The 60,988-nt window shown below is 40.7% G+C and overlaps 1 long non-coding RNA gene across 4 annotated transcripts; it reads left to right on the top strand.

Annotated features, from left to right (window-relative positions):
- The first annotated feature begins 9,720 nt into the window (after positions 1-9,720).
- On the top strand, positions 9,721-54,343 carry LOC116738078. Of its 4 annotated transcripts, none has more exons than XR_004343654.1 (3): positions 9,721-10,002; positions 51,974-52,265; positions 53,911-54,343. It is a non-coding gene; the product is annotated as an uncharacterized LOC116738078 (long non-coding RNA). The 4 variants fall into 4 exon arrangements; XR_004343650.1 differs by lacking the exon at positions 9,721-10,002 and adding an exon at positions 10,390-10,656 and having other exon boundaries at positions 52,186-52,265; XR_004343653.1 differs by lacking the exon at positions 9,721-10,002 and adding an exon at positions 10,390-10,656.
- Positions 54,344-60,988: the final 6,645 nt, after the last annotated feature.

The raw sequence follows: 60,988 nt of genomic DNA, 5'->3' as shown, positions 1-60,988 counted from the left end.
ACTAAGGAATGTGCCTTTTCTGCAGAGTCACTTGACTAGTCTGACCACATCACCATGTGAAGAGAAAGACTCCCCACCCTGGGAGAGCACGAAGGCTATGTGGACCTGGGATAAAGAAATTGTTTGCAGCACCGCGTACAAACCTCCAACCTGTGACTTTAGCGTCTAGTGTTGGGACGTGTTATGGAGGAAAACACACTTGCCTTACTTTCTCAAGTCATTGTTAATCTCTCTGTAATAATAACAAAATATACAGTTTAAAACTTTTTTAACTGGAAGCTGAATATGTATGTTAAGTGCCTATGTGCATATATGCACATACCTAGAATTTTCAACCAATGTAAATAATCAGGTTAAATAGACCCTAAAGTTTCTTAAATTCATTTTAAAGTAGGAGTAATTTCTATGAAAAAATAATAATACTGGGTAGACAACTTAGAAAATAATATCTGCTTTAACATTCCAAAAATGGCATTACTGTGTATCTCACTTCAAGACCTCTGTTTCAAAATAAGCTGGCCAAATCAAGATTTGGTTGTTTTTTGTTCTTTGTTTTAAATAATCTTAAGAGTGGTATCTGAACTCTTTGGGTTCTGTCTAGTAGAACTCATTCTCTGATGTCTCAATGACTGAGGTGTAAAACACCTATTTATTTGCTTGCAAATGCTTTACAGAATGCAAAGGAATCAAGCTATCCTGCTTTTAAATTTAAAATTGCTTCATAAAATATGTTTTATCATGGTTGCTGACACATACCTTGTACCCTGTGGGTTATGTAATTAAGAAGTCTAAACCTTTAATCCATATACAAAGGTATTTTAAAAATAGGTACATCATCCTGCTCCATAAAAAAAAATGTATGAGACATGCCACATGTTGAATATAAAAACTTTTACTTTGTAGGTCATATCCAAAAGGCTTATGTTTTTTGGTACATCCCAGCATATGTATTTACCAAGACTTGCATCTTGGGCTTTGTGTGAAAGTAGCCTCCTAAAGAACAGTCATAAATAAATGCAACATAGCTACGTTTCCATAAACATCCTAGATCGAGAATTCTGACTCTGGCTCAGGCATAAGCAAAATATATAACCCTAATGAGAACAGTAACTGGCACATGGTAGACACTGACATTGGTTCAATAAGTTGACTTGTTAAACTGCTCTGAATCTGTTACCTCTTAGAACAACCTGGAAAAGTATTCTCTCAACTGCAGAACGTTTTCGTGACGGTCAAATAAAATCACAAAACATGACAGTGCTTTGACATTTATAAAGTACAATACAAGTTTAAAAAAACACGTAGTAAGACCATCCTATAAAAAATAAACCACTACTCTACTATGATCCTCAAGTCACTAATTAGAATTTTATGTCCAGTGATATAAAATTAAACACAGTTGGCATCGGCTCTCACCTTCATCACCTCACATTTGGCAGGAGAGCATTAGCTTTATAGATCTGTCTATACTCTTTTACCCACTCCAGTCCATCCTACCTTTACTGGCAGAGTAACTTGCTCAATAATCATTTCTGTCAAGTCATAACCTAACAGGAGTGGCTGCTGTTGACCTATTCTACCCGAGTTGATAAACTTTTTTTTAAAAAGTCCAGCGAAAGCAATCTCCTTATTATGCTTGGATTTCTTTTAAAATTTCTCTGCCTTGGGGTCATTAGTACACACACCTTAAGAGATTATTCTAAGAAAGAGGCTCTTAAACTAGTGAGTTTTGAGGTGGCAGCCAGCACTCACCTTAGCCAGTTACCTGCTCCTTTGTTGGAAGAGCAGAGGCACAACTTGGCTCCAGTTTTAGCTTAGATTATCCGTACTTGATTATATCTTACTTGAAATGTCCCGTTCAATATTTGCATCTATACTCCGTTATTTCCACAGTTTGCGGATGTAGGATCAAATGGAGAAAACAGGTAGTGTTGGCAGAAACTGTCTTGATTTTGGTGCTGTCCACTTTTGCCCAAAACTTTCTTGTAGACTTTTTGGTTGTCAGTGATTCTCATTCCCCTGAATTTACTCAGATTTAAATTATAATTAAACTGGTGTAACTTCACTGTAACTCATTTTAGTCCTTATGAATACATTAAAAAACACCTGGGAGATATAAATCCCAATTTTACCTGCTCTAAAATATCATCCACTCTTTTCTTCTCCACTGGATTTCTCTCCACTGCCTGCAAACATGTTCAGGCAATTTGGGGGGGGGGGCGGGAATCTTCTCTTGATCCTTCACTTCCTATTAAATTCCATTCTATTTTTCACTTTCCCTCCCCCGCCAAATTCTCAAATGAGTGCTCTAAATACCCACTGCCTTCATTCCCCATCACTCATTTATTTCCTAAGCCCTAAATCTGGATTCAATCCTCTACTGAATTGTATTTTTTTTTTAAGTCAACAATTACCTTCTAATTACCTCATTCAGTGGATGTTACTATCTTTATTTACCTTGAACTCTTTGAAGAATGGTCTACCTACTTTCTTCCCTACAACACCTGCGCATTCCTGCCTGTTTCTGTTCCTCTGGTAAATGACTTGCCCTTCTCTTTTCTTTCCATTTAAAGCCTTTCCATCTGGCATGGCACAGTGGAAGTCCCCTCTTCTTTATGGAGCTTTCTCTTCTCAATCTAATCTATAATGACTGTCCTATCTGGGTGATTCTCCCCTAGTCATGATCATCAGAAGGACCTGAGAAACACTTTAAACAAATACAGAGCACAAACTTTACTCTAGGGCCTTATGGTTTAAAATCTCCAGTGGGGACCTTAATGTGGCCCACTTTGTAAATCTCATCAGAAGATACTGAGGTGTAAGTGCAACTGGTTGAGATCTATTGATTATCCTGAATCCCCATAATTTAGTATTTTCTGTACATTGACCATTTAGGGACTATGTACTGAATTGATTTTATTATTTTCCTTGTTCACCTTCATTATAATTCTTGTGCTTATACTCTTTGCTAGTGTATTGCATCGGATTAATGGTAAGCTGTTGGTGGACAGCTAATGTACAAAACCTTTTGAGGTCCATATTCAACTCAGGTCTATATAGAAATATCACATGGGGCGCCTGGGTGGCTCAGTCGGTTGAGCGTCCGACTTTGGCTCAGGTCATGATCTCGCTGTCCGTGAGTTCAGGCCCCACGTCGGGCTCTGTGCTGAGTGCTCAGAGCCTGGAGCCTGTTTCGGATTCTGTGTCTCCCTCTCTTCTCTGACCCTCCCCCATTCATGCTCTGTCTCTCTCAGTCTCAAAAATAAATGAACATTAAAAAAATAAAATAAAAAAAAGAAATATCACATAATATGGTGTCATATTCAATTATTGTCTACATTGAGATATTCCTAATCTTTATACTTATTATTGTAATTTTTGCTTTAATTTCAATTTACATGACTAATCCCTCTCAAACAAAGGAAGTATCGTGGCTTTCCCTTATACCAGATTTTCAGTAATTTGGTAAGTATGAACTCAGAAATAACAGGGAGTCTTTTCACCATTTGTAGTAAAGTTAAAAGTTTTTTCTATTAATAAAAATTAATGCAGGAACTTGATAAAGTCTTATATATCACAGAGCATTGGTGATATAAACCAAAATGATTAATGGTGTGCTACGCATCCTCATTACATAGTTTAAAAAACTATGAGCAGTGTTAGTTTTCTCAGTGTATTCAGTCCAAATCAAGCACAACTGGAAAAAATGGATTTCACTGAAATATTCCTTGTTGTTAAAAAAGAACACTTGACTTTTTTTTCATAATGCTTTAAGCAAATTTATAGAAGGCAAAGTTTCCAATAAATATTAAGCCCCAAAACATGTCTTATTTTCCTAACCTTTGTTAATATACACACTTACTTTTGATGGCTGTTTGAATTTCTTGTTTAAATTGAAAATGTATGTTGTATACCATCAGTGGAGTATAGCTAGGACAGAGTGAATATATTTTCCAACTGTGGAAATACATTAAAGACATCTTTACATCATATTTCTTTAATGTTTATTTCTGAGAGAGAGAGAGAGAGAGAGAGAGAGAGAGAGAGAGAGAGAGAGAACAAGAAGGGGAGGACAGAGACAGAGAAAGACACAGAATCTGAAGCAGGCTCCAGGCTCTGTGCTGAGCCAGACTCCAGGCTTGAACCCACGAACTGTGAGATCATAACCTGATCCAAAGTTGGACACTTAACCGAATGAGCCACCCAGGCACCCCTACATTGTCGATTTAATTTTCTGTTAAAAGATTTTTTTTGGTTTGATTCATTTGTTAGGACTATTTCAGTGTGTTTTATAATGTATAAACACTTGTAATTTTTAATAGCTACATAATATTTCATATATTTCTAAATCATTTTCTGCTTATACATTCATTGTATTGTTGGGCTGTCTTCAGTATTTTACCGATACAAAATTCTCAATGTGAACATCTGTGTAAAACTTTTTCGTTGTGGGCAAATTCCTCTAAATGAAAATATCAGGTACAAAAGTGATTACTTAAAATGCAAAAGAGACAATATCATCAACTTCCTAGAATAAAATCTAAATTCTTTTTTTTTTCATTTTAGAGAGTGAATGAGGGAAAGGGGCAGAGGGAGGGAGAGAGAGAGAGAGAGAGAAAGAGAGAGAAAGAGAATCTCAAGCAGGCTCCACACTCGACACAGAGCCCAATGCAGGGCTCGAGCCCATGACCCCAGGATCATAACCTGACCCAAAACCAAGAGTTGGATCCTAGAATAAAATCTGAATTCTTTACAGAGCTGTACGTGATCTAGCTCTGGCTATGTCTCCAACCTTATCTAGTACTATTCTCTAGCTCACTCTGTTCCAGCCTCACTGGGTTTCTATTTATCACTTAAAAATACCAAGTTCTTACCCAGATCAAAATTGAGGCTTTTACTCAACTTTTCATTTGACTGGTTCTTCTAATCTTTCGGCTCTCAGTCACAAATCACCTCCTGAAAAAAGTCTTCTTAACCTTACCCTACCCCAACTTTACTGTCATATCACCCTATTTCTTACCACAACCTGCAATTACCTTGCTCCATTATTTATTTTTTGTCTGTCCCCTCCCCCACTCTAAAGTAAGCTCCTTGGAGGTAGGAACCTTATCTAATATTCTTCAGTATATTTTTGGCACATAGAACAGTACCTAAAACACAGATGTTCAGCAAATATTTGTTGAATAAATGAAGGGAAAATTTGATAACTGCGTTATATATCATCAAATGTATAGCCTTTGATTTGATAGTCTTTTCTCCTCGTGAATGATCTAAGTTGATATTTCCTCATGGATATAACCCAGAAAATCAATATTTAATATGTCATTCTTCTAAACCTAAGAAATCTCTAGTAGATATAGATTATCACATATATAATAAGTGCTCATAAAATTGTTTTTTTTTTTTTAATTTTTTTTTCAACGCTTATTTATTTTTGGGACAGAGAGAGACAGAGCATGAATGGGCGAGGGTCAGAGAGAGAGGGAGACACAGAATTGGAAACAGGCTCCAGGCTCTGAGCCATCAGCCCAGAGCCTGACGCGGGGCTCGAACTCACGGACCGCGAGATCGTGACCTGGCTGAAGTCGGACGCTTAACCGACTGCGCCACCCAGGCGCCCCTAAAATTGTTTTTAATACAAAAGAGTATAAAGTAAAATGAGAAGGAAAGCCCCCCTTCCCTCCAAGTTCCTTGGCCTGGGAGGAGCCCCTGTTAATTCCATAATAATCTATTAATCCTCAAATTGTATCAGGCACAAAATTCATGTGGTTGATTGTTAGGCAGAGTCTAGGGTCCTGTCACCAGAGACTGTGATTTTGTAGATCTAGTATAGTAGATGAGTAGTACATCTAATATGATCTAGTAGATAGTACATATAAAAGACATCAAGAATAGAAACTGGTTACGTATGAAACATGGATCATAAAGGACAGTGGTATGTGCACTTTTCTGATTCTTAAGAAGGGAGGACACTGTCGGGGCACCTGGGTGGCTCAGTCAGTTAAGTGCCCGACTCTTGATTTCGGTTCAGGTCGTGATTTCACTGTTCATGGGTTGAGCCCCCCAGCCCCCCGCCCCATTGGGCTCTCCACTCATGGCCTGGAGCCCACTTGGAATTCTCCCTCTCTCCTCCTGCCCCTCTCCTGCTCTCTCTCCCTCTCAAAATAAATAAATAAACATTAAAAAATTTTTATAAAAAGAATGGAGGACAATGTGATTACCAGATGTCGGAATGTTTCTGGTGTACAATTACAGAAAGTAAAAAGTAGTCTCTACAAAAATGTAGTTTGGGAAACAATAGCCAGGCAAAATGGAAGTCAAAGAATAAAAACATAACTGATAATTTAGAGAAATATATTAAAGAATACAGCCTCAGAAGACAAGATTTTGTTGGAATTATTATTCATGTTTACTCACTAATGACATTTAGATAACCTTTACTAACTCTTAAGGCAAATGGTGAAAAAGCAGGAACTTGCCCAGGAGAAGAAAGCCCCCGGAAAATACAGAAATAAATCCTCAGGCTGACTCCATGAGTGTTCAGTTGATCTAGTTCATGTTTTTACTGTAGTGCTGACTTCAAAGGAAACTCCCTGAAACTTTACAAATACTGACTTCTTTCAGAAGCTGGTAATATGAAGCAAAACAAAGTTTCCAACAATTCAGTTGTGATGAATTGTACTTGAGAACAGACAGTTCCTGTTAGAAGTAACTGTACCCTATCATGTAACCCAGCAAGCTGTCCTGGATCACCACACTTGAGAATTTCAGGTTTGTGTTTTCTAAGTTTTCTATTCTAAGGAAAGTCACTCTTTACAATGGCCATCTCTTTAGAACAGAAATCACAGGCCTTACCTGTGAAATAGGTATCATAATATTCAGAGGTGTGTGTGTGTGTGTGTGTGTGTGTGTTTGTGAATGTGTGTGTGTGTGTAAGAGAGAGAGAGAGAGTGAGAGAGAGACAGACAGAGACATTAATGAATATAAACTATAAAAGGAATGATTATACTCCATAAAAATGACAACCGGAAAGCTTGGGTGGCTTAGTAGGTTGAGCTTCTGACTTTGGCTCAGGTGATTTCACCGTTCATGGGTTTGTGCCTCATATCCAGCTCTGTGCTGACAGCTCAGAGCCTGGAATCTGCTTCAGATTCTGTGTCTCCCTCTCTCTCTGCCCCTCCACTTCTCGTGCTTTGTTTCTCTCTCTCTCTCTCAAAAATAAATAAACAGTAAAATTTTTAAAAATGCACAACCATTTTTTTTCTTATTGGATGATATAAATATGTAATAACTAGTGAAGCTGCTGCCCAAGAACTCTTTCCAATCTGTTTTTGGAATTGAGAGTCCTGAAGATTGAATATCTGCAAAATTCTCTTTGAGAATTATTCACTTATTCAACAAATATTTACTGAATGTCTGCTATGTGCCAGGCATCCTTGTAGGTGTGTGGGATATATCAGTGCACAAAACTGAGATCCCTGTCCTTGTGCTATTGTTATCTTACATCCTACTAAGGGAGAGAGAGAGAAAAACATAATAAATAGATACATAAATAACTGAGATAGCATATTAGAGAATGGTAAGCATAGGGAAAAAGGAAACAAGTAGAGCAGGATGACAAGGATCAGGAATGTTGGTGGGCAAGATAGTCTAGGAGGGTAGGCAGGGCCAGGCTCATTGAGGTCATGAGTTTTGAACAAAAATCAGAAGGACATGAAGGAGCTCAGTTCTCTGACTGGGAGGGGGGCTGGCGAGGAGTACTGCAGCCTTAGTGGGCAGCTACACAAAGGCCTGTCTGGTTGGTATGGGGAGGAACAGGAGTGGGCAGAGGGGGTCAAGCTGTGATCCAGCCCCAATAATAGCTGTGGCCAGACTTATCTTGAATTAGGTCAAAATGACCAGGTCTTTATATTCCCACAGTGATGTGTCACTGGATGTGGGCCACCTTGGAATGGTTGTGAACTTGAACAAGGTAGCTCTCGTCAGCTGAGGGGTTTGAGAGCAGTGGGCTGTCTACTGACATCATTCCCAGCAGCCTTTATTAAAGGAACCGCTGGGAAGTACACCTCAGCATCAATCCCAGGGTGGGGATGGGGGGTCCTCATTCCCAAGGTCACCTGTGGTCCACGAGGGCTGCTTCAGCATGATTTCAGCATTCCAACCTCCTGGAAGAAGGGAAAGAAGTAAAAGAGAATATCCTTGTGGTTGCACGCACTACTTCTGCTCACAGTTTATTGCTAGAATCTAATCATATTGCCATCCCTAGCTTCAAGAGAAACTGGGTTATAGGTTTTATATTTTATTTTATTCTTAGTGGTCTAGGATAGCAAACAAACAAAAGGATACCAAAGTATAATAGTCTCTACTACTATCATATTCCCCATCTTTGTTGGGAAGAGAGTGTGGCTTCAACACACATGACTACAAATGAAATGCAGTCCTATGAGCTCACTCAGGATTTTGTACTTTGGAGCATTGGGGAATTGAGAGATAGTACAGAAACAACATTCTCTTGAAGAGCTTATAGCAAAGAAGCCTTCAGGGGAGAAGGATAACCAGTAATTATACAGATGAGGTGTAGAACCTGTGAAGTTTGGAAACTGACGTGATCAGATTTGTGTCTACAAGCTGGTAGGGTTTGGAATCAGTCAAGTGGCATTAGGTCAGCATAAACTACTATGGAACTGATCCCTTCTTGAAGTTCTCCCTTGTCTTGCCTCTTCTGAGTGTTCTGTCTTCTTTACTGGTTTTTCTTTCCAATTCTTGACCCTTTAATGTTCTGCCTGGGTTCTGCCCTAAGTCCTCTTCTCTTCTCATACTCAATTACAATGTATTCTTTCCTTTGTTGGGAATATGATGATCTTCAAACCCAGAAATATGTCCATCTGAACACCACCATTTTATTGAATAGGATAAATGTGATGGAGTACAAACATTAAAGATTTTATTTTTCTCCCTTCTCTGTCTTCAGTTGTGCTATATCAGCTCTCCCTTAGTAGGTAGGTTCTTCCTAACGTGTCAAAAAGATCCCACAGCTTGCTGGACACTTTTGGTTGAGTCCACTTAAAACTCTAATCACATCCTTACTTTTCCGCCAGCCAAGGCTTGACCCAGGGACAAGGGAACTTCAGAGTCAGTTCTTTTACTCTTTCTCCCCTTTCTCTTCTAATTCACTGGATTGGAGATCACTAGGAAGAAAGATAGAATTTTCTGTGGAAGACCTTTGGCTCTGTCTAGTCCTGTTCTCTATAGCTGGATTCTGCCAAGGTTATGGCCTCTGCCTTGTAGATGGTGAGTGAGGTTTTTTCTTGTTACTTCTTAGAGTCACCTTGGCCCCCTCTGATGCTAAGGACCTCTTTCAGCCTCTTCTCCACTTAATGTTTATGTCTCTCCCAACTGTGGGAGCTAGTTTTGCAAGCCCTGTAAGGCTATTGTCTCTGTGTCTGCTAATACATTGGGAGGGGAAAATGGATGTCAAGTGAGAAAGATGATTAAGGGCAGCATGGAATCCATAAGCTTGAGAAGCACCTCCACAAGGACAGACAGAAACCTGTCTCTGACCTTGCCTCTGACCTTGGTGATAAGGGTATCTTGCAAAGGCTGGGGCTCATCAGCACAGAGCTAAACACACTCACGGGCACCGGAAGTAGGAGGAACTGAAGGAGGATCCACGGGAAGATTGAGCAGTTGTAGACCCTGCAGATCTCTCAAGAATCTTCCCTGTGGCCCACTGTACCTGGAAACGTACAAGAAAGTAAATTCTAGGAAATGTTCCACCTTGCCAGGATGATAAATTAAAAAGTCATCACGCACTGGATAATCTATATTAGGCAAGGTGGTCTCATTGGTGAGATGACATATGCACAGCAACTGAAGCGAGAGAACGGGTCAAGAGAATAAATGAAAGATAACCAAGATATGCAGAGGCTGTAAGGCCATAACATCAGGATGGAAGATTCTGGAGAAGAGACAAACACAAGACAAAGAAAGGGCAAGATCCAGGTAAGTGTCAGGAATAGTTGGAACTAAGGCCTTAACATGACCATGGCTCTATTCCTGATATTCTGTTTCTCTCTGTGTCAACTTCATGCTTTTTAAGACTGGTTTTCTCCACCTTGTGGAAACATGGTCACTGATAGCATTTACATTATACATCTTATTAGTTCAGCCACCAGAGAGAAATGGTCTACGTGTTTTCTGTGACAGTTCATCAAAACATTAGGAGGAAATTAGTCATTGGCCTAACTTGGGTTAGTTGCCCATCCCTGGACCGATTATGGAGTCCAAAAGGATGTAGTATGGTATTATCTGTTCCTGCATAACAAATTACTCCAAACTTTAGCAACTTTAAACAACAGCGAGCATTTTTTATCTCACAGTTTCTGTGCAACCAGAACTTAGGAGCAGCTTAGCTAGGTGGTTCTATCTTAGGCTGGAGCTGGGGAAGTCTCTGATGAAGCTGCAGTCAAGATATCAGCTACAGCTGCAGGCATCTGAAGACTTGACCAGGCTGAAGGATCACTTCCAAGGGGACTCATTTACATGCCTGCTAAGTTACTGCCAGCTGTTGGCAGGAGGCCTCAGTTCCACATCACGTGGACATCTTCACAGAGCTGCCTCATTGTTCTCACGGCAACGCATCTGGCTTACCCCAGAGTGAGTACTCCAAAGGAGCAAGACAGAAACTGTAATATTTTTTTTCTGTAAAAAAATTTTATGTTTAAAATTATTTTAATTTGCGGGAGAGTATAATTGCTATACACATTATAAAGCTCAAATACTTTCTCTGATCGAGATATGGAAGTCATACTCTGTTTTTCTTTACTATTCTAATTATTACCCAGGTAAGCCCTATTTAGTGTAGGAGGAGATGACACAAGTGTGGGAAAGCAGGAGGTGAGGCTCACTGGAGGTCAGCTGCGGGGCCACATACAAGGCACTCGAACTGGCACAACCTGTGTTAGGATTCTAGACTTTGCGGCCAGAGTGGAAATGGAATATAAATGCGTGTGAGAACATTCAACTCCCTTGAGTGAAGGAATTACTACTATACGCATGAAGAAGGTGAAAGAGAAGTTTCTAGAAAAATTGGGGGAAGATTGCTGGGGGAAAAACTATTGTCTGTTACTAGTGAGAGTGTTAGTAATTCCCTTGTTCATACCTTGCTCATATCTTGCCCTTCTTTGGTACCTCTTGGTACTACATCTCAATTGTTCATTTACAAATATTTCACTTTTACTAGATTATAAGATCTCTTCCTTCATATTTCAGTCTATATCACCAAGTACATTGTCTGGCACCAAGCAGACAACCAAAAATGTGTGAACTCAACTGAACTCAACAGACAGAGGATATGAACAAAGCTCTTAAATAATTAAGGGCATGTTTAAGGTGAACACAAACTTAACATCAAATCTCAAACTAGAAGGTGCTTCCCGACACTTGAAAGACATATCCTTTAGATGAAATGAATTAAAGACTGATGAAATTTGTACCTTCAAAAGGTAGAACAAGGTAAAGTATAAATAATTTATATGTTAAATATTAAATAAAGAAAAGTGTCTTAAATAAATATTAGTTAGGACTCATATTTGTTGGTGCAAGAAACAGATGCCCAATGACATGAGCTTAACAATAAAAACAAAAAGTAGATTTATTGGAAAATAATTGGAATAATTAATGGAATCCAAGAGGTGCCTGATCCTCAAGAACACAAGCACTAGCTGGAGCACAAAAGGAAACTCAGAAATTCTTCTCCTTGGGACCTGTATCTCTGCCCCTCTTCCCACATCTCCTTTACTTTCTCAGGGCAGACCAGCTTTCTTGTTTGCAGTCTACATGTCAGTAGGAACAGTTCCCAAGTTAGCGTATGTAGTGTAGCCACTTATGTTTGCTCCTCTCAGTTCCAGTTTTAGAATTTCTGAGGAAGGAATCAATAGGCCTGTTTAAGGCCAAGTGCCCTCAAGACCAACTGATCATGCCTGGGAACAACGTCATGTTACAGGAATATTGCAAAACCTTTTGCAACCTTACAAATTGGACAAAGGGGTGACAGTAATTCCTGGAAAATAGTTTCTGGGTAGACAAAATCATAGGTATGTGCGCAGTGATGATTTAGATAAGTTAAGGGATGACATATTCATTATAAAACATGAAGGTTGTTCAAGATCCAACAATAGTTCCTGGGGTTTGATAAGAAATCACAAGATAGTCTCAATGGCACTGTAAGAAATGACTAGTTGGAATCTTGGTCCAAGACAAGGTGGCATTTCTCATGCTCTAGTCATTTTATCGCAGTATCATCATGGCTATAGTGAAAGCACTGTCTTCATTGCTACATCTAATGAAAAGGGTTTAATTAAGATTTTAATTTCCTTTGCTGACATGTTGAGGAAGTTTTCAGAAAAGATCAACTACAGATTACAGCTTTAACTATAGTGTTTAGCCATAAAGGAGGATTCAGATGGCTTTTGTAACACCTACCTCCTTGTAGGACTTTAGTGACAACAGTAGACTTGCTAATAGCTAACTTCAGCATCCGGGAGTTTAATGCTTATATTTAAACTCAAATGTCTTCTGACACTACCTACTCTTTTTGTCTAGTGTACTTTGGCAAAAAAGACAGTGTTCTCTAAAAGGTGTAAAAACTTCCATTACAAATGTTGTTATTATGGTAAAATAGAAAACTTAAAACTACTGAATGTGAAGGCATAGAAGATTACGTTCCTGATCTAGTTTTTAGAAGGAATAGAAATCACGGTCAGAGTGAAGTTATCTCTGCAAAACGTTACCATCCTCGTCTGGGCTGCTATAACAAAATGGCAGAGACTGGGTAGCTTATAAACAACAGACATTTGTTGTCTCACAGTTCTGAAGGCTGGGGAGTCCAAGATTAAGGTGCTGGCAGATTCGGTCAATAGCTGGTAAGAGCTGACTTCTTAGATGGCTGTCTTTTTGCTGTAAACTCTCATGGCAGAAGGGGCATGGGAGCTTTCTCTGGTCTCTCTCATAAGGACAGTGATTCCATTTATGAGGGCTCTGCCTTTGTAACCTACCTAATAACCTCCCAAAGACCCCCTCTCCTAATACCATCTCCTAGTACCATCACCTTGTAGGTCAGGATTTCAACATATGAATTTGGGCAGAACACAGACATTCAATGCACAGTAGTTACTATTACACGAATGGCTTCTAAGCAGCAGGGATGTTGTATGTGTGTCTTGAGGGTGGTGGGGAGACTGGGAAGAATGAAGACTATTCTTAGATCCCTTTTTCAATTCTGCCAAATCCAAACATTCTATTTTACTATTTATCATAGTCTATATTCACCACTTCTTTTGGGCTACAGAGTAGGGGAGGGGCAAAGGGAGAAGGAGAAGGAGAGGGAGAGAGAGAATCCCAAGCAGGCTCACGCCGTCAGCACAGAGCTCGATGTGGGGTTCGATCTCACGAACTGTGAGATCATGACCTGAGCCCAAATGAAGAGTGGGATGCCTAACCGACTGAGCCCCCTACATTCACCACTTGTTAGATGGCACCACTGAAGTCAGCATTACAACCAGGGAAACATGATCTCAACAACATGAGTGTTCTCTGCTCCTTTCTGCCTTTGTGTGGTCTGAGGTAGGAGGAAGCATAAACCAATCTCCTCCACTGCCTGTTGGATTGGCTTGCTCATTTCCCCCGCTGGCTTCCCCTGGTTTCAGGCTTTTTCACATTGCTGACTATGACTTATGCTCTCAGTTCTTTCCATCAAGGTCTACCTTCATCTGCAGTCTTGTCATTCATTTGGTTTCCGCTTTGATTTCAAGTGTTGATGTAAACAAGTGTTGGAAACAAGAGAGGGAAAGAGAGAATCCCAAACAGGCTTCATAGTGTGAGCTCAGTGTGGAGCTCAACGTGGTCCTCAAACTCACAAACCCTGAGATCATGACAGGAGCAGAAATCAAAAGTAGGATACTTAACTGACTCAGCCACCCAGGTGCCCCGATTCTATTTCCTTTAAATAATCAATGGTAAACTCCTAAAACTGAGTTCCAGAAATTTTGGCAGAATTACATTTTTTTCTTTTTTTTCTTTTTTGAACCTTCATTATCAAAATGTCACACATTTTATAAAATCTGTGTGTTCTCTCCACTTGTGAATATAATATTTAAAAATGAATGATAGACAAAGTAAGTGTACTCTAAGCTTCTGGGTAATTACCCCACCCGGTGTCTAGAGTCTAGATGAGAAAAATTATAAAGCTTTTGTCAGTCACATAGAGGGACAGACAACCAAAAAGGAGGTAGGACCATTAAATTCTGTAAGACTCTACACAAAGATGGGGAGACAGAGTCCCAGACAAAACTAGAATTCACTTGTTTGGACCTGCCCAGCATTAGTCATTTGTCAGCCTGATTATACAGTAATCAAAAGCTTAGCAGTAACAAATTACATAGTGTTAAGAAATCCTTCAAATGGATTTGTCCCTAAATTCATGGCTTTCGTTTGTGTCATTATTTTTGTAGCATTTATGTTGTGGTTTAAATTAATACTTCACTATGTTCTATGTTTCCTTTTTAAGCATGTTCCTCCAAATCCCTCCAAAACACTTTCTGAGTTAAGAGTTTGCCCATGGAACAAAGTGAGTTCTACACAACATTTGCTAAATGAATGAAGATTAAATGGGACAAAATTTTAGCTCCTTTAATCCAAGGGCGCTTAACTTTTTTTGTGTCCAGACCCTTCTGGCGGCCTAACGAAGCCTATGGACCCTTCTCAGGATAGTGTTTTTAATGCTCAAAATAAATAAGATTACAAAGGAAATCAAATATATTGAGGAAACAAAGTATTGTATTTTTGAAAACTGAGATAAAATAGCACATAAGTTTCTTTATCAACCCATTAAATTAAATGATCATGCCCAATAACTACCATATTTTCAAAGTCGTGATGAATATAATGATACATTGAGATATCTGTAACAACTGTAATGAGATATGAAAGCATCTGAAATTTCTATTGGTGACAGTGTCTGTGCTAAGGTTTCTACCCCCAGATGTTGCCGGCATCTGTTCCATGACCCTGGGTTTGTGTCCTTTGTTTTCTGGGCCCCAAGACAACTCTACTTGTGCGCAGAGTCTCTCAAAGTCTCTCCTAAAGATAACCTTTCAGACTTCTGCTTTTTGCTTTTCATTTCCTATAAGCGATTCTCAAAAAGTCCCGTATTCCCAGTCTCTCAAGAGGAAAAAGTGACACTTGTCACTGGCCACTGACATCTTAATAGAAAATGTAGAGGGGTCAGTAGGTAGCAAATACATTTTAAGGTGAAGCTTGTAACAAACTCTTTTATCTAAGACCTGACCCCAGTTTAAATATTAAAGATATTCCCAGGGTTCAATTCTAAGCAGTCCTCATTTTTCTCTATAATCTTTAATAATGCCCAGGCTTGGTTTTCCTAGGTTCTTCATTTCACTCTCTGCTTCCTTCTTTGGAGAGCTGGCTCCTGCAATTTTTGTTGTCTTTCTCTTGGTCGGAAGACTATCGTGAATAGCCAGTGTGATGGTTAATTTTATGTGTGAGCTTGGCCAGGCTATGGTATCCAGCTGTTTGATCAAACACCAGGCTAGATGTTGCTGTGATGGTATGTTTAAGGTGTGATTAACATTTAAATCAGTACACTTTGAATAAAGCAGATTATTCTCTATGATGTGGGTGGGCCTCGTCCAACTGGTTGAAGGCCTTAAAAGAGAAGATTGAGGTCCTCCCAGGAGGAAGGAATTCAGCCTCCAGACTGCCTTATGGATTCTTCTCAGGGTCTCTAGCTGCTGGTCTGCTCTACAGATTTCACTCCTGCCAGCCTCCACAACTGTGTGAGCCAATTCCTTAAACTATCTCTCTCTCTTTCCATCCTAATGGTTCTGTTTCTCTGGAGAACCTTATTCAGATTCATTGCTCTTTATTTGGGCTTCTTCTACCCTCATGGGATTTGGACCTTTCCCCACCAATACCTATATCTGCCTGACCTAAACATGACTTTTGTCATTTCTTGGAATATTGCACACTTTATTTTCCAGCAGCCCTTGCTGGCATCAGTCTGCAGCAGCATCAATATTCTCCTAACCTTCTCCCATTATTTTTGATTCTCCTCTGTCTTCTTCTCAGCCTGAGCTGGTGAGGTCCCAGAAAGTCTTATGCCTGAGTCTGGTTATGAGAAGAATTTTGTTGCTTCTAAATTCACCTCTTAATGCTCTCAATATGTCATTAATCCTAACTACTAGAACAGGGATATTTTCTCTGGTAAATGAACAGATTCATAATCTGATTTTCAATCTGTTTCTTATGAATTGATTAGTAGGAGGCAGTCATCTAGGACTAGCGCATTTATGATTGAAGTAATGAAACAGACTTTCCAAAACCAACAAGGTTGAGGGTCATGGAGAATTCGGTAAAGGCACTTATGTTAGTTTCCTAGAGCAGCTGCACCAAATTACCTCAAATTTGGTGGCTTAAAACACCAGAAATGTATCCTCTCATAGTTCAAGAGGCCCAAAGTCCAAAATCCAGCACTTCCCTCCAGAGGCTTTAAGGAGGAGCACTTCTTTGCCTCTTCTGGCTTCTGGTGATTATTGGCATTCCTTAGTTCCCTCTGCTTAGGGTCTCATCACTGCAATCTTTGCTTCCGTCTTTACACCCTTTTCTTCTGTGTATCTATGTCGAATTTCCCTCTGTATTTATCATGCGTTGGCATTTAGAGCCCACCCATACAATCCATGGCGATGTCGTCCTAAGGCAGCATTCACAGGTTCTGAAGATTAGGGTGTGGACAGACCTTTGGGGAGCCTTTTTTCAACCTACCACACACAGCATCCTTTTGCAACAGCCACCTCCCTCTTTGACTTCTTTTTAACTGCAAGAGTACTTTCTCATAAAAGTTCGATCTGCAAAATGCAGGCTGAGTTTTTCAAAACGGGTCAATATAACAAGGAAAATACACATGCCACAGAATGGGGCTGGAGAAATATCCTATCAAGTCAAAAGTTTTACCTCCACATTCTAAGCAGATTTCTTTGCAGGTTTTATGACATAAGGCAGAGATTTGATAAGAAACTGACCCTGAGAAAGCTTGCCATACCAAATGCATCAAAACAAGGCCAAAGGGCGCACCTAGGTGGCTCAGTCTGTTAAGCATCTGACTCTTGATTTCAACTCAGATCATGTTCTCCCGGTTTGTGAGATTGAGCCCCATGTTGGGCTCTGCACTCACAGTGTAGAACCTGCTTGGGATTCTCTCTCCCCCCTCCTCTCTGCCCTTCCTCTGCTCTCTTTCTCTCTTTCAAAATAAATACATAGACATTAAAAACCAAAAAAAGGTCCAAAAACCAAGAGTGCCCATCATTTGACTTCTGGTGACCCTAATTATTCACAAGATCATGAAATCCAAATGTATAATTTCAGGTCCAAGATGAAATCAATGCTCTAGTAACATAATGTTTGTAACACTATCAATATGTTGGCTAGAAGTGCAAGAAAGAACTCAGAACTAGTTGTGATTGATTAACACTTGGCAAAAGAATTGACATTTACCGCGTGAAAAACACCGTTTGTATGAATACGTGTGATTATATTCAATGAAAATTATGGCTTTGCCTTGAATCATTACTTTGCATGTGAAAATCTGATTTCTGTATCCCACTTTTACTGACTGACGCCTATACTAGTGAATGCTCATATTCTTGGGTTGTGTGTATTAGTTCCCACTTCAGTTTTGGGGAGAAAGTTATTTTTCCATATACAGGGTTTCCCTAGAAGATTGCTTCGGCTATTAGAGGGTGCTGTTGGTTAAGACCCTGAGAAACATGGAAATTTTTTTCTGATAGTAAAAGCAATAGCACTCTAGCAAGTATTACTAGTGAGAAAATGCTCTGACTAAGCCTTCACAGATGTTCGCCCTTTTTTTTTTTGGCTGTTATTTTGGGTTCACATTATCAGCAGGAACCAGAAGTATGATTCTTTCTTGACCCTCAATTTGAGCAGGAAATGTACATTGAAGAAGCATATGGATGGGGGAAATAGGATTACAAAATACCAGCAGCAGTGTAATCAACGCGCTCAACAGAAGATATTTTCTTATTTTAAAGTATCCCTGAGTCTTTATTTCAATCCTACAGCAAAATTGCATTCTCAAACTTCTTGGTTTAGAGAAGGCTCAAAGGGTGGCCTGTGTTGCCCAGGCTTTCTCAGCACACAATATAAGACACTGTGTAGGAGAAAATACATTCCACATTAGGCCAAGTGACTTCCCTACTAGTTAAAGAATGAGATGAACTATATTTCTCCTTTGATTGAAGCAGATTAGACTTTGTTGTCAAGCACGATGGTTATCTTTAAACCTCGTGCACATGTTCTTCAATATTTTATTTCTAACGTCACCTGAATTTGTATTTAAGAGTGTTTTTCCTACAGTACAACTCATTTTTATAACTCTCAGAACATCAAAAAACTTTGAAATGATAAAAGCAAAGAAATACTTCTTTGTTCTCTTCTTTTTAATTTTTTCCTGCATCAAAAGTCCTTTGGATTTTTTTTCTTGACTTTATCTGAAGGTAATATGCACACTCAAGTACTAAAGAGAATTGTTGTAAATGTGTCTGCATTTGTGGTTTCAATCAAAAGAAAGAGACCTCTGAAAAAAGATTACAGTATTCTAAATTTTCTTGCCAAGAAGAAACATTGTATGAATTCCAAATTCATGTTAGTTACCTACTACAAAAGCCTTATCAAGCTAAATATCTTGTGAATCTGTATCTATATCCCATCTGTATATCTATATCTATATAACATTTGGTGTATTGACAGACTCTTATCTGTTACATCAGCAATTCAAATTTGTGCTTATATTTAAGCTACCCAGCATGCCAACTAAAGGGTTAGTACTGTCATTTTGGCTTAATGTACGAGGTGATGTTCATGGTTTGGAATAGGGATAGCAGAATTTCACGGATGTCAACATGCTCAGATGATTAACTCCTCAAAAAAAAAGATTCTGGGTAACTATTACACTAGGTTGACATGATAAGTTTATAAGATTGTAATCCACAGTTATTGTTATGAATCTTTCTAGCACTCTCTCCAATATAAAAATAATATACCCAGGAATCAGGAGACTAAATAGTATACTAGGAAGAGTATGGGCTCCCCTGGTAAGGGCAACAAAAGCAAAATTAAACTATTGGGGCTATACCAAAATAAAAAAGCTTTTGCACAGTGAGGGAAACCATCAAAAAGCAATCTACTGAATGGGAGAAGATATTTGCAAGCGAAATAGTCAATAAGGGGTTAATATCCAAAATACACAAAGAACTCAATCCACCCCCAAATAATCCAATTAAAAATGGACAGAGGACCTAAACAGTTTTCCAAAGAAGATATACAGATGGCCGACACATGAAAAGATGCTCAACATCACTAGTCATCAGGGAAATGCAAATTAAAACCACAATGAGTTATCACTTTACACCTGTCAGAAAGGCTAAAGTAAAAACCACAAGAAGTAACACATTTTGGCAAGGACATAGAAAATAAGGAATACTCGTACACTGTTGGTGGGAATACAAACTGGTGTAGCCATTGTAGAAAACAGTTTGGAGGTTCCTCAAACAATTAAAAATAGAAATACCAGGGGTTCCTGGGTGGCTTAGTTGGTTAAGTGTCTGACTCTTGATCTCAGCTCAGGTCATGATCTCACGGTTCGTGGGATCAAGCCCCATGACGGGCTCTGTGCTGATAGCACAGAGCCCACTTGGGATTCTGTCTCTCTCTGCCCCACCCCACCCTCAAAATAAAGAAATAAGCTTAAAAAAATAGAAATACCATATTCCACTACTTGATATTTAACCCCCAAAATGAAAACACTAATTCAAAAAGATATATGCACCCCTATGTTAATTAATAGCAGCATTTTTTACAATAGACAAGATGTACAAGCAACCCAAGTGTCCATCCATACATGAAATGGATAAAGAAGATGTAGTATGTACACACACACACACACACACACACCCAAAAGAATATTACTCAACTATGAAATGGAACGATATCTTGCCATTTGGGACGACACGGAAGGACCTGGAAGGTATAATGCTAAGTGAAATAAATCAGACAGAAAAAGGAAAATATCAAATTATTTCACTCATATGTGGAATTTAGGAAACAAATGAACAAAGAAAAAAAGAAACAAACAAAAACCCTGGACTCTTTAATATAGAGAACTGATGGTCACCAGAGGGGAGGTGGGTGGAGGGGATGGGTGAAATAGATAAAGAGGATTAAGAGCACACTATCATGATGAGCACTGAGAAATGTAGGGGCGCCTGGGTGGCTCAGTCGGTTCAGTGTCCGTCTTCGGCTCAGGTCATGATCTCGCAGTTTGTGAGTTCGAGCCCCACGTCGTGCTCTGTGCTGACAGCTTGTGGATTCTGTGTCTCCCTCTCTCTCTTCCCCTCCCCTGCTCATGCTCTATCTCTCTGTCTCTCAATAATAAATAAATGTTAAAAAAAATTGAAAGAAATGTATAGAATTGTTGAATCATTATATTGTACACTGGAAACTAATATAATACTGTATGTTAATTATAATTGACTATAAAAATAAAAATAATGCATTATAGAAATGAAACGGAAGTGAGAAGTAGAAACATATTATGAAATAAAAAGAATTTAAAATACATCATGAGATTCACAAGGGAGCTAAGTATGGAATATAATAATAGGGGTTAGTATGTTTTACAAAGAAGATAGGATATGACAGTCCTTCAATACACATACTCCTTGGAACAACTGGACTAGATATTCCTCCAAGATTCCTTTGCTAAATAAACTGAATCTCATTTTATGGAAAAATCCATGTCTACTCATTATTGCAGCTGTTTTCAATGTTCAAGTTAGTAAAATATTTATTTTCTATTACTTTTTTATTAAAATTTCTTTTAATGTTTTCATTTATTTTTGAGAGAAAGAGACAGAGTGTGAGTGGGGGAGGGGCAGAAAGAGAGGGATTCACAGAATCCAAAGCAGGCTCCAGGCTCTAAACTGTCAGCACCGAGCCCGATGTGGAGCTCCAACCCATGAACCACGAGATCATGACCTGAGCCAAAGTCAGATGCTTAACCGACTGAACCACCCAAGGGTCCCTATTTTCTATTATCTTAAAGAAAACAAAGAATGAAACACTAAAAAAAAAAAAAAAAGGACATAGACTTTGGAGTCATACAAACTTGAATTTGAACTACAGATCTGTCTCTTTTTTTCTGTCTCGGTAAGTTAATGTTCATGAGCCTCTATTTTGCCCATCTTTAAATTATAGTATCAGCTTTTGTAAATTAAGAAAATACATGTAGGGGCACCTGGGTGGCTCAGTCGGTTAAGCGTCTGACTTAAGCTCAGGTCATGATCTCCCAGTTGGTGAGTTGGAGCTCCGGGTCATACTCTGTGCTGACAGCTCAGAGCCTGGAGCCTGCTCTGGATTCTGTGTCTCCCTCTCTCTCTGCCCATTCTCCACTCGTGTTCTGTCTCTCTCACTCTCAAAAATAAATAATAAAATAGTAAAAAGAATTTACAGGAAAATATGTGTAAAAAGCTTATCAGTGTACTTGATAATATTTTCCTTCTTTTTAAATAGCTTAATTAAATTAAACAACTTTAGATATAGTCTAATAAAGCAAATGTCCCTTCTGTACGTACTATAGTCATTAAAATAAACAGATTCCTAGAAAGATATGGTCGGGTGTATTAGCAATTAGGCAGGGATCTCTGAGTAACTTAACCTTTCTTTAAAAATAGTGTAATATAAATACAACATTAGTGGTATAACAATGGTAATAGGCATTTATTGACATAATAATGTCAATAATAGACATAATAGACTATGGTCCATACATTTTGTTATATGCACTATTATTCAATCCTTACAATGATCTCATGAGGCAAATACTATGATTCTCCCCATTTTAGGATGGTTCAGTAGCTTGCTCAGGGTCACACAGTTATTAGTCAGCAGGGCTGGGAGGTGAACTCCATTCTATATGACTTCATCTTGTGGCAGTGATAATAGAAGAGGATGAGCTGAATAGGTACTAAGAGTTACAATGCACTCTACTTCCTGGCTGTTTGGATGAGGGTCTCAGGGAAAAATTAGGGTCAAAGCAAGTAAGTAGATCACTAGTGGTGCACTTCTAGGTAGAAGAGTTGCCAGTAACTTACGACGTTAACCTAAACCCCCCAAAAGCATTTACTGCAAGGTTCCAGGGCTGACCCATAGAACCCAAAGCCAGGAATGCAGCTGATACAGGAACAGAGAAAGTATTTCCTTCTCTTCTCTGAACATCTGTTTCATTTGTCTCTGGGCAGATGGGCTTCCTTGGCTTCCAACTCACATAGAACAATTCATGGCTGGCTCACTGCTCCCAAATTTGCATATTTCAGGTTCAGCTACATAGAGAAACATTCTCTCTTCTAATTCTAAGGGAATCAAGCTGACCCAGTTGGAGTCAGGTGCCCCCCATCCAAGAAACTGTCGCCAGGGTTGCATAGTTACATAACACAAACTTAGCCTCTGTGAAATAATCCATGGCAAGGGATCAATCCCCAGAGAAGGGGGTCTAGGCAGACAACTCCATGTGTGGCCATCAAAGCGTCTTTCACTAAGAGGAAATGCCCAGGGTTCTAGGCAGTGGTCCTGTCAAGGAGGCAGTGAACTAGGCCCTTTGCTCTGGAAATGTTTATCTTACTTATGGGAAAAAGTTTGTGAGTATTGATGGTGAGTTGCAAATGGTTTCATAATCCAAGTCTTTCTGCCTTGAAGATGTCCTTTGGTATAGAACCCACGGTGAGTTCTTGGGTATCGACAGTAATTACCTCTTCATGTCATCAAAGATAGATAATGTCCATCTTGCATTATCCACCCCCCCCCCCCCAATCTACCTTGACTCTAGAAGGTTTTAAGTTTAAATAGCAGAGTGCTGTGGTGTAATGGGGTACTCACAATGTTCGTTTTGGGAGAAAACTTAATGGGTGTGGCAGCTGTAAAAACCTGCCATTTTATAGTTGTAAGCATTTTTTACTTACTAAAGGTTGAGACTTAACCTTACCTGTGGAACAGAGAGTTCCTTCATTTTGGGGAAAATGACATTGCAAAGCAAATTAGTTCTTTTCCAATGTTCTTGGGGAAGAGACTTCAAGCAGAGAAGTCATTTGGGCAGAGATACATCTAACAAAGCAGCGCTATTTAGTAAATAAATTAGGAAACTTAGTTCTCCACCAATGATATTTCCCTTAGAAATGAGATTTAGCCCTCCATTCTGGCCTCTTTAGGTTAGCTACTCTCTGCAAGGTGAGAAATCCCCAAGGCCAAGGGGACATGCCAAGTTGGAGCCTGTTTTCCCACTTCCTGACTGCACTGTGGGCATCAAGGACCCCTTAATTCCCTGCTCAAACATCCACATCCCTTTGCAAGCCTCTTCACTGAGTCTGATTTCTTGAGAATACTCTGAGGCACAGAGGTGCGTGGACAGAGCTTAAATGAGTGACCACTTGTGAGACCTTGTGCTTAGGGATGGAGCTGAGTAGAAGCAGAAGAGGGGTGGGCCCAGGACTTCCATTTGTACCCTTGCTGTGGGCACCACAAATGTTAGGGGCGGGATGCCCTCCGAGGATTAGTTCTCAAACCTTAGAAGAATCACTGGAAGGGTTGGTTTAACATACACACTCCCTGGGCCTTGTCACCAGAGATCCTCATACAACTGGGTCTGGCATCGGGTCCAAAAATCCGTGTTTTAACAAGTCCCCCAGGGACTCACATGATAGCAAACACTTCTTTTGAAAATTTCATTTTCTTCAATCTGAATTTAGAAGCTCTGTGCTCATTTATTTTTTCTTATTCTTGTAGAGATAGTGTGTACATGCGTATATGTTTTCTTACTGAAGAATTTCCCCTCGGGATGCCGGCAGTAAGAACCTTCCAAAATTACAGGGAATATACTGAGGGCTGACATGTGCACTTCTTGCTGGGGGAGAGACCTAGGGCAGCCTCGGCTGGCACAGGTTGGTGAAGGCAGCACTGAGGCTGTGGTGTTAGGACACGAGTATATGGATGGTGGGAAATGTGACAATGGTGGACAATGAGAGTTCTGATGTCTTTTGGAGGCTGTGGCATAAGAACAGTACCTCCCTGAAGAGAAGGGATCATCTAGGGAACATAGCCTCATGTCAGTATATGAGGGCTTGGAAGGTGAGCCTTGGGTTGGGGCACAAGAAAATCTCCTGTTCTCTCTTTTGAACTTGACTTTTTGCCCTGGGACTGTGGAAATATTTGGATCATTCTTGGATGTAGAAGTCAGGTGGCCCCCACACAGGAAATGGGTGGCATACTCGGGATTGCATCCCCGTAGTCTCTATTTGCCACTTCGAAGAAGTGGTAAAAGAATTTACTAGGCTGCTTTTCCCTTTCATTCTTCCTAAACTTAGGGAATTAGGTAAGGAGGAAATTGGTGTCCTCTTTTCCTGGGGTCAGAGCACTGGTAGGGAGGACCCCTCAGTGCCCAGGAGAGTGTCCAGTCTCCAGAGGTCACTATCACTGAGGTGGTAGCATGGTGGAAGACAAAGTGGTCAAGGCTAGCGCTTGAGCAATTACGGTGAGGTGTCATGTGCTTTTTGTAAATTGGTCTGATCTTATCAAGCAATCACAGACTGGGACCAGGGACTTTGGGTCACATTCATGGCCTTTTTGAATGTTTCTTGGCATTTTTATGCGAAGACCACATTATGATGGGAAAAACATGCTGGGCCCATGTGGAACTCTGAAAAGGGCAATTCCTGGAGGCACTTCCTGGAGGCACAGCCCAACCCTTTCTCTATCATGCAAAAGAAATGTTCAAATGACACACTTTGCTGTTGGGAATAGTATGGTTAGAAACTCATTCCCAGAGGTAGAGATGCGACAGAAAGTACAGGAAGGTTTTCAGGGTGGTTTATGACCATAAAATGGTGCTTGATGAGGAAGATAAAAAGGAAAGGGGGCAGAAACTGAAGTCTGGGTAACACGTTCAAAATGTCGTTAATGAAACAGTCTGCAGTTATTTAAAAGGGAATTAAGGGGCGCCTGGGTGGCGCAGTCGGTTAGACGTCCGACTTCAGCCAGGTCACGATCTCGCGGTCCGTGAGTTCGAGCCCCGCGTCAGGCTCTGGGCTGATGGCTCAGAGCCTGGAGCCTGTTTCCGATTCTGTGTCTCCCTCTCTCTCTGCCCCTCCCCCGTTCATGCTCTGTCTCTCTGTCCCAAAAATAAATAAACGTTGAAAAAAAAAATTAAAAGGGAATTAAAACCTGAGGGTCTGAAAAGTCCCCAATATTTGAAACAATGGGGGATTTTTTGGAAGTCATAAGATCATAAGGAATTCAAACTTATCTGATAATTTAAGCTGGTTGGATAAGTTTAGGAAGCCAACAGGATGTGAAGGTAAAATCTGACCATAAACTGAGGCTCACCTCAACATTCACTGGCTTAGTTTTGGAAGTGGATCTGTGCTCCTATTATAAATCGTCTTAAAGAGGTAACTCTGTCCTCTTTGCTTGGGTAAAAAATTATTAACTTTTAAACCCAGGAAGATACAGAAATAATACAATGATAAACCATAAACCTATACTTGATTATTTAAATTCAAGAACAAGTTTAGTGGGGCACCTGGGTGGCTCAGCTGGTCAAATATCCAACTTGATTTTGGTTCAGGTCATGATCTCATGGTTCCTGAGTTTGAGCCCCATGTTGGGCTCAGTGCTGACAGCACAGAGCCTGCTTGGGACTCTTTCCCTCTCTCTCTCTCTCTCTCTCTCTCTCTCTCTCCCTCTTTCTCTCTGTCCCTCCCCACCCCCCAAATAAATAAACTTAAAAAAAAAAGAACAAGTTTAGTAACTAGACTTGCACTCAATATACAATATACTTCGTATATTGTTCGTATTTTAGGCTTAAGAGGATTTGATCTTCTAAATTTAAAGGTCTGGTTTATTAGGTATATAAAATTGCTTATAATAAAGATTTTATTTATACTGACTGGTCAGGCGATGTAAGCATTTATTATTGTAATTTAGGATGTCTGAGAGAATCTGATTGATTAAATGTACAAATAGGTAAATATTTACAAGAGGGTGAGCTGTCAAATGTAAGAGATATTTGAGGATTAATCAAAGTACAAGTGATTGTTCTGAGATGATATAAAAATGTATAAAGAAAAACAGATTTAAAAGTCCTATTCTAATAAATTGAATATTACTCAAAATACAATTATAAATATGCTTTTGTGTACACAAAAGCCCCCCTCAAATAATAAAAGCTTACTTGGATGTTGTGTAGTGCAAACTCTGGCTCCACTACTCCCTTGCACATGACTTTGAGCAGGTTACTCAATCTCTCTGTTTTTCTTTCCTCATTGTAACATAGAGCTGATATTAGTATTCTCTCAGGGGGTTGAATGAAATGTAGTGAGAAGATATATGCAAAGCACTTCGTGTTTAGCACATACTAGGTGCTCAATAATTGAATATCACTCTAATACTATAAATTTTAAGATTTAGAAATTAGTGTGCAATAAATAACCACACATCATTGCTGGGATGCTGGAAGGAGTTTTGGTTAAAGACCTTACAGATGGAGTGGCTCAGAGGACTGTGGTCTCCAGCACTTGATTCTTGTCCTCAGCAGTTACCTGGCTTTTGAAAATCAACTATTAAAAAAATTTTTTCCCTTGAATAGTTTAAAATCATCTGTGCTGTAATAACAAATTTCCTAAAAGAAAGGCACAGAAAAATGGCACTACATGGGCATTTATACATGGTGGTGATGGGGTTACTATAAGCAAACCTGCAAAACATAAGAATAAAAAAAATATTTGACTTCACAGCAAATATAAGGATTGTTGCTATGTTCACCTACATTCACATGATGGCAACAATTTGGTTCAAACATGTGATTACTATAGTAAATTATACAGACACGTATGGAAAGTATGCTTGTGACAAAGTCAATTGTTTTGATTTCTTAAGAGATGTGGGCAAGCTGTGTTCCTCCTCACCCTCTCCTATACAAGTGGGATAGAGATTGAGCAGAAATGAACTTGAGAAATAAAAAGCCACATCCTACCTTCTACCCACATCAAATATTGTTGCACTACTAGAGATTGGGACTGTATGGGAGAGGAAGATACGTTACTATCAGATATTAAATCACAAGTTCAGCTTACTATTTGTAATTGTGAATACTGCACTGCAACTCAGGAAGAAATTGAAGCTCGAAATTAAGCTCAAAAAAGGTGAGAATACAGTTAGCATAAATCTGTGGTTAAAACATCCATGGAATGTGGGAATCACTAAGTCTTGTTGATTGCAGCTTCTTATTTTAAATTAGCAGCCCATCTGTTACTATAAAATCATAGAATCAGATGACACTTCACCTGCTTCAAGTCTCTTACCTCCTTCTTAAACTGCTTCTCAATGAGACCCATTTAATTTTGCTTTTCATAAAGATTCCCAGGAAGAGATTCTATGACTTCCCTTGTTAGTGCTTCCATAGCTGTCAGCCCACATAACCAGGAAATCTTTCCTGGTGTCTCTTAGGAAATCCCCTTAAAATTAATGAGTAACCAAATCTTGCTCCTGAGTGGGAGGGAAAGATAATTGAATAGGAGTCTGCTAAACCAAAGGTGAATGGGGCCCCAGTTCGTTAGTTCATGTCTGAGCTTCCAGAAGGGATGAGGCAAGTTCTGCAGGTGAATCACAGAGAGAGGTGATCGGTTCCTGGCCCACCCCTTCGTTTTAGGGAGAGTCTGGTGGAACTGTGCCAGACAGTACCACTATAGAAAACAAACAGAACCTCAGTTCACTTCAGAAACCCTTAGAAATTTGTAGAGAGCCGTGTATGCAGTATTTACTGTTTAAAAAATTTTCACTGTACAAAGATTTTAAGGGATATACACAAACATATTTATTTACTCAATTTTCGATACATGCTTTAAAATTATAACATGTGGTTCAAAAAAAGAGGGCTTATTAAAAACTCAGGTTGTTGAGTCAGTGTTGGGGGTAGATGGGACTGTTTTAGAAATGGCTGGGGTGACCTAGTGACATCATATGTCATGGCCATTAAGGCAAGGAAAATAAGAAAACATTCCAGTGTATTTCTAAATTTTTTAAAAATTTGTTTTGACGTTTATTTATTTTTGAAGGAGAGAGAGAGAGACAAAGCATGAGGGGGGAGGGGCAGAGAGAGAGGGAGACGCAGAATCCCAAGCAGGCTCCAGGCTCTGAGCTGTCAGCACAGAGCCTGACACGAGGCTTGAACCCACAAACCACGAGATCATGACCTGAGCTGAAGTTGGAGGCTTAACCGACTGAGCCACCCAGGCGCCCCATATTTCTAAATTTGTTTAATGTTTATTTATTTTTGAGAGACAGAGAGACAGACAGACAGACAGACAGAGCGTGAGTGGGGGAGGGACAAAAAGGGAGGAAGACACAGAATCCGAAGCAGGCTCAAGACTGTCAGCACAGAGCCCGAGGCAGGGCTCTAACTGATGGACCACGAGATCATGACCTGAGCCTAAGTCGGACTCTTAACAGACTGAGTCACCCAGGGGCCCTCCAATGCATTTCTAAATGGAAGCTACTCAAGAAAAAAAAGTCAGATATGAAGAGAGATTGAAAATCAAGTTAAATTCAGGTTAGATGACTCCTAATGGGGTTAGTGGCAAAGAAGCTATTTAAACACTCAAAAGAAGGTCCAAGAGAATTGTTGGAGTTTCTAAGCTGGGGCCCAGGGAACAATGAAATGGTCAAGATCAGAAAAATTGGGGGGCAGACAGCTGTTCTAGTAAAGAATCCTAGAACAAGGCCAAGAGATTGGGGATTTGAGCAGGATTGGTCAAAGCAGGGTTTGGGGACAGGGTGAAGAAAACAGATGGGCAAGATATAAGTTATTATCAGCATAACCCTACTTCAAACTCCAAGTTCAGGTTGTAGTACTAGGAGAAGCAGTGAAGACAGTACCCCAAAATGTCCAAGTGGCAGCAAATCAGCACAGATCCAGACAAGCAAGTGAGGGCTGCTCTTGGTCCTTAAGAGCATTTTGGGGTACACTGGTAAAAACCACCCCTTCTTCTAGGAGATGGGGTTTAGTGTCAGGTCTTGAGGTTTGGTGGTCCTGGAATTTTATTTGTTCCTTAAACTTAAAAAAAATGAGGGGCGCCAGGGTGGCTCAGTTGGTTGGGTGTCTTACTTCAGCTCAGGTCATGATCTCACGGTTTGCGAGTTCGAGCCCTGCATCAGGCTCTGTGCTGACAGCTCGGAGCCTGGAGCCTGCTTCAGATTCTGTGTCTCCTTCTCTCTCTGCCCCTGCCCCACTCAGGCGCTGTCTGTCTGTCTCTCTCAAATATAAATAAACATCTAAAAAATAAATAAATAAGTAAACATCTAAAAAAAACTTAAAGAAATTACACATATAAAAATTATATCTATATAAATTATATTTTTATATGTATTTTAAATATTTTAATACATTTCATTTTATGTATAACAAATATACATATACACATACATATAATGTATAATGTGTGTGTATACATATAAATATATGTTTTTTGGAGGCAAAAGTAGTAACTGCCTATAGAAACAAAAATCAAACAAAAGTATGCATGAAGAAAAAACGTGACAGCCTACCTTTCCCTTTTGACCCCACTCCCGATTCCCCAGGATTAAGCACTCTTTCTAGATTTTCTTTGTATCCAGAAAAATGTATCCATGTTATCTCTATTTGGTCTCATATGAGACAAAGATTATGAAGTAATATTCACCAAGTTCCCCTATACATTCCCCACTCCCCCAACCTTAAAAAAAAGTCTTTGCCTCCTTGGAAGCCAGGGGCTTGGTTGGAGAGGTGAAAAAAATGAGTTAGAAGAGATGCAACTTAGAGGAGCCTGAGAGGTCTGTATCAGTGTGGATCCTGGCAGGAAACAGATGGCACACTCACGCTGGGTCACTGAGAAGAGCTTCATTAAGGGACTGTTCACAAAGGACTGAGCAGAGTTTCAAGAAACTAACAAGAGATGCCGAAGTACCCCAGGGTTAATGACAACTGGGAGCTGTTGACCTCCACTGAGCTTCGTGGGGCAAGGTGTGCAGCTGCCAGAACCCATGTTGAAAACTCCCCAAAGGGGCGCCTGGGTGGCGCAGTCGGTTAAGCGTCCGACGTCAGCCAGGTCACGATCTCGCCGTCCGTGAGTTCGAGCCCCGCGTCAGGCTCTGGGCTGATGGCTCAGAGCCTGGAGCCTGTTTCTGATTCTGTGTCTCCCTCTCTCTCTGCCCCTCGCCCGTTCATGCTCTGTCTCTCTCTGTCCCAAAAAAAATAAATAAACGTTGAAAAAAAAAAAAAAAAAAAAAAGAAAACTCCCCAAAGAGGGATCCACGGGGAAGAATAGCTTGACCTCACTCTCTTCCCTTTTTTCTACTTCCTCCCAAGGCTCCCCACTGGCCCGACCCATCAGGAAACCAGAAGGCAACTCCATTTCAGTCAGCCTTCCAGGACACGGAACAGGATAGCATAGGGGGCTGGAGGGGCGGTTGGAGGATAGCCAGCACATGTTTCTGAAAATGCACATCTTAAGAGGCAGGAGGAAGAATGGAAAAACTGCCAGGGCACTGTATAAAAAGAAGAAAAGCATTTGGGGTATTTAGAGAAAGCAGGACAGCCTGGAGTTCTGTCACTGCACTGCTGGTATATGTATGTCACGTGCATGTGCATGTGTTCTATCTATGATCTTAAACCCAATGGACTCTTCACACTTTTGTGTGATCACTAAATGAGTATTTTAAGGCCACTGAAGTTATTATTTCTTCAAAAAGGCACTAAATGAAGGAATGAAGACTGCAGTATTCAGTGAGTGCATACTAAACCTTGGGCATGTACTGAGTACTTCATGGACATTATCTTCATTGTTTTTCCCAACAACTCTATGAAACAGGTACTACCCTCATTCTCATATCACCAAAAAAGACATCATGGCTGAGAGAATCTAAATAAGTTGCCCAAAGTCACAAGGAAGTGGTAGAGATTGGGGTCTGAACTCCGGGTCTGTGCAATTCCCCAAACCCAGGCACTGAGACCTTATGCTGCACACAGGACATATCCACTACTTTCCAGTCTTGCCTTGGTCATTTTCCTTCACAGTTCCAGCGGCAGGGTCTGGAGTTTCCCTCGTTAGTTATGCAAACAGCAAAGCTGGTTACACAATAAAGGAAAGAAGGGCAATTCTGGCACTAATTTTAGGGCAAACCACAGATGTCTTTGATGTTTTCATTGTACATGAGAACAGAGCCAGTGATCTGACAGCTGCTGGCAGCCCTGATCAAATATGCAGAATATTAAGGCAGCTTTATCTCAGCCCCTAATTACAGCTGGCACAGAGGAAATTTATTTTGCAAGGGAGGAGATGTCAAATGGTATAAATGCAATATATAACCAACTATGATTGCTTCATTCTACTTTCTCAGGGCTGCCCAATTGCAAAGCATTTTCTACAAAACATTTATTAAATGACATTCCTCTCAACCTGTGTAATCCAAACTTTGTTTTAGACGTTACTGAGCAGCTCAGTTGTTTTAGATATTATTGAACAGCTCGATTGCTTTATTGTCTCATACTTAAATTTGTTTTCCTCTAGATATAAACTATATCCGGCACTTAATTCCAAAACCAAATGTAATTATAACCTTCTTGTCTAGTCCAGGTTTTTACACCCACATGACCAATGTCATAGGAGCATAACTTAATGTCTTTTTATTTATTTATTTATTTATTTTATTTTTTTTTTCAATGTTTATTTATTTTGGGACAGAGAGAGACAGAGCATGAACGGGGGAGGGGCAGAGTGAGAGGGAGACACAGAATCGGAAACAGGCTCCAGACTCCGAGCCATCAGCCCGGAGCCTGACGCGGGGCTCGAACTCACGGACCGCGAGATCGTGACCTGGCTGAAGTCGGACGCTTAACCGACTGCGCCACCCAGGCGCCCCACTTAATGTCTTTTTATCATCAGAACTTGTTTCATATTTGTAAGGTCAGAAAATGGCCTCATAATGCGGATATAGAGCAAAGAACAAACAGTTGGCTACTTCAGCTACCCCTGATCATAGCTGGATGAAGCTCTGCTTCCCACGTTTGGCCAAAGGCACTGCAAGCCACGTGGGGTTCAAACAAATGCACGCTGCCCAGATGCCCTTGTTGCCCAGCGATGGCAGAGCTCTCCAGCTGTTTGCTCCTTCAGGGTCTGCCTCAGCTAGAGAGACCACCTCCCGAAGCCGTGCCCTTCCAGGGACAGCGCGTATCCAGGGACTGAGTGGGACAGGATAGAAAGGCGCAGGCATTTCCGCCTGCTGTGAGACTTCCTCCCTCTGTTCCACCTTCCTTCCTTTCCTTCTTGTCAGGGTGGATCTCTCATGAACATCTCACACTCAATTCCTTCTCGGCATCCCGTGGCATCTGCGACACCATATAAAGTCAGTCACTTTAAAACAGTACTGCTTTTTGAGAGGAATGATCTTTTACCCATCATCTTGAGATTAGAATATATGTGGAGTTAAAGTCCACAGATTACGTCGGTATGAAATTGCCACACTAAAGTTTATCAATTAATTATATACCAGAAAGTTAGTTTTTTCTCTGCACACTGAAATGCATTGCTAAAGCAAGAAGCACTTTTCCCTGTTTAAAAAGCCTTTCTTGATTCCAATGTATCTGACACTCTAAAATTCCATCTCTCCTTGAGCCCTTTTCCTTATTGCATTTCAAAGAAAAAATATACTGTTTTTCTTTCTACCTTTTTGGCTACTCCTGTATTATCCGTGTGTATTGCCCTTGGCGGTGGACCCCAAGATTCTATCCTTGGCCTTTATTCTTCCACATTTCCTCACTTTTCCTAGGTGACCCCATTACATGTACCCATATCTGCTCATATGCTGGCCAGGTCCAGTTTTGGAGCTTACAGTTCACACTGTGCTCTGAGCTGTGGAGTCATAGAGTTTTTCAAACAAGAACATTCCCAAATGGAATGTTTTATCTCCACACCCTTCTCCCAAAAACCCCAAAATGAAAATAACCAACAGTGGTAGTCTGTTTATCCTCCAGTAGTCCTGTATTCACAAATAGTACCGCTACTCATCTTAGTCTGAAATTGGAGAGACAACCTAGATAACTTCTTCCTCTCACTAATTCCCCATATCCAAGCAGCTCCAAGACCTTAGATTCCCACTCCTGAACAGACTGATTAATCTCATCTCTTTCCACTGTCTCTATCTCTTCTTCCATGGGTGACTTAAAGTCTCTAGTGTCATTCTATAACCCTTCTTCTTAAACTCATCTTTTTTTTTTCCCCTCTACCATCTGATCATGCTATATTACTGTTTAAAATCTTCCCATGGCTCCCAGGTTAGCATACTAGGCCCCTAATGATGCGGACCTTGTCTATGCTGTCTCGTTGTCAGTCATTATTCAAGGTCTACCATGAGCCCTGGGCATAAAGGCATTAGGCAGAGCGATGTGCCTTAGCAAGACATGGTTCCCTCTACCCTCTGTATGAATACCCTTTCTGTTCCCCTTCATCCCCTCTTCAATAAGCTCTTCATCATCCTTCAACACTCAGCTTCTGGGGTGCCTGGGTGGCTCAGTTGGTTAAGCGTCTGACTTTGGGTCAGGTCATGATCTCACACTCTGTGGGTCTGAGCCCCACATCGGACTGTGCTGACAACGCAGAGCCTGGAGCCTGCTTCAGATTCTGTGTCTCCCTCTCTCTCTGCCCCTCCCTCACTTGTGATCTCTCTCTCTCTCTCCCAAAAATAGACATTAAAAAAAGAAAGAAAGAAAGAAAGATGGAAAGAAAGAAAGAAAGAAAGAAAGAAAGAAAGAAAGAAAGAAAGAAAACAACAATGCAGCTCCCACTGAGATTGTCTTTGAAAAAAATCTTCCCAGAATCCACTTCTCTGGCACCTGAGCACATACCTATCAAGACATTTATTGTAACGTGAAGGAACTTGTTCCCTCAAAGGGGTCAACAAAACTCCTGAGAACAGGGGTTCTACCTTACAGGACCTTATATCAGGATGTATAGCATAGTGCCTATTGCAAAGTGGGCTTCATAATGTGTTTGTGAGATGAATGGAAATGAATTTGTACAAAAATGTAATTATTTGCCAATAATATAGAATCATAACGGTTTATTTCTAAAATGCACATACAGGGGCGCCTGGGTGGCGCAGTCGGTTAAGCGTCCGACTTCAGCCAGGTCACGATCTCGCGGTCCGGGAGTTCGAGCCCCGCGTCGGGCTCTGGGCTGACGGCTCAGAGCCTGGAGCCTGTTTCCGACTCTGTGTCTCCCTCTCTCTCTGCCCCTCCCCCGTTCATGCTCTGTCTCTCTCTGTCCCAAAAATAAATAAACGTTGAAAAAAAATTAAAAAAAAAATAAATAAAATGCACATACAAATGCTGGCATTTTGCCATGTAGATCCTTTGCACATTTTAGAAAAGATTTTTATCGTTATATAGCACACATACACAGATTAACATTTACATTGGCTTTTACTTTAAAAATTATAACGAAATTATTTATATAATTTTATAATAGTGTTTATTATATATACAGATTTTATACACTATAAAATTACTTCCATATAATATACAAAATAATATTTCTAATATAAATTATTTTATATATTTGTTTTATATTTTAATATAAACTTCTATAGCTATAGAGCATGTGCTGTCAAAATATTTGTGTCTAGATTATACAATTTTATAATTGTACCATATATTACATAAAAATTGTATTATTTTATATTACACCTAAAATTATTTTAATATAATTTTAAAAGGAAAAACCATGTAGATGTTGCTAATGAAGACTTTTGAGGAGGTGTAGTGTTTTTCATGGAGTAGCTGACACCGGTTTCTGCCTCTTCAAACTGTCAACATATGGGTAAATAACAATCTGCTGACTTTGAAAAATTAGTTATAATCTATTTCACATAATGCATGCAAAGCACAGCAGGCAATGGCCCATAATTGAAGGATTAGTGTGGGGCCTTAGGGTGGTGTTTAAAATTCACAGACTGACAGAATGTTACACCCCATATGGACCCAGAATATTCTCATCAGGGACTTTCCGGTGCTCCCTTTCCTCCTGCAGACTACTATGTGTACTGTGTACTAGGAGAGAGAGAGAGAGAGAGAGAGAGAGAGAGAGAGAGACAGACTCTACTGACCATCACAGCAGCAAGAGATCTTCCCCGGTGATAGAGCGAGCAGGAGGCTCAAAGTACCTTGGAAGAATCTGGACTGGGCCTGAAATGGATTAGATGTGTAAAGCCACTTAGGTCAGTTCTAATTTTTCTGCAACCGAAGGCACACTGCAGCTTTTCTTGTCTCAGGCCTGCACCGTGCATCGTGCTGAAATTGCTCTGTGCACACTGCTCCTTTCAGATCTTAATGGCTTGCCAGCGGGGAAGAAGAGGCTGCCCATGTGACTGGCATCTCTGATATCTCTTCCCTGACTTTGCTGCTGTCTTTCCTCCCTCCTGTCTGCCTGGATCCGTACCATTTCCCTTCAACTTCCGCACCTGCTTTTTATTTTCAGTTGTGGCTTTCCTCTCCTGTTCTTGGGGCCGTAGGATACTCTCTGAATCTCCCCCAGCTCTCACTGGTCTAAACCTAACCAGGGGCGCCTGGGTGGCGCAGTCGGTTAAGCGTCCGACTTCAGCCAGGTCACGATCTCGCGGTCCGTGAGTTCGAGCCCCGCGTTGGGCTCTGGGCTGATGGCTCGGAGCCTGGAGCCTGTTTCTGATTCTGTGTCTCCCTCTCTCTCTGCCCCTCCCCCGTTCATGCTCTGTCTCTCTCTGTCGCAAAAATAAATAAACGTTGAAAATAAAAAAATAAAGTGTTTAAACCTAACCAGCACGGGCTGGCTGGCAAGTAGGAGAAAAGCAACTCTTGCACTAGTCTATGTGGTACTCTCTGCTTCCAGACAGGGGTGCAGTGTTTTTATGAACTGTCTCATTTGCATGAAATGCCTGAACAAAGCGGTGATTTGGCAAGCCTGGAGTCACACACTGGGGCTCATAGCAACTTGCGTCTACTGGCAGCATGAGGGTTAGAAACACTTCCTCGCCAAGTGGTTTTGAATCAGCTACAAGTGGGGGAAGCTGTGAGTCTGGATTCCCTGTGCTGAGGGGGGACAAGCCTTTTGATATTTGTGAAGTGTCAAATCCTTTGTTTAGAGAGCAACATACACACACATACACACAGTGGGGGGAAAAAAGGGTTTCTTGATTACTTATTAGGCTTTATGCTATTATTAGTAGAATGTCTGAATTTCCAAGTAAAGCTTATTAGTCACCTCTCAGATATCTTTGCAAAATGAAGCTAAACCATGGTTTAAAAAATTAAAAATAGCACATATCTGCAGTGATTTACAGCTGAACCAGGAATGAATGTAGTGTTTTTTAAAAGGAATAATTGACCAAAATTTAAATTAATCTGTTTTCCCTAAAAACCTGGAATAATAGAAAGACACGGTATGAGTTACACTGGGTGTGCATCAGGGTGGAGGTGGGTCTACACTGGGAATGAGATTTCCTGGAGGAAATCTACAAAACGGGCCAAGCACGCATGGATTGCGTGACTTCATTTAGCTGGAGGAACACTGAGCGTCATGCTGATCTCAGCTGCCGTCCCCTAGGAGAAATGGTCTCCCTTTTCTTGGCACAGCTATGGCACTGAAAGTCTCTTTCACCCTTTGACACTTAGGTTACACTATCCTAAATATTACCTCTTTCAGAAATGTTTTATCTTTTCATTAGAACAGTTATCTTTTTATGCGTCTGACTTAACTAGGATGCGCATCCATTCCAGGCTGCCTGAGGCATTTCTGCTTTATGCCTGTTGCCAGAGGAGAATGATTAATATTGCTCCTTTTCCCTTTCAAAAGTGTCCTGTTTTGGATGATCCCTTATAAAGGTACCCTAGTCTCATCCCAACTAAACTGAAAGCTCCTGTATCAGTCAAGGTCCTAGCAAGAAATAGCACACTCTGCTGGGATTTTGGAGAGATCTTAATGAAAGGATTATTTACCAAAGCGTGGGCAGGGCAGGACAATCAACAAAGGAAGCAGAGATCCCGCCTGGAAGGACAAAGGGAGAAAATGATGTTATGGGAGCCCAGGGGGGAAGTAGGGCCTTGAGGGGTGACTCTAGAGAGGCCAGTCCTGGAAGGACTCAAACAATCAGACTGGTTAAGGAAGGGAAGCAATTCCTACAACTCTGTCCTGCCACCACTGGTCTCCTGAGTGTGAGACCAGTCAGGAAAGTGGTTCTATTGGCTGAACTCAAATGGGAGCCAGAAGGCAAAGGAGCCCTAGCGAGAAAGTTGGAAGGTGTTAGCTTCCCTTGGAGAAAGGCAGAGAAGACAGAAAATGGAGGGGGTCAGGAAGTAGGGAGTTGGTGGGGGTGGCAAACAGAGAATACAGCTCCTAAAATGGCATCTCTTTGCTTCAAGTCCGTTAAAAAATATCTGTGGATACATGCGTGTAAAATGTTGCAGAAAAGGCCATGATCACCAAGACTTGGCAACTACTTCAGAGAATATGCTGTATGAGCTGGGGGACCAAGAAATAAACATGAACTGAACTACAGGACTGCAGGTATGTAAAGGTTATATACAACAATATAAAAAAGGTGTTTAACTGAGGGTTGCTGGAGGATGTGTTGGGTGAGGGACATTAAGGAGGGCACTTGTTGGGATGAGCACTGGGTGTTATATGGAAGTGATGAATCACTAAATTCTACTCCTGAAATCAAAAAATTAAAAAAAAATAAAGTATTTAGCAGTATATGGGGGTTGTCAGATTAATGATACACACCCTAGATGTTTAAGTGGTTCAAAGGATAAAAGATCACAATGAGCTGGAAAAAAATGAAAAAGGACTTATCCTTTTTCACTGGAGTGTTTCCAGTGGCACTGAAACAAAAGCGAACTTGACATTGGCAAAAAGGAGAGGCAAGCCTTCTTTGGGTGAGCAGTGGCACGAATAAGAGCACAAGCGTCAATGTGAAACACATCATCCCCTGGTAGGTGAGCCAGAGACCCTTCTGAGATTTAAAAAAAACTTTTTTTTTTTTTACATTTTGTTGTTTTTGAGAGACAGAGAGAGACAGAGCACAAGTGGATGAGGGGCAGAGAAAGAATGAGACACAGAATCTGAAGCAGGCTCCGGGCTCGGAGCTGTCAGCACAGAGCCTGACGTGGGGCTCGAACTCACAAACCGTGAGATTATGACATCATGACCTGAGCCGAAGTCGGACGTTCAACCGACTGAGCCCCGCAGGTAGCCCTGACCCTTCTGAGATTTTAAAATATTCCCAAACTGTCCCAGGCAATTAGCTATGGAAGTGTCGGAAGGGAGTTAATTTGTAAGAGGCATGACTTGCAAGTGGTCATTTATTCACTCCTTCAACAAACATTTACTGAAGGCTTGGGATGTGTAAGGCATTCCTGTGGATCCACTGGTGGTAAGTAAGACGTGATCCCTTCTCTTGAAGAAAGGAAGTGGAAAAGGCAGCCAAGGAAGCAAGCCACTATTTTGGTGATTGTAGAGGCGAGCAGATGATATGTGAGTACATAGGAGATCATCTAAATGAGACTCAGGCAGAGGAAGGGGCGGCTTAAGGAAGACTCCCTAGAGGCGGTAACAGAATCTGAGCTATGTGGAGTGCGCAGAAGTTTAACAATTGTGTATTCATTTACTCATGTCCATCCTGCTGCATTTCTAAAGAAAGAAATAAGATGGCTAGCTTAAGAAATACACAAAACAGAGCCCAGAAATAAACTCACATTTATATGGTCAATTACTCTACAACAAAGGACGCAGAATATGCAATGGGGAAAAACAGGGCTAGGAAATCTGGACAGCTACATGCAAAAGAATGAAACTGGACCATTTTTTTTTTTATATCACCACACATATAAATAAACTCAAAATGAATTAAAGACCTAAATGTATGACTTGAAACCATAAAACTCCTAGAAGAAAGCATAGGCAGTAATCTCTTTGACACAGGCCGTAGCAGCATTTTTCTAGATATGTCCCCTCAGGCAAGGGAAACTAATGCAGAAATAAACTACCGGGATTACGCGCGCACACACACACACACACACACACACACACAACTTCTGTATAGTAACAGAACTCATCAATAAAACAAAAAGGCAACCTACTCAATGGGAGAAGATTTGCAAATGACACGAGGGTTAATATCCAAAATACACAAAGATTTTATACAACTGAACACCAAAAACCCCCAAATAATCTGATCAAAAATGGCCAGAGGTCCTGAGTAAACATTTCTCCAAAGAAGATGGCCAAGAGACATATGGAAAGATGCTCAACACCAGTCATCAGGGAAATGCAAATCAAAACCATAAATGAGATATTACCTTATACTGGTCAGATTGGCTAGACTCAAAAATGATAATAAATAACAAGTGTTGGTTAGGATGTAGAGAAAAAGGAACCCTTGGGCACTGTCGGTGGAAATGTAAATTGGTGCAGCCACTATAGAAAAACGTATGGAGCTTCCTCAAAAAATTAAAAATAGAAATACCATACAATCCAGTAATTCCCCAAATACTAGGTATTTGCCCCAAGAAAATAAAAGCACTAATTTGAAAATTTATTTGCACCCCTATGTTTATAGCAGCATTATTTACAATAGACAAGATAAGGAAGCAGCCCAAGTGTCCAATGATAGATGAATGGATAAAGAAGATGTGCTGTGGGGCACCTGGGTAGCTCAGTTGGGTGTCCGACTTTGGCTCAGGTCATGATCTCACAGCTCGTGGGTTCAAGCCCCGTGTCGGGCTCTGTGCTGACAGCTCAGAGCCTGGAGCCTGCTTCGGATTCTGTGTTTCCCTCTCTCTCTCTACCCCTCCTCCACTCATGCTCTGTCTCTCTCTGTCTCAAAAATAAATAAACATTAAAAAAAAAAAAAGCTTCCGACACTTGTTAAAAAAAAAAAAGATTCCACACATATAGTGAAATAAGTCAGACAAAGACAAATACTGTATGATTTCCCTCATATGTGGAATCTAAAAAACAAAACAAACACACAAAGAAATAATCCAAGAAATAGATTCCTAAAAACACAGAACAAACTGGTGATTGCCAGAGGGAACGTGGGTGGGAGAGATGAAATAAACAAAGGGGATTTTTTTTCCCATTTATAAAATATATAAGTCACTGGGCTGAAACCTACAACACAGGGAATGTAGTCAGTAATATTGTAGGGGCACCTGGGTGGCTCAGTTGGTTAAGCATCTGACTGGTTCAGGTCATATCCCATGGTTTGTGAATTTAAGCCCCGTGTCAGGTTCTCTGCTGTCAGTGTGGAGCCTGTTTCGGATCCTCGGTCTCCATCTCTCTCTGCCCTTTGCTCATGCTCTGTCTCTCTCTCAAAAATAAATAAACATTAAAAAAATATTGTAATAACGTATGGTGACAGGTGATGACCACATATACAGTGATGTAAAATATGGAATTTGCTCACATATACAGTGAGTAAAATATGGAATTGTTGAATCACTATATAGCAGACCTGCAACTAATATAACACTGTATATTAATTATACTTCAATTAAAGACAACATTGAAATAAAAAAGAAAACAACTTCCTTAACTTTAGGTTTGTCTAAAACGAACCTATGACAAACAATATATTAATATACATACATGGAAAGCTTTTCTCCGGGAAGCAGAACCCAGCCTTAACCACTTCCATGCAACACTATAGTTGAGATATCATATGGAAAAGAAAGCAGCAAAAAGAAATAGGAGGTATGAAGATCAACTCTGAAGCAATGCAACGGTCATTATATGTGGAGAATATTATTGTATACACAGAAAATCCACCATAATCCAAAAGCAATTACAACTAATAAGCACATTAAGGCACAGTTACCCGACAGAGAATCAAGATAAAAATCAGCTTGGATACTCTGAGCAAGGAACAAGGAGAAAATAAAATTGAATGACAAATGCCAGACTAGGAAACAAGTATTCACAACAGAAAATAACCAACAAAGGATTTGTTTATAGAATTACAAAAAGATTCTTCATCCTTAAAGAAGCCTGGCACACCCACTCTGCCACCTCAGGAACCCAGGGCTGAGCCACAGTGTCTCCCTTGCCCGGGCCCAGGTCAGTGGGGTCCAGTGGCTACAGGCTGAGGGCAGCCGATGGCTGCTGTATGCTGTGACTGGGCTGGTGTGGGCCCAGACCCAGGCTCACTGGGCACGTGGAGCTTGGCACCAGGTTGGCCCAGGTCGGCGTATAGGGGGCCAGCCAAGGGGCCCCATGGCTCATACTAGAAATTAAAAAAAACCTCTTCAGATCAATATAAGAAAACACAAAGACCCAACAGAAAAGTGAGCACAGAATGTAAAGGGGAAAACAGTGAGGAGGCTGATAAGCATTCCCTGTGAACAAATTCACCTTAGGCAGGCAATTGTAAGCTCAGGTGACAGGATCTCTGCAGGGTGGTGGGAGGGAGGGATTCCAGGAGGCAGAACCACAAGGGCTGTACCACTATCCCAGGCTGTGAGAAAGATCCGGGGACCAGGAATACTGGGCAGCTCTGGAGGTCCCACCTCAGCCCCTGCCCTCACTCCCAAACCAATACAGACAGCCCCATGCGACCGACAGCATGCCAGAGAGGACCCTGATGGGACAGAAAAACAAAAGAAAAAAAGAAACACCCAAAGCTGAATATAAAGAAAATTAGGTAGAACCTGGAGGGAACTTATCCGCCCTTCATTTATATGGTCATATTTGATTTCAGAGCAGCCTCACAAGGTTGCCGTTTTATCCTCATTCATTGATGAGGAAGCCGAGTCTTTGTGGTTAAAACACCTGGCCCAAAGCACACAGTCTTCACAGGTCGGTTTGAATCCAGAGCCTGTCATTTCCGGTACAAGAGATGCGCTTGTGGCCGGCAAGTGCTTCACAGGGTAGGAAAGGATAGTTGTGCACTTTGAAAGACTGAAGAGTGACATACTGAACGGGACTGGAAAAGGTGGTCTAAGCAAGAGCACACGTATTCTAAGGAAGAGAGCTGTGTGAGGGCATGGCGTGTTGGAAGGATAGCCATCAACTCATTATAACAGGGAGTGCTAAGAGGAGCCAGGATAGGGGTGCCTGGGGGGCTCAGTCGGTTAAGTATCCAACTCTCTATTTTGGCTCAGGTTATGATCTCACAGTTTGTGGGTTCAAAGCCCACGTCAGCCTCTGCATTGACAGCGTGGGTGGGGCCTGCTTGGGATTCTCTCGCTCTCTCTCGCTCTCTCGCTCTCTCTCTCTCTCTCTCTCTCCCTCCCCCATGCTCTGTCTCCTCTCTCTTTCTCAAAAATAAAGAAATAAAGAAATAAATAATAAATAACTTTAAAAAAAGAAAAAGAGGAGCCATGAGATGTGAGTCTGGAGAGGTAAGTGAGGGCCAAATTTTAAGGGCTTTCTATATCCCTTCACCTGAAGGAGGTGGAAGCCATGGAGAGAGTAAGCAGGGAGTGACATGACCAGATGAGAATCTGAAAAAGCACAGCAATGTGGAAAGTCTGGGTCAGGACAAGAATGGAGGCAGGGAGACTTGCTGCCGTTACAGGGCAGGTGGGTGGGTGGTAGGAATGGGAAAGGAAAGGATTAGAATTGGGAGCAATTATGGAGAAAGCATCGAACAAAAGGGCTTACCAAGATTTGGGAGGAAAGGAGATAAATTCTTACTTGAGCAGCTAGGGGTGATGGCACTCATGAGAAAGGGATCCTGAGAAAGGGATCCTTCTCACTCATAAGAAGAGCTAGTTTGGAGTCTGAGGGGTGATGAGTTCAGATAATGATTGCCAAGGGCAGCTAATAAAGAAACTGAGCTTACCTCTTATGCTTTCCTGTTCTGTCTAGTTGATTACTTCATTGTAGCCTTATGAAAAATATGGTGGCCTCAGAGAAAATATTCCTTGTCAATAAAAGTTAAAAGTATTTAGATATTTTGATAGGGTTTACCAGTTTTACTGCAAAGTTAATATAGATGCAGAAGATTTAGAAAATACAGACAAGCAAAAAAAATTGTTACCCAAATACAATCTTAAAATGACGTGTAATACTTTGCTGTATGTACCTACAGCTTTTCCCCCTAGTATGTATGTGTATATATGTACACATATTTGTAAGACCATATTTTCCAAGAAGCTTGAGTAATATTCTCATGACCATATCTTGCACATTTTTCAATCATATTAATAATTCTATAAGATCATTTTGGAGACTGCATGGCATTACATTTATGAATGTGCTGTATTTTATTGAACTGTGTTCCTGCTGTGGACATTTGGGCTATGTCTAATTTTTTATTACTATAAATGTAGCATTAAAGTAGTTTGAATTTAAATTTACTAATTAACCTTTGGTTTTTTCATAGCCCAATTTAGATCATGAAATCAAGTTTGGGCACGCTGTGTTTTTATAAAATGGTTGTACAAAGAACAGTTGTTTTAAAAGTGCTCTGAGGGGCGCCTGGGTGGCGCAGTCGGTTAAGCGTCCGACTTCAGCCAGGTCACGATCTCGCGGTCCGTGAGTTCGAGCCCCGCGTCGGGCTCTGGGCTGATGGCTCAGAGCCTGGAGCCTGTTTCCGATTCTGTGTCTCCCTCTCTCTCTGCCCCTCCCCCGTTCATGCTCTGCCTCTCTCTGTCCCAAAAATAAATAAACGTTGAAAAAAAAATTAAAAAAAAAATAAATAAAAGTGCTCTGAAAGAATGGCTAAAATCAAAAACACAGGAAACAAGTGTTGGCAAGGATGTGAAGAAAAACAACCCTCACGCACTGATGGTGGGAATACAAACTGATGCAGCCACTGTGGAGAACAGTATGGAGGTTCCTCAAAAATCTAAAACTAGAACTACCTTATGATCCAGCAATTGCACTACTAGGTATTTACCCAAAGGATATAAAAACACTAATTCTAAAGGATACATGCACCCCTATGTTTGTTGTAGCATTATTTACAATAACCAAATTATGGAAGCATCCCCAAGTGTCCATGGACACATGAATGGATAAAGAGGATGTGGTATATATATATACACACACACACACACACACACACACACACACAATGGAATGTTATCCAGCCATAAAACACATAAAATCTTGCCATTTGCAACAACATGGATAGATCTAGAAACTATAATGCAAAGTGAAGTGTCAGAGAAATACAAATACTATGATTTCACTCATATATGGAATTTAAGAAAAAACAATGGAGGACAGAGAGAGAGAGAGAGAGACCAAGAAACAGACTCTTAACTACAGACTACAAACTAATGGTTCCCAGAGGGGAGGTGGGTGGGGGGATGGGGTAAATAGGTGATGAGGATTAAAAAGCACACTTATCATGATGAGCACTGAGCAATGCATAGAATTTTTGAATCACTATATTATACACTTGAAAGTAATAGAACACTGTATGTTAACTGTACTAGAATTAATATAAAAAAACTTTTAAAAAGTACTCTGAAAGAAATACATACTGTCCTCTAATTCTCAGGTATGAAAACAAATGGACATAAATGCATATTGGAGAAAAATTAATTATACAGAAAATTGGTATGGTTATTAGAAAGGAAGTAGGATGAAAACTATTTTTGAGTTGAGTCACCCTCTATTTTGGGGGAGGACAGAGATCACATTTCCTAATGGGATTACTTTGATTTAATGACTTTATCAATGTCTCCCCAAGGAGCATAAAAATGTGATCGACTCTCCAAAATGATCTAGGAATTGATCAGCCATGTGAATAATCGCAACCTAATTAAGTCCAACTTCCTTTTGATTGTATACAATGAATCCAGTACATACATTTAAAAAATGTTTTGCTCAACTTAGAAGTAACGCTTGGGGCTAGAATACATATTTTAGACCCCCCTTTTTTTGACTGACCATTGCCTCTTCCTCAGAACTCTTAACAAATATACTCTGTGCTAGGTGCCCCTGTCAGAACTCCAGTACTCAAATAGCTGAAATTCTTCTTCCCTAGCGAAGATGCTATGGAGTATTGGGAAGAGATATTTCTGGCTTGTCTGGACAAGGCTAGATTCTTGATACTAGCACATAAGGGATATAGCAGGCCAGGGATAAAGGCGTGGTCTCTGTCCAGACAATAGAATGCATGGATTCCCCCAAAGTGTTTGGAAAATCACCCAGAGTTGTGAACTCCAAAAAATCTTGGCTGCAGGTAGATATATCTCAAGAGTCCCAACCCCTTTCCTGTTGCAAATATTTTCTATTCTAAAATAAAACAAACAGATAACATAACCTAATCCCATACATAATTTTAAAAGATGGTGATGTTAATTTAACATAAAGGTGAACTTAAGAAAGTTATTTATAATAAAGAAATAAGCATTTTAGCCAGATTCTTGCACGTACACATGGAATAATCATAACTGTGACAACTAGAAATGCAGACTGACACTGGAATGTGTTAATGAGTCAAATACCACATGTGGCATCACCATTGGTGATGTGATTTTCCAAAATGGTACGAAGTGCTGGGTGAAGTTATTAAGTAACACACACCCTATCTTCCCTGCATTTATATAGTAATGGCATTCCTAGAAAATATGGTGCATTTAAAGCTATTAAAAAAGACTGTGTTTTATGTATAAAAAATAAAATTAGTCTGATGTCATTGTACACATGGTTCTCAGACATAGGAGTGACATTCAAAGCTTGTCTCTGATAGGAGAAAGCTCTTGGTTTGCCTGACTGATGCACGTATCATTGGATTTCTCTAATCCTAAAGTCCTGGGCAGTTGAGCAAACCAAAACAGCCACAAAATTCCAAAATGTTCTCTTAGGGCAATATATTTCTTGTTGCTCCCCCAACCATTGCTTTAACATATTCTGACTCTTTTTGACCTAGAAGGATTTGCCTCTGGGGTGGACAGAACAAGGTAAACCTGAATTACATCATGATGTTTTCAAATTGTGGTAAAATATACATATAATAAAATCTATAATTTTAACCAAATCTGAGCGTACAGTTCAGTGGTATTAAATACATTCACATTGCTGTGCAGCCATTACTAGCAATCATCTCCATAACATTTTGATCTTTTCCTCCCAATACTTTTTTAAAAGAAATCATGTAGTATGTTTTATTTCTGGTTTTCTTAGGTCTTTCCAATGGCATCTACCTTGGGCATCAGTCTGTCTCTTGACTCTGATCTGGCCAGATTTGTGACTCAGCTTTCTGTCAAGTTGGCCAAGTGTTGACCTCTGCTTATGCTGACCACCCTTCTACCCCTTGTCACGTGGTATCTACCCATTTTCCTATTCCCACAGGCCTTCACCCTCCGGAGCTCGGCAGCTGTGATAAAGGCTGAGTAACCCTGTAACTCCTCATAAATCTGTATTCCAGAATATTCACCTCTCCCTTGGTACATCATTTTACATTGGTTTAGTAATTTTAGTCCTCATATTCAGCCTTCCATTCCTGCTTTATTTGTCTACACCTGCCTCTCTGCAATCTTATGCTATTAGGCTGCATAGTTGTTAGAAGAGGCAACTGGGAGGGGTATAAAAGGCATAAGACTTAAAATCAAAGATATGAGTATAATTTCAGTTCTGCCCTGTACTAGCTAGTTGACCAAGTATGAGAGCCCTCACCACTCTGAGGCTTGATTTCCTCATCTGAAAACCAGAGGGCTGGTCACTAGATAAACTCCAGCTTTAAAAACATAAGCTTATAGGGGTGCCTGGATGGCTCAGTCGGTTGAGCATCCGACTTCGGCTCAGGTCATGATCTCGCGGTTCATGAGTTCAAGCCCCACATTGGGCTCTGCGCTGACAGCTCAGAGGCTGCAGCCCGCTTTGGATTCTGTCTCCCTCTCTCTCTCTGCCCCTCCCCTGCTCACGCTCTGTCTCTCACTGTCTCAAAAATAAATAAACATTCAAAAAAAAATACATAAGCTTATAAAATAATTTCTTATAAAAGATAGTATCTACCTACTTCATAGGACATTCATGTCAGATGTAAGTGAAATCATAAAGGTATAAATTACTAAGTAGCTCTAACTGTAATAAAAGATGCTTCATACATGCCTTTTTTTTTCATACATGCCTTTTTAATGATAAAATAGACAATGAAACATAAAATTAATTGGGATTCTAAAAACATAAGGTTGGATAACACCACCTACAAACTCAGGCATGATTTGCTTTATTTAGTAGGGATCTGATTCTCAATAAATATTTGTGAAAAGAATGTGCTCTAGAAAAGGCATACAAAAATCTCAATTTTCAGGTATTTAGGAGACCATTAATTCAGATATTTAGCAGGAAGCTAAGCTTGAAAACCCACAAGGAAGGCCTGGAGTGTCAGCACACACATGACGTTGATTGGTGCCTGGTGGTGGGAGAGCACAGCTTATCTCGATTAGCCTTGAAGATATTATCCTAAAGTTGGCCCGAGAGTGATATTTTTCTATGAAAGGAGAGGCTACCCCCCAAAGCAGCTGTGATAGGAGAGCTGAAGTATAATATATTACTGGACGTCCTGTTCCCATTTACAGAGCCCTTCAAGTGTTTGAGGCTGCTTGATTAACTCGTGGCTGTGCTGAGCAACATCAGAGCTGGAGGCAAAAGGAATATACGCCATATACTGTATGTAACTGTATACATTGTTTTATGCATTTTAAAAACTGGTTAATGTCTTTAATGAAAATATCACCAATGAGTTGGCTTCCATTAAAGCCAGGAAATGAAAATTATCATTAATTCTATTTTTGGTATAAATAAAATATGAACTTAAAATACTGAAAATTTTTAAAATGTCTACTGTTCAACTTTTCAATATTTCTTAACTAATCTTCTGAAAAAAACTTGTATGTGTACAAGGTGTACTTACATAGTTCTTACTGTAGTTTAACATTAAAACATACACAAAAACATGCATTCTGGGGGGCACATTTTTCCTTTTGCTCTGGGCTCCAAAATGGCTTGGCATAATAGCACTGTCAGCTCTTGTTTTTATTGAAAATTTTGTTATTCTGTTCAACATAGATGTTTTGTATTAATTTAGATTCTTCAAAATATTGTGTTACTCAGTGTGGAGTTTCCTCAAAAAATTAAAAATAGATCTACCCTATGACCCAGCAATAGCACTGCTAGGAATTTGCCCAAGGGATACAGGAATACTGATGCATAGGGGCACTTGTACCCCAATGTTTATAGCAGCACTTTCAACAATAGCCAAATGATGGAAAGAGCCCAAGTGTCCATCAACTGATGAATGGATAAAGAAGTTGTGGTTTATATATACAATGGAATACTACTTGGCAATGAGAAAGAATGAAATCCTGCCATTTGCAGCAATGTGGGTAGAAGCAGAAGGTATTATGCTGAGTGAAATAAGTTAGAGAAAGACAGATATCATATGGCTTCACTCATATGGGGATCTTGAGAAACTTAACACAAGACCGTGGGGGGAAGGGATGGGGGAAATACGTAGTTAACAGAGAGGGAGGGAGGCGAACTCTAAGAGACTCTTAAGTACAGAGACCAAACTGAGGGTTGATAGGGGGTGGGGGAGAGGGGAACATGGGTGATGGGCATTGAGGAGGGCAATTGTTAGGATGAGCACTTGGTGTTGTATGGAAGCCAATTTGACAATAAATTATATTAAAAAAATTAAAAAATAAAAAATAAAAATAAAATATTGTGCTATAATATTATTTATCTTCATTACTGATATTTTGTGTTCCCTTAAATTTTGGGCCTGAGGTGAGTTCTTCAGTTGTTTCCCCCAGTCCTGGCCTTGGTCCCAACCTTCAATCCCACATATCTCACTATATAGTAGATATAATACGAGAACTATGGGAGAGATAGGTGTGCTCACTATGCTGGAGAAGACATTTAAAACCACAATTCCCTGCCCCCTCCCACCCCCATCCAAGTTAGTCAGGGAAGCAACATGTCATAGATGGGGGAAAACATGAGCTTTAAGGGTTAGACAGATTTGGAATCGAATCCTGGCTTGCTTCCTTTACCAGTCAGTGCAATTACTTAAACCAGTGTGAGCCGGTTTTCTAATCTTTAAAAGGAACAATTTTTTTAGCGAGAGTTAAATGAAATAACTTACATGAAGCATCTAGACTTGACAAATGTTAACTTGTCCCCTTCTCCATCTCAAGGATAGTTAATTGACTCACCCCTTTTGAGTTACCCAAAGACATGCTCCCCAAAACGCCAGCGTCTGGATTTGCACCCAGGTGTGGTGAGTGAAACTCCTGCGGTGTTCTCACCAAATCATGTTCATTAATTCTAGCTGCTGCAAGCCTGCCTCTTTCTAGGGATGCATTTCCTATTTAAACGGCCCAGCCGGTTAAGCATCTTACTTCGGCTCAGGTCATGATCTTGCAGTTTGTTAGTTCGGTCCCGTATCGGGCTCTGTGCAGACAGCTCAGAGTCTGGAACCTGCTTGGGATTCTGTGTCTCCTCCTCTCTCTGCCCCTCCCATGCTCATGCTCTGTCTCTCTCTGTCTCTCAATAATAAATAACAGTTAAAAAAATAAAAATATATTCACACATGCAGCAAAAACTAAAATATCAAAATATTAGTGATTAATGATGGAATTATAGGTGATGTTTAATTTTTAAAAATTCTTTTTTTAATGTTTATTTTTTTATTTTTGAGAGAGAGAGAGAGAGAGAGAGAGAGAATGGGAGAAGGGCAGAGAGAGAGGGAGCCAGAGAATCCTAAGCAGGCTCCATGCTGTCAGCACAAAGCCCGACATGGGACTTGAACTCACAAACTGTGAGATCATGACCTGAGTGGAAATCAAGAGTCAGATGCTCAACCCCCTGAGTCACCCTGGTGCCCCTAATTTTTAAAAATTCTTAGACAGATTTTCTATTGATAAAAAAAATTTAAACATGATTTTTATGGCAGCCTTTAAGTGACATCCAAAGTAGACCAGCCCAGTTTTGCCACCATATGCAGAGAGCCGGTGAGAGAGTAGGAGCTGTTTTGCAGAGAATAGGGGTTGCAGAGTCACAGAAAGGGCTAGCAGCCTTTGAGTCTTGGTTTTGGGTCCTTCCTCAGACTTAGTAACATGGCTATCCTTTTTGTGGGTTCGTGATTCAATCCTTTCTTGGATTCCATGAACTAATCACCTGTTTTTGTTTTCCTAATCGAGTTAGATTTCTGGGACTAATGAGAGAGTAACTAATGAAGAATCTTGCATACCTAAATAGCCCAGGAACGTGATGACTTTTAAGAGAGATGCTATCCGACTTCTTCGGGTGTTTTCTGCCTGAAAGTCAAGGTTTTCCATTTCTAACACTATGAAATAATGATGTACTGAATTCCCTCACATTGAATAGGAAAAAATTTACTTGCAGAAAATATGACTGTATTTGTATGAGTGCAGGCAGGTCTCATACATCTGAACTTTTTACTTATTTGCTGTTTGTTTCATTTATGTTATCTTCTAACTTTCAATCATAGCTGCCAAAACCTAAAAAAAAAATAAAAATAAAACTATGGAAGAAATAAATTTTTCTTTGGTGATCACACCCTCACCAGGTGTCAGGCATTGAGCTAGGTGCTAGGTCATAAGTGTGAAGAAGTCTAAATCCCATTCTTCAAGGAATTTGTAATCTAGTGGGAGAAGAAAGAAATTAACAGGCAACTGAAATATAGTGGCTTAAGTATTCTGCCATGTAAAACTGTGGGTCACTTAAGCAGTGTAGACGGAAAAGAGGTTTCCCCAGAAGAGGTGACATATAAACTGAGACCTGAAGATACACAGATCTAGCAGCTATACAGATGTGTGCCTAGGGAGTGGAGGGAGCAGGCCTTCTAGACTGAGGCGAAAACACGTCAGAAAGCCCTAGAAAGAAGAGAGACTGGAATTTCATATAGCCCAGAATGTCTAGATTACAGATTACAAGGATCACATTAGAGTAATAAATAGGGGCTAGTTCAAGAAGTGCCTTTTATGCCACAGAGAAGCATTTGGCTTTAGACTAAGGGCAATGAGGAAGAGGTTTTGAGCAGGAGGGTAAGAAAAATCAGATTTGAGATTTTAAAAACGCTTAAAAGTCCACTTAGGAAGCCTGTGATGTAATGCAGGTTTAAAATGATAGTGGCCTCCTTGCCCAAGATGGTGGCCAAACAGATGGAGAGGAATGGATGAGGTCAAGAGAAATTGAGGGTGAAATTGGGAGACCTGGGTCATGAATTGGAGGTGAGGAAGAGAGAGTCAAAGATGGTATTCAGGGGTCTGGTTTAGGTGCTTTGCTGGATGGAGGTGCTGCTCACTGATGGATGATGGAGTCCTTGCTGAGTGAAAATGGCCTGTAGAACAACAGGGCAAATGTCCATCAGGAGGCTGGTTATCTGGAAGTGGTGCTCCGTGGGAAGATATGGTGGTTGGAGAGTTGGCTGAATATAGTTAATAATTGAAACTGCGGGTAAGATTACTCAGGGGGAATGGATATTACCAAAGGAGAATATGTTGTGTAAGAAAGTCACAGGGTTCCTGGTGGCTCAGTCCAGCAGGCATCCAACTCTTGATTTTGGCTCAGGTCATGATCTCAAAGTTTGTGGGATCGACCCCTGTGTGGGGCTTTGCGCTGACAGTGCGGAGCCTGCTTGGGATTCTCTCTCTCCCTCTCTCTCTCTGCCCCTCCCTCTCTCTCTCTCAAAATAAATAAAGAAACTTAAAAAAAAAAAGAAAGAAAATCACAGGAGTGAGGACGGACCTCTGGGAAACCTCAATAATAAAAGACGCCATTTTTCATAGCCCTTCCAAGTGAGCAGCTGGTCTCTGGATCTCCGCACTAAGACACAGGCGTAGCTGCTGGATTGTCACACATCTTGTGAATGAAGCACGTATCACAACAAAAATGGGAAATCTGCAATGAGAAAGAAAAAACAATTTCTGAGTGTGCCGTCACCCTAAATTCTGACCCTGCACCTATTTGTTTTCTTGTGCTCATCTTGGTTCCTCCACAGAGCTCATAATCAATGCTGAGTCATTCCTGGAGCACTGGGGGTCCCCAGGATTCATCTTTGGCTTTTGTTTCCACGAAAAGGTGAGAGTTACTGTCATGCTTGAGGCAAACACATGCCGAGTTTGAGGGGCCACAGACATTTTAGCTTCAGGAAGAGCCTTATGGACCTCCTCCCCCAATCAAGAGCTCAGAGTGTATGAGATTGATTTCAGGAGGAATATTAATATTTGAGATTCCTGCTAGCAGTCTGAAAAGTTTTCATATTTCAGGCCCCTTCAGTCTGTTATTTCTTGGGTTGTTTTGAAAAACAGAGCTCAAACTTATTTTTGAGAAAGGGCAGAATTAAAATTCAGCAGATTGTTCATGCTGTGTAAATAAACCCCTCTCCAGAAAGGGAAGTAATCCTTTTCCTCGGGGAGTATAGAACTACTTAGAATTACTTATTGCTGTCCTCACATGCAAAGCTCAGGCTTTGTGGCACCTTGGCTTTCTTGCAGAAGGAAGTCAGTAGCTGTTACCTTAATGTATGTCATATAAGTTCATTTCAAAAAGATTTTTCTTAATGTTTATTTATCTTTCAGAGAGAGAGAGAGAGAGAGACAGAGACAGAGAGACAGAGCATGAGTAGGGGAAGGGCAGAGAAAGAGGGAGACACAGAATCCAAAGCAGGCTCCAGGCTCTGAGCTGTCAGCACAGAGCCCGACATGGAGCTTGAATTCATGAACCGTGAGATCGTGACCTGAACTGAAGTTAGACACTTAACCTACTGGGCCACCCAGGTGCCCCAATATATGTTCATTTTTTACTACTACATTTGAGTGTTTTGGGATTTGTAAATAAGTGTTTCTTGACGTATGGTCTCTCTAAAGCAAATGCAAAAAATGCCATGATCTTGATGGATCACATGGTCCACGAGGGAACAGGGTATGTGGTTAGACTACTAAAGACAGCAAGTACTATAGCAAATATTGTCATTCAATAATCAACCAACAACAAATGAAGTTTCTTGTTATTTTGTGTCCCTTCCCTCCTTGTTTCTTATAGTCCAAGGATTCCAAATTCTCGTCTATATTATCATGTGAGGGCCTAAGTTGGTCAAGAATAGCATTTTTTAATACACTTTTCTTCTGAACAACATGGTATCCTCCTGTTTTGTTCTGATCTGTTAATATGATACTACTTTATATAGGAAAAATAGGAAAACACCCTGCCTTCTATTTTTTGACATTTGTCAGATTTTAGTGGGATGCTTTCAACAAAGAGCTGATGTAACTCAGTTAGTTTTGACCTTCCTGAACATGTGGGAATGTCATCCTCAAGGCCAGCAGACTCTGGCCACAATGTACTCTTGGAAACTGAATCATCACATGCTCTCAGTGACAATAATTATTCTCATGGGAATAATGCAATAATTAAAGATTGCATTGCCTGGTCAGGGATATTTGGCTAACTACCCGACAATATTATTAAAGAAAAGATATGACAGTGTAGGTTTCCAAACAAATTTGAAAAAATATTAATATTTTTCTCTAGCTTCTATAAAATGGGCCTATTGTATTGTTACTTTGCTTACACTGGGGACCCTAATTATATATAAAATGTACTCATAGAACATGAAAATGTAACTCCAATGTGGTGTAAATTTGCTCTAAAACTAATATACTGGTGATAATACACATTAAACATTTAACTAACAACAATTTTCCTTTTTTTTTTTTTTTTTCAGAATAGAAGAGCTTTTTGGTGGCATTTTGGAAGGCTCAGATTTCTTTAAAACATCTGTCTAGGGAAATTTGAACTAATTTCTCTTTTATTTCCTTTTCGTAAAAATTTCCATTAGTAAGCAAATGCATTCAAAACCATTCCCTTGATCTTATAACTGTATTTTATAAAAATACCCTCAAGTTTTTCCTTTTGTCCTATAGGCTGAAAGTGCTGCAGTGGAGTGTCTGAATGGCACACAGGAGCGAAGGCAGCTGGGACATTAAGGCTGATCAAGTTTGGCGAGGGGCCGCTAGGCTGCCCTTCGAGTGGTGCAGTAGACACACGGGGTGGGGGTTTGGCTTCATCCTTTTTGTTTCTGACCCTGTTTTCAAGGACATATTATAAAAAGTGAAGACTTCTTGAATTTATTAAAAACTATAATGGAAATTAAAGAATGATTTTAAAATGCTAATTTTATTATCAAAATCACAGTATGGCACTTTTCTCTCCAAAAACCAGGCCATTCCAGCAAAGCAACTCATCCACCCCAAATTCAGTCACACCACATCCTTACATTTCCGCCAGCACCTTGTGGTCATATCAGTTCAAAGTCATGCTGAGAACATAAACATCTGTCCTAAGTATGGGTAGGGACCCATTGAGTTTATCTGATATAACCTTCCTGAGGCTGTCTTCTTCCACAGACATTTAGTCAAGTCACAAGAGAATTTAATTTTGTCTCTTTCCTTATCTCTTCTCTGACTGACCTATATATTTTGGAGAGAAATTTGACATATATCATGACTATAATATATTGAGCACTTACTATATGGCAGGCGTGGTGCTAAGTATATTATATGTGTAGCTGCACTTAATCCCCATACAAGTGAGGAAACTGTAGGCTCACCAAAATTCAGCAACTTGCCCAAGATCAGTCAACTAGTAAGTGATGAGGCTGAGATTCGAACTCAAGTCTATTTCACTGAGAGTCTATGCTAATAACTTCTGTGCAAAATGATCTTCCTACTTGGCCCATGTTCTTGTCTGGGTACCTTAATATTTTCATGAGGCACCTCTGGCTGCTGAGATGTCTCTCCCTCCTCTGGCAACTCATGCTTGGGACCTTGCCTATTCTTCTGCACATTCAAACTTATCCTCACCATTCAGCAAATTTTATTGAATACTTCTTTGTGCAAGAAAGGCACTCTCAAACCACAGCTCTCCCAGGGGAAACCAAAGCCTCCTTAGAGACAATGTTCTAATCTGGACTGCTATGGAAGAAACTTAAAAAGCCCTTGTTCCCCCTACCCCTCCCCCCCAACTCTATTCTTGGATGGGTTTGGGTCTCTAGTTGATTCAGAAATTCTTCATCCTCATTTAGACTCTCTAAGGGAGTGGCTCATTCCAGCAGAGCCCAACCTCATTCTGCCCATAGCAGGCTTCCCTCCGGGCCCCACATCCCCCCACAAAGCTTGTAGCAAGACTGGACAGCTGTGGGGCCCACTGTGTGTAAGGGCATGCATAGATGTCCCCAGACAGGATGTGTTCTCATCCTCTGAAAAACCCAATGGCTGCTTCCTTGCTTTGGCCACATTCTTTAGCTAAATAAACCTTCTGGGTACAACCAAGACATTCTGTGTCCTGAAATTGGGAGTGGTTTTGAAAAGTGACCTCAACTATTAGATTCCAAAGCTCTATGCTTCCATGCCCACTTCCAGTTATATGTAGCAAAGAAGTCTTCCCCTCTATTTTTCCCTCCATCTATGTGCAAACACATTGTATCCTATTTGTATTCGACATGGCTCAAATTTCAAGTACTATTCGTTAGGGATATTGATCCCTAAATACATGTAGATTCTTCTGTCTACATATTCAGATATTGAGCGCACAGTTTCTTCTATTATTAATGTCTTGCATTAGTGTAGTATACTTGTTATAATTGATGAACCAATATTGATACATTATTATTAAACAGAATCCTTAGTTTACATTAGGGTTCAGACTTAGTGTACTGTTCTGTGGGTTCTGACACGTCTATGACGTCAAGTACCCACCATTACAATATCACACAGAATAGTTTGACTGCCCTAAAAGTACTCTGTTCTCCACTTATTCATCCCTGACCTCCTGGCAACCACTGATCTTTTTCCTGTCTCTATACTTTTACCTTTTCTATAACATCATATAATTGGCCAAATTGACTTTGATCTTCACAACAACCCTGTGGCTACGTAATGTTTATTACTTCGTGACAGAGGAGATACATTCAGCGAGGTGAAGTGATGTATTTGAGGTCCCACAAACTGAGGGTGCCAAAGCCGGGACCAGAACCAGCCAACAGCAGGGACAGTGGCTGATCTCAGAAAGGGGCTAATTGCCGAGGACACAGACTGTGAGCCCCCAGGGGGCCTCTTAGCTCAGGCATTTTATTTTCTAATGGTAGGCAGAAGGAAGAAGATTGCACATCTTCAAAGGAAACTGGATGTCTGATATTTGTTAGATGAGACTCCGAGGTGACTTCAGAGATAATGGGTCCAGTGCCCTGTAATTAAGAAGGAAGGCCGGTCCCTGCAGTCTGACTCAGAAGCCTCACTGAGTCATCCTGTTTGTCCTCTCTGCTGCTATTTATGGGCTTCCCAGTTGCTGATATTTGTTGGTTAAATGCTCACACAACCAGTCTCGCCTAAAGCAGTGTCTCTTATGGGGTGTTGAGAATAAATAGGGTGACAGGTGTTGTGAGAAAGCCATTTTTAAGAATCTTTAGTAACGGATTCCTTTTTTAAAGCTCTCTATGCTTAAAATACAACTATTCCAAAAGAAAACGAAGACTGGGACCCTTTTTGCAGAGAGCTGCAGAATGCTAAGACTTTGTGGGGGTGCTGGCTCTGGCAGAGGGGCAGGTCAGCATTATTGAAGCTGTTGATGTGGACAGCTCAGGAAATCAGGGGAATGAGACAATGAGAGAAAAAGACTGGAACGCCATCACTTAGGCAACTTAGGCATATGTATCACCAGAAAGAGACGACAACAACAACAGAACCTCATAGGCCATATTAGTCTGAGTCTGGGGGTGGACAAAGGACTCATGCAGCTGGAGGGACCCAAGAAAGATTAATGCAGGGACTCTACCAAGGGGTGGGCATGATGAAGAGAAACATCTTAGAGCTAGCAACTGCAGGGACACATTAACACCCACAGGCCTAAAGAGGCAAGGGGTCGGGGCAGCTACAAGAACCCAGAGGGAGCTGTAGTTGAGCAGAAAGCTGCCTGACTCCTTTGGGTCATTGGTAGAGAAAGGCAGAGCCATAAGGAGAGAGCTGGGGAATGAATAAACCGCCCTGTTTTCCTTCATTCTCTCATCTCCTGCTAATGACTCCCATTGGACAGACTTCCAAATGAGACACAGACCCATGGAACCCATATGATGCAATCCATGAAAGTCAGTGTCCTGGGCCACCAGGCAGGCCACACAAGGGTGGAGAGAGGACCTGGAGGGCTAAACAGCAAACATCTTCAACTATAGGGAAGAGGGTTGGTGTTAGATTTTGTTGAAATCTGTTTTCTTTAGTTTGTATTAATAGTAAAGATACCCAGTGCAGTGGAAAGCAGAGCCACATGAGAGATTTGAGTCCTGAAGACAATGTTTGTGCCCCTGGATCCAACCTTACCTGAGTCTAGTATATCCTTCTGGATTTTTCAGTTATAGGATCCAATAAGCATCCTTTTTTGCTTTAAGTTAAAAAAAGAGTAAAGGTATTGATTCATTAAAATATTAACTTAAAATGTATGAAACATGCAGTTAAACCTCACACACCCCTTGGCCCTTGAAAATTCTGAAGTGCCTTTTTAGAAGGGTGTGTCTCTCCCAAACCCCAGATGAAAACTACTCCTGAGGAACCTGGGAGGCTCAGTTGGCTGAACGTCCAGCTTTTGATTTAGGTTCAGGTCATGATCTCACGGTTGATGAGACTGAGCCCCATGTTGGACTCTGTGCTGACAGTGCGGAGCCTGCTTGGGATTCTCTCTCCTTCTCTCTCTGCCCCTCCCCAACTCGTGTATGTGCATGCACACACACACTCTCTCTCAAAATAAATAAATAAACATTAAAAAAAACAAAAGAAGACAAAACAAAAGCAAATTCCTAAGAAACAAGGCAAGGGCAGGTTGTGTTAAAGTTGAGTGTCTATGGAAAGCTCAGTTAAAAAGCCATTGAACAGCTGTCATAATAAAAGGAGGACCCCAGTCTGCAACTGGATTTAATATTTTCTCAGTTTGCACCTAGATTTATCTTAAATCTTTCCAACAGTTCATCCAACAAACGTGTACTGTGCACCAGCTTTATGACTGCAAGAGGGCCTATACTGGGCTGATCGAAGCAGACACCATTGGTAGGACTGGTGGTAGGTGGTGAGAAAAAGCCTCTGAATTGGTGATTCTTGAGCAGACACATAAAAGAAATGAGGAAGGAGCCAGCCACGAAGATCTGGAGGGAAGAGCTAGAGGAAAGAGCAAACTTAAATTTCCAAAGGTTTACTTGAAGAACAGTAAGGGTGGAGGGCCAAGGGTTGATGCCACAAGAAGGGTTGCCAGGCACCCATTCAGACAGGGCCTTGTAGGCCACGATAAGAAATTTTTATTTTATTCTGAGAGTGGTAGGTAGTATATTAGAAGGCTCTGAGCCTTCTAGCAGGTGAGTGAGCTGACAGAATTTATTTTTTAAAAGATTACTCTAGCTGCTATGTGGAGAGTTGACTCCAGGGAAAATGAAGGGGGGACACTGGTTTGAAGGCTAATGCAATGGTGTTGCTAAGGGATGATGGTGGTCTGTAGAGGTGGACAGAAGGCAGTTCGGTGTCAGAGTCCCAGCCAGGTGGGTGGCATGGATGCACTTACGTGGATACTTACACTTGCATTTTTAATCAAGGATGACTTAATTTTTCTTTTTAAAAAAATTTTTCATTGTTTATTTTTGAGACAGACAGAGCACGAGTGGGGGAGGGCCAGAGAGAGAAGGAGATACAGAATCTGAAGCAGGCTCCAGGCTCCAAGCTGTTGGCACAGAGCCCAACGTGGGGCTTGAACCCACCAACCATGAGATCATGACCTGAGGCCGAAGTCGGAAGTTTAACCAATTGAGCCACCCAGGTGCCTCAAGGATGACTTAATTTTCTAAAGATTTTCTTTTCTGGTAGGAGTTCAAGGAAATTCCACCAGTTAAGAAGAGCTTAATTACTGTTGTGTAACTTTTCTGGTCTCAAAGTCATTCAAGAAACTTATTAAAAAGACAGATTTCCCAGTCTCATACCCTAAACATTCTGATTCTACCCAGCCTAGAGATCTGCATTTCATGACTCAGACTTAGAGAACTACCCGTTAAGGATTTAGCACCACCGCCTGGTGGTGACTATTTGAAATAAGGATTTAGCAGCACCGTCTAGTGGTGACTATTTGAAATCGCAGATGTAAGAAATTTAAAGTTCAGTACTTTGAATTCTTCATATCCATTTGTTACGGGCAAGGTAACAATCTTTTACGTTCATAATAGAGGTACTCTCATGGGAGTCACCAAACTGGGGTGGAAACTCCTTCAGCGGTTATCTGGAGAGAACTCTCAGACGTATTAAGATAAAAAAGAATTGAAACTCTGTAAGCAGTAATGAATTGGCTGTTATGAAGTCAGAGAGCAGTACTGGCTCTGAACCCGCAGCCCAGCTGATTATTAGAGTTCTATAAGATTAGAGTAATTGCAACCGTGGAGATAAAATAATAAGAGTGGCATTTTCCAAAAGTTATAGGAAGCCAACACTCAGGCAGCAGAGCTTAGTTGCATCAGCCATGGAAGAAGGGCAATACCATCCCCAGGGGTATGTGTTTCTTTTAACCACTGCTCTAACCAGACGTGGGTCGGTTCTTGTTAAGAATTTTGTCAGTTGGTCATTTTGGATTGGAAACTGCCCCTCTAGAGTCCAGCCAAGTCTAGCTCACCTCACCACGGTTGCATCTTTGTTTACCTGCTCAGATACCTGTCTTCCCTGGATGTTCCAGGGAGTAAGACAGAGGGCAGCTCAGTGCTTGAGAGCTCCAGCCCTGTGAGAAAATATTCCAAAGGGAAGTCTGCATGGGAGTACTGGCTCTACACTTAGGTTGGCTGGAAGAAATTTCCAGCCTCATAGTTTAGTTGTTGGTTTGTTTACTTGTTTCTTTGTAACAGGTATTCTCAGAACTCTCCATGCACATTCATTCATTCTGCCTTTCCATTTCTGCCCCCATGTTTTCTCTCAACACAGGATCATATTTGAATTAGAAGGTCTTTTAGTATACGTTTCTTACATTCTAGACAAGGCAACTGAGATGTGAGCAGAATGACTGCTTCCAAGGCTAAAGGGGAGCTAGGGTCCAGGACCACTCATGGTGGCACCATAGAGCTCATAGGCCAGTGTGACCTGGGACCGACCAGTCCCTTAACATCTGCTTGGCCTGTCCTTCCTCCACCCCTACACATGCTCCCTCACTTCTGTGTGTGTGTGTGTGTGTGTGTGCGCGACACACACACACACACACACACACACAAAGTCTCTTTCAGTTTTCTTCCTGCCCACCCCCCCCTTCCCATCTTGCCAAGTCAGCAAAATACGAAAAATTAGGGAAATCGAAACTTCAAAAGAATTTTTAAACAAACAAACCCAGATGAAGCCTCAGCTTTTTAACCTTCACCAACTAAATTATGCAATGTTTATTTTGTTACCTCATCTTGATTTATTTTTGTGGGTTAAACCTCTCAAAAAAAAAATAAACAAAAGTTTTATTTGTTAGAATCCAAGAGAGAAGAACCTGAACAAGGAAATAGGAGACAAAAGGAAAGGTGAGCCGAAAGATTGCATAACTAATTGAAGGAACATAATACAAATCTGGACATGCCCACATGTATTTTTCCATTTAGAAACAAACCTAGTAAAACAGTGGTGAGTTCACCGAGTTTTCCTTTGCTTGCCTGGCTCAGTAGTACATCTGGAGTAAAGGCCTGCCCTCTAGTGGTGCCTGTGGAAATGTGCATGTACAGGTGCCCAACGCAGAGCTGAGGGTGTTTAAGGATATGTGCT

The sequence above is a fragment of the Lynx canadensis genome, chromosome A1 (assembly GCF_007474595.2).
Source record: "Lynx canadensis isolate LIC74 chromosome A1, mLynCan4.pri.v2, whole genome shotgun sequence".
Classification (NCBI taxonomy): Eukaryota; Metazoa; Chordata; class Mammalia; order Carnivora; family Felidae; genus Lynx; species Lynx canadensis.
Note: the sequence above shows the minus strand (reverse complement) of the source record. Positions and strands in the feature narration are given on the sequence as shown.